The sequence below is a fragment of the Toxotes jaculatrix genome, chromosome 17 (genome assembly GCF_017976425.1).
Source record: "Toxotes jaculatrix isolate fToxJac2 chromosome 17, fToxJac2.pri, whole genome shotgun sequence".
Taxonomy (NCBI): Eukaryota; Metazoa; Chordata; class Actinopteri; family Toxotidae; genus Toxotes; species Toxotes jaculatrix.
In genome coordinates this window covers 6,914,817-6,979,522 of record NC_054410.1, presented here as the reverse complement: position 1 = coordinate 6,979,522, position 64,706 = coordinate 6,914,817, and the positions used below count along the sequence as shown (strand labels likewise).

Sequence of the window (64,706 nt, the reverse complement as noted above, 5' to 3'; positions counted from 1 at the left end):
TAAGCTTTAGAGCTGCAAGCAGGCAGATTTTCTGATCTTTGGACAGAGCCAGGCTAGCTCTTTCCCTCTAGTTACAGTCTTTTTGCTAACAACCACATCTTTATCATACACGGATGTAACTCTTTGCAGGAAAGCGAATAAATACATATCCCAAAATGTCCCCTGATATTTGTCAGGGCTTATGTATTTTCATTGGGCCCTGGAGGTGCATAATGGTACTGTTTCCTAGTACAAAGGATTTTATCTGTGACTCTTTAGACAAGCCTTACAGTATGACCTGGCAGAAATGGTATGTAGGAGTTTTATAATGCGTATTTTGTTGAAACTATGACCATTTGCTCCACACTCAGCGTATGAGTGGACAGCAGAAGGTGGCTGGTGCTGCAGAAGTGGTTTGAAAAGTGGCCATTAATGTTCTGAAACTCGCTATTGTTGCAATTAGTATAATTCAGTCTGACCGCAGCTACAGTTACTCATGACGCACAAAACTACAAACTTTCTGCAGTCATCTTGTCATCCTAAATCCCACGCGGGGGTCAGTGTTTCACACTCAAAAGATCACTTTAAGGCAGACACAGATGCCGTACTTGCTCACTTTTCAAAAATCCCTCTGAACGAGAGTGTCAGCAGAAAGCTTAAATTGTAAACGTTAATGTGATATATGTGCTTTCGTGTGTGTGTGGTGTAAAGAGTGTGCATTAAAATTCCCTCTTCCTGCCCCCTCCCTCCCTCCTGTGTGTTAGTCTGGCGTCTCCCTGCAGTCTGTGGTATGGAGGGCAGAGAGAGGGCCCCTCTCTTGTGTCGCTGACTGGAATTACACTTATGGTCATTTAACATGACTAAACGCATGAGGCAGAAATGGAGGTTTTCCATTTCAGACCGTCCTGTCTTGTTGTTCAGCCTCTTTCTTGACACAGCCTTTACACGTGCATGAAGACGAATTATTGGGTTGAGTGTGGGCAGATATTTTTACCAATAAAAAGCACCTTGAACTAACTGCTCTAATTTCCAAGGCCCAGTAATTAAAATTTAGCAGTTAACCAGGACTTGGATGAAAAAATGCAGCATCCAGCATTTCACATCTACTTGCTTCAAGTAGATATGACAGAATACTGGGTAATTGGCACTGAGGAAAAGAAAGCACGTGCACAGTAGTTTTATTATTTCGGTTTGTCACAAGCAGTTAGGTCCATTAGCTTGAACATGATATTTTTGTCTTCACTCCCCTTTAATCTTTTCAATCTGATTCGACAGAGATGAAAACACTTCTGCACAGGTAATTTGCATTATCTTGATGTAGCTAATGTGCATGTCAAATCAGGAATGTTCTCCCTGAATATGTCTGAGAGGGACTTAAAGTTAAAGTGTATCAGAGAGAGGCGCACAGGAGAAAATAAGAGGTGAAGCATTCTTTTTGTGAGTTGGGGACCATGTATAATGTTTTAATTTCATTTTTATAAACAGATACTTAATTCTCTGATATGTCCAGGACACCTACCACTGGTGTTCTGACTGATTAGACCTCTTTTCCAAATCTTTGCTAATTTTGGAGGAACACTGAGAACTTGCAGTCCACTGCAGGTGAAGTTCTGAATAGAGATAACCTACCACCAGGGTTAGATGTATGGCAACTTTTCGAGTTGAAACAACAAGAGGATAAAGTGACATTTTGCCCAAAATATAACTTACGTCAATTCAGGCTGACCAAAGCCGCTGTTCTTTGTAAAGGAGGAAACAACCAGCCACCTTTCAAGTCTACAGGAAATTAGTTTTTGATGCTAAAAAGGGGAGGCTGCAGCTTGGTATACTCTCCATTCTAATGAAGCAGCACTGGTGAGGACTGGCAACAGCTCCAAGACAGAACATCTGGAACCAGGCAGTTGCTCTGTAGACTATGTTGTCATTGTAAAAGCTAAAGAAATATAGTTGAGGAGTAGCATTGGATAAAATCATTGTAGTTTTACAACTTTTTTTGACCACTATAGTTACTAGTTAGATGAATATTTTACGTACAAAACGTTATGGAGTATTTTAATACTGTTTTACTGTCACTATTACTTGAGTAAGTCTCTGTGCATCTTCCACCACTGCTCTGAAAAGGCTCAACCTTCTTGGATTGCAAATTCCTTGGCGTTAGAAAGCAGGAATGTGCATAAAGTCAAAACAGAGGGCAGAACCAGCGAGACATAGGAAACACCGCAGACTTATTTTGTGGTGTTCTACAGATGATAAAATTTCAAAATGTTAATTTTAATTGGTTAATGTTCTGCAATCAAATCGCTTGATATTCTCATTTTATTTTTGATTTAAATTGTTCTTTTAAACACACCTCTCGTGTGTCACAATGCATTGTGTGACAAGGCTGACAGGACACGCACACATGCAAGAAAAATGCACCATGACAATAATGTATTGTGGTATTCAGGAATGTCATGGACAGCAGGCCGGTTGGTATGCTTCAGCTGCAACACAGACTCTATTTCTGAAATGACAAACAACAGCCTGTTGTTATTCTGCCCTCTGTGAAGCAAGGTGTTACTTCTGAGAGAATAGGAACAGGAACAGGAACAGGCTCAGTTTTGTGCCAGGTGGCATGCTGTAGTTGGTGCGAAGCATCCAAGTACATGTTGTTCTTAAGTGGTTGAAGGCAATTTGCCTTGCTGCTGAAGAAATAAAATCATCGTCTAAGCCCGGTGGACTCCTTCCATTTTTAATTCCTCATATTTATTGCAACATTTACTTCTCTGCTATTACACACCAGACTTTATCCTTGCTCTGCTGCTAAGTTGTTTCAACATGGCTTGCTTTGTCTGATGGCTCAGTGAGTACATTTAGTTGCATGCAACAAGTGCGAAAACGACAGGTCTTTGAACTTACATACTGACTGTCAACTTCAACAATTTAAATGAAGTGGCCCCAAATTGTTGCAATCGCTCTTGCAACATGAGTTGAGGCTTTGCTCCCTTGTCAGCAAAGAAGTGAGGATGTGAAACAGAAGTGATAATGATGAAATCAAACATCTCTTACGCAGAATTCACACATGGTGCTCAGCTTTTAACACGTGTGTAATGTGGTTTTTATTGCCTTTGTTGAAAGAATGCACTACCAAAGAGAAAGACCCCTGTGGAGAGTGACAGTGAGAAAATTAATCGGCACCCCTTTTTATCCATGTTTGTGATGCGGCTCTTGGGATTTCAGTCTCTCTGAAACATCTCACCGACGATTTGAAACTCTGTGAGTAGAGCCTCACAGAGATGATAGAAATGACTGCAGACTCTTGTCTTTAAACTGCCATGATTTCTGTTCGAGAACACATTTGACACCTAACATCTGTTTTAGGTTTTTCACATACTTTGCATATAATTTATTGAAAATGAATAGGGAAGTCTATTATGCTAAGTCGATTGAGTCATAACTCACAGGCCTGCTAACAACAATATGTTGGAGATATTTTCCGAATCTCATTTACAGTCTTCAATGCCCACACAAAACAGCCAGAAGCAGACAGCCTCTGACTAATGCCATGTTCTGGAATGAGTTAAAAATCTTTCCTTTACTCTTAATGAGGAGGATGCAGAAAGTGAAACAGCACAATCTGACATATGTATATACGTCGAGTAGTGATCTGGTCTCTGCCCGAAAGACATTAAGTCAATCAGTTGTAGAGGTGTGAAAATTTTGTCTTCATCGCCAGTTTCACCGTTTCTTTCCTCATTTTTTCACCAGACTCTGCCCCTCCACTACCAACCAAATCTTTCCACCACCAACTCAGAGCCAGCTCATATCTACTTACTGTTAGACTCAAGTTTTCCATTGGCCTCCTGGGGATCTGGACTTCAAAAGACACATGGCATAGTCCATCCACTGTAGTCAGCAGCAGATAGCACATCAGTTTCCTTAGTTCGGGCATCCCACAGTTTGGACAAAGCATCAGGCTGGCAGTCGTCTTGGGCAGTGAGAGGTCAAAGGTCAAGTGTCAGATAGGGACTGCTGTGGAAGGCTGCATGCCTCAGCCCCGACCTTTAACCTTGAGGTGCCCGAGGACAGAGCTGCACTGTTCCGCTGAGGAGAGATGCAGCCTTTTCACCACCAAAACACACATGCTCACATACAACCTCAGCATGAGTCTTTGATGGAAACAGTGGCAAATACAAACTACCACATGAAAGACAATATACAAATACACATGAGGCAGCAGAGATCAGCATAGCAGCTGTGATTATACACACATGCAGATGAACACGCACACACATACGTGACCTCTCACTTCCTCTCCAGCATACTCAGCCGACACCCTGTCCGACTCCCATGAGCCTCTCTCTGGTCTAAATGGGATCCTGATGTTCTGTTAACCAAACCCTCACCCCCACCAACCCCCCGCCCCGCCTCCCCTCCGGCCAGAACCGAGGCAGTTAAACGCGATTTCGCACTCCTCCCTCCGGCCAGAACCGAGGCAGTTAAACGCGATTTCGCACTCCTCCCTTCGTCCTCAGCTGCTGCAGAGCGACGTTGACAAGAGGCAGCTGTTGTGGTGGTGAGAGGGTGTGAGTGATGCTGTAGGCAGCAACCAGAGAAGATACATGGATAAATAGGCAGATACTCAGACATATGGAGGGGGTTACCTCCAACATGCACTTCCACATTATAAATATGTGAGCAATTGCCATTTTATTAGCACATAAGTCTGTGGTTGTGGCTTGTGGGATTTCATTTAGCAAATTTGTAGCTTGAGATGTAAGGACGAGGACACAGGAGCAGCAGTGGAGGACCTCGAGATGTTGAGAAACTGCTGTATGTTGGAGCATAAGCTGAAGAGCCTTGCTAGAAGACAGGAAAAGAGTGTCTTGGAGAAGGGAGCGAGTTTAGACAGCTGGTATCATGTAACACTCTAATAAAACTCTTCCCCTTTTACTAACATTTCCCTGTGGACATGAAACCCAAACTAACATGGATGCAGAGTTCGACAAGCCTGCTGATAACAAGCACACACACACACACACACACACACATGTACGCAGGCGAGCAGGCTCACCTTGTAAAAATGCATGTGCAGTCAAGGGTTTTATTAACTTGAGTTTAGTAATAGGCTCACCTCTCTCTGCCAGATTCAGGCCTGGATAACTGAACTGTGCTGTGTGTGTGGAAGTGAGTACGATTGTGTGACCTCTTTGTCCTTGGCTCTATATGTGATGCTGTATTTCTGGCATCTGTTGCTTTCAGCAAAAGCTCAGATCCAGGTGCCATGTCCTTAAGGCAAAGCTCTCATGTGCAGCATGTATGTGTGTGTGTGCGTGTGTGTAGTTTATGCACATTGGTGTGTGAGGTGCTGAGTGACACTCCCTGTTCCATTTTGTCAGGAAGTGTCAGCACCCTCATTGCTTTTTCTTTTTACCCCTCCAGCCCACTCTCCTCCGTCTCTTTTTCAGCTCTGTGCTGCAGCTATCACCAGTTCAGGATGGCCTAGTATTTTTCTGAATTTCAGTCAAGGTGTTTTTCTTTTCTGTGGGAAAAAAAAGTGTGACTCTGCTCCTCAGGCTTGCTGTTACTCGCACTCACTGTGAAATTAAGTTAGTCTCCAACTGCTTATTGGTTTCAGTTGGCTATGCCAGCAATTTATTTTTATCGAAAACAACAGACTTAAAGGCATGATCTTTGTCTTAATTCCGCAAGTGTCATTATGTGCCATTTCACAAAAACAGCTTTTATCACTTGCAGAATATAGCCACATTTTGACGCATCTATCTCAAAGATTTCTGCAGTCAAAACAGTACAAGGGTAGTATTTAGTTTGAAGCCAAATACAACATGACATAATTTTCCGACATGCCCTGAAATCACTAATATCTTGCCATTAGCATGCACTAATTATGCTAGCTAAAATGTAAACAAAACAAAACCAGATCTTATTCTTATTTTTCTCTGTAATCTGAGTGCAGTGAAACTTTAAGGTTTCACTTTACTGCTGCTTTTCACTGGGTGCAATATGTGGTAAGGTATCTGGGCAGTGTTCCAGGGCATGGCAAACAAAATTAGATGCAGGGTAAAATTGTATTCTGCTCTCTGCTGCCATCAGGGACTTGTTATATAAGGTCTAAAATGTTTAGGCGATTTCTTGTTATCCCTCTTGCTGGTCCTCCTCCTGTAACACTGGACTGGCTCCTCCTCTACTTGAGTGTTTATTTTTACCCCATGGGCAGAACAAGGTACTGTCCAGCATGCGCACACATCTCAGAGACATATCGACACACACATACACACAAACAGGCTCTTCTTGTCATGTGATGCGGGCCTTGTGATAGTTGATGTTGTTATAGGAGACACATTCCAGCAGGATTTGGAGGGGGATCTTAGGTGTGTGTCGGTGTGTGTTTCTGGGAGTGTGTATGTGTGTAAAGAGCTGGGGGTGCTTTAAATCAAATCCGCCGCACATCGTCCATCAGCAGGTCTTACTCTCACTCATCGGCACGGTAACTTCACACCGCCAGCGATGCAACCACAGACCATATCCCATTTTAGCTGATTTTTCTCCCCCCTCCTGGGTCATCTGCTAAAACTGTGGTTTAAAGTCTACGATCAAGTGGCGCCAGCGTCATCACTGCCTCTCATACCATTGATGGAGGACACAGAGTCCCATCAGCCCCTTTGGCCATGTGCATCTAATAGCAGAGGTCATGTATGTGTAACTTGGGAGGGGTCACGTCTCCACAGAGCAGATTTCCATCACTTTCTACTAACAAAACACGAGGAGGAATAACAAAAAAAAAAAAGAACTGTGGCCAGTATTCTCCTCCTGAAGGTCACTGTGTAGGTATTGCTGTCAGGCACCTGTCGAACTGAAAAAAAATTCTTCTTGTCTACATTTATGAACTCAAACTGTATCATGATCTGCAGTCTGTGCTGTAGTCGACTACCTGGTCTCCATAGAAACACAGATTTTGAGAACAGAAGTCTCGAACATCACCAGATTAAATGTGTAGTTAAACTATACCTGCTGCCTGATGTGAACACTGTCTTATCAGTTTTATCATGTATAATTCACTGATTATTGAAAGCGGCCCAGAGCATTAATCTCCCACACTTTGACTGCGGTTGCACCAAGATCATTATTTCCTTCAGTGGTGAGTGCTTGTACTGAGGGCTAAACTATGGCTTACCAAAATTATCTGTGTCATGCACCTCGAAAAGCCGCACATTAGAGCTCAGGCCCCCAAAAAAGACGATGTTTTTTAGCTGATTCAGTGTAAAATTTAATAACTTTCCACAGTGTACATTAAGACAGAATAATGTGAAGTCATATTGAAACCTGCAATTAACCTGCACCATCTCACTGGATCAATTTCTTGTGATAAATAAATTAAAGGACAGAACATTAACAGATATGACAGCAACAACCTTAATCGACCCCTTAAATGTCCCTAAATACATATAAAGGTTCTGTGGGAAAGTTATATATTTGTCAGTTTGAAGTATCAGAAAAATATTGTTATGGCATCAATACCAAAATTCAGATAGTGTGTTGACACTGGCATTGAAACGCTTCAGATGATGCCCAGCTCTAACAGGGCAGAGCTCAAACAGGAAGTTCATTTATTGATAACTTGATCAACAGAAAGTTACAACTCTGGTTATCGATTAAGTTTTTAAGCAAAAATGCAAAGAGCCAAGAGTCCCGGCATCTAAAATGTGAATATTTTCTGCACATTAGTTTTCTATTTGGGTAAATTTTTTATCTGGGGAAAATTATCAGTAGATTCATCAATAATTAATCTGCTGCAACTAAGGCTGCAACCAATAATCATTAGTTGCAGCCTTAATTTATAGAAATATCATGGGCCTATATGTTTAGTAAGTAGGCAACAATCTATTATCTATCTGATAAATGTGGTAGAGATGCATTTACCCCACAGTTTACCTATAAAGTGAAGAAATGGAAACAGCAGTACACTGTGTAAAGTAACAACAATACAGCGCATAGTGCATATACAATACTTGGATAAATGTACTAGTTACTTTTCACCTGTGGTAGCAGTGTGTACTACAGAAATGAGCCGTGAACCTAAAAACTAATCTGCCTGTCACTCTACTCGAGCCCCCGCCCCGCCGCTCTGTTAACGGGAACTCCCCCCTAAGTTCCCCGGTTCTCCTCTCTCTGCTCATTCTCTCCATGAGCTGTCACAGACAGACACACACACATACGCGCGCACACACGTATTCCCACAGACTCGCACACACATACACGCGGAGTAGCTGCATGTTGGAGCAAACGTCCGTACTCGCTCTCTCTGCTGTTCCCCGGTTACCGAAAAGCGGCTGTTTGATTTCGCAGTCTGCGGCGAGCCTCGTCGTGACTTTGAGTTTGGAAGCGGCTGAAGGAGGGAGTGAAGGGGGGGTGGAGGAATAAGGTAAGAGATGGTGTCAAAATTAGTGTTTTCTCTGCTCTGTGTTTAGAAACTTTACCGTGTGTTTACGGTTTCCCCCGCTGTCTCGTGGGTTGCAGTGATATCGTCTGTTCGGTCAGCTGCGGGCTTTTTGATAACTAGGGCGTGTTTATTGAAGTATTTCTGTTTGCGCGCGCGTAACGGTGCGTGCATGTGTGCGCGCTAACTCATTCACATTATGGGTGGTGGTGGTGGTGGTGCTGGGGGTGGGGGGGGGGATCCTCCTGTTGTGTCAAAGGAAGTTTGGAGATTGGACGCGGAGATTGAGGCAGATCATTGAAGGGGGCAGTCTGCCCACTGCAAAAAATAACCTTCTCATGGGAGTGAAATCTTATTATTAGTTTCCTCAGGCTGGAGGTATGATCAGGTAACTTTCATTTTGTCTCAGCTCCTTACTATAACTGCAATTTTTTAAATTTTGTTTGGACTAGATTGAAGCTACAGACAATGAATGCTGTAGAAGTCCATGAAGGGAATTTTTGTTTCCATGCAAAGCTCAGAAAGCACAATTTTCTCACCAAAATCAATTTTTTTTTGATGTACATTTTTTGCAGTGCACTTTTTGGGTGTAACTTGCAAACCAGTGACCTATCTACCTAAGAGCCTGATATCTGACTTCACACAGTTTAGTTCCTGTAGCCAATGCACTGAATAAAGCAATATGAGATTACTCCTGTTGCAGCTTTTAAACACAAACGAAATTCAGAATTGTTCACACAAGGCAAAGAGATGCTTTAAAAATTTAAAACACAACTAACGAGAAAAAAAAACGTATCTTGCTGACATACACACCGTTGCGTTGCTGGTAGTTTGTCACTGCAGTGTGTCGCCTGTCTAAGTGTGTGTGTGTCCTTCTACACTCTCATTATATGTTTGTTTCTGTGTGTATGTGCACGTAGCCTATAGGCCTGTGTGTGTGTGTGTGTGTAGGTGTGTTTGTGTGTATGTCGGTTGGTGATATCCTGTCAGATCCTGTGAGGTGGGGGTCAGTCACAGGGTCTCCCCTCTGGAATTCTCCTAGAATAGATGTAGCACACATGCACACACAAACACACACGCACACCTACACACTTTGAGCGATGTCTTCAGTTAGCTTAATGTCTTTTCTTTTAATGATGACCCATTATAACCTCAGTACTCTGATTTTATGCTGTATAAAGGCAGCTGTAGCCCTGAAATCTGCTTTATTTCAAAGCTCCACAAATAGACGAACTGTGGCAACTGTGTGGTTGTGCTCGTCGTCTTTGATGCCGACACCAACATAAGTCTGTTTTACATGAATCTGTTTTCATCATTTTGATTTCAGTGCCGTCCAGTTAAGCCCGTGTCTGTGAATTTGCAGGTGCCTCTGTATTTTCTGCTTCTGGAGCTGGGTTTTGACAGTTCTACAGGTGTCTGTCAGATTGTGATTCAGGCTGTTGTTGATGCTGAACAGCTTAGTCCATTAGTCTCTGCACATCGCCTTTGATTGTTTTATTTTTGTTATATGTAATTTTTTCAAATATCCAGGGGTGGAAATTCCTCTATTCTTCCGAGCACCGAGGGTGAAACTGTCTCACAGCATTATCACAGAAGCTGGATGTCCGGATGTTTTGCTTAAGGACACTTTGGCAGTGCAGACAAACCTGGGATTTGACAGAGAGTCTTTCTCTTGTATGTCCATTCTTTATCTGCTCTTACTGACAGTGGGGAGTGACAGGAATGAGTCAGACAGGATGCGTTAGAAGAGCAGCAAACCAGTGTGCTCTTGTTGCTCCCTGGCCTGTTCAGTGGATGTGTCTAAAAAATGATGGATACTTGAAAGTGTGTGTGTGTTTGTGTGCATGTGTGTGTGTGGGAAGGAGTGAGGGGATTTTGTCTGCCGTAACTCGAGCCTGGCTGGACACAGTGACTCTTGGAAGGCTACAAAGACTGTACTGCATGATCTGTGGGCTGTGTGGAAGTTTGTGTGTGTGTGTGTATGTGTGTGAGGGACAGCATCAACATCCTACCACCACAGAACGTCCTAACACACATGGACACACTCACCTACAGACACCACCACCACTGTAATAATTAAAACAAGCAATGACAGAAAATATTAGCTGATTGACAGAAAATTAAATGACAACAATTATGATAATCATTGACTGGTTTAAGTCAATTAAAGGGCAAAAAATACCAACAGCATCAGATTTGCTGCTGTTCAGTGTTTTGTACAATTGTGAATGGTAGTGATGCACAAAATAATTTTTTGTGCATCACTAGCAGCCCTAAATCGAATATCTTTCAACATGCTAACTTGGAATATAATTAACTGAAAAAATACTTGAGAGATTAATTGATATTGAAAAGAGTCATTAGTTGCCACCCTAGACAGACTTCTTCTCAGGCCTGTAATAATGGACAGATGGTAGAAATTGAGTTGGCGTGTGTATGTTTTTCACCTTCCCCTCAGTCTCAGCTGATGTATGTGTTAAAGAGGAGGTAAGAGAGGAAGAGGACGCGCATTTGAAGGTGTGAATGTGTAGTGTATGCATGTGGACAACACACAAACCAGCATGTTTTATTCCTCATCCATTGGATGGTCTGGTGTGAAACATGATGTTAAACTAGCTTGGGGCCAGACAACTACTCGGCGTGTAAACTTATCCATGAGTCTCAACCCACAGGGGGAAAATTAGTAAATTCACACTTCAGGGGGGAGAGAGAGAGAGAGGCCATGCATTTTACATCCTTCCTCCAGTGATCAGCACTAGTTGTGGCTTCCTCTTATATAATATATCCAAGGGGTTTCAGCACTTATCATCTTATCTGAGCCAAATGATGACAGTATATCAAAAGATGCTGCCTTTTCCTGTCATTATCCATTTTAAAGGGCCTCTGTTATCAATTTAATCCATTTACATGACAGAACATTTTAATAACTGCAGCCTTTGTTTTCCCCTTTTTTACACCATTACTCTGCTTTTCGCAGACTCAGTTTCTCCGCTCTTGTCTCCCTTTCCTTTCATCCACACATTGCGCGGGAGGTTGTTTTATGTTTTATTTTTTTAAACTTCCAGATAAGTTGACTGATCAGCTACTCGGTCTGTTGCTTCCCGGCTCGAATGGAAGGTTTGTGGGTGGATTGGTGGGCGGATGGGCGACAGAGTCTGCGTCCGTTTTGGAACAGTGTTCATGTGAGCCATGGTTTCTTGCGGTCCCTCACAGATGTGCGTCTTTTCACAGGTGCTTGTTGTTCCCAAGCTTTGCGTGTGTGTTTGGGCAACTTTGTAGATGCGTGCGTATGGGTGTGCATGCATGTGTGATATTAATCTGGGCTTTATCCATTTCTCACATAGGTGGAGAAGGACAGGAAGTGCCCTAGCAACAATGTCTCATTGGAATACATTGGGAGTGTCCTGATATAATGGAGTAATGACTGCGGTTTGTGGTGGTTCAGTGCAGACAGATGTAGGTTGAATCAGTGGGCTGAGTCACAAATCATGGACTCGCAATGTCCTGTTTCATTCCTGTTCATGTCAGTTCGATTCATATCTGTTTTTGGCATTTTGTTGCCAAAGCAAAAGCAACAAGTAACAAATTATTTTTAGATTTCCATTCTCTATTTATTTAGATTGTCTAATTTGACAAAGACAATAGAGGTATATGATATTTGATTAGAAAATCAGTTTATTATTCTTTTTTTTTTTTATTTAGATGTCCTGAAAGAGGGTCTGTTCACTGTTGCTTTTCCAGCCTTTTTTTCTTCCTGTTGAATTGTTTGTTTTTTTGGAGTCTTTTTCTTATCCAAACTGAGGGTTTCAGCACAGAGAGGGTGTGGTATATTGTACAGGCAGCAGAGCTCTTTGAAGCAAATTTAGATTTGTAATTTTGGGCTATATAAAGAAAATTGACTTGGCTTGACTAATTTCCTGGAATCTCTTGGAGCAGGTATTCAGGAAGGAGGTTTGTTGTTATTTAGTATATTAAAAGTGCACTCTGCAGCTTTTGTGTTGCCATTAAAACTCCAAATTTATCACTGCTAATTGTTTAGATTTTTTGAGACTCCAAATGCTAATTCTGAAAAAATGCACACACAGAGGTGTTTTTAATAGTCCATTAAAACGAAAGCGGCATTCCACCAATTTTGCATATGAAGTTCAGATTACTCATCGTAATGAGTACTACTCCTTCCTCTGTAGGACTGTTACTGTCTTCTCTGCCTTTCAAAAGGCTGAGAAAATAAAAAGCACTGAGCTTGAGCTTAGAGATTACAAATTTATAACAGAAAGCCTCTGTTGTGAACATGAGGTGTGGAGTGTGAAAGACCAGGGTGTGTACCAGGCGGGATAGGTCTTATGATCGTGGACCATTCTGTTTTTAAATCTGTCACTTGCACGTTTCCCAGCCTTGTAGCGGTGCAGTGCTTTGTGGGGTCCAAAACATTTAACAGCAAGTTTGGAGGAAATCTGTGGTTGCTGTTGGACATTGTAAAAAATCACAGAATGTACTATTAGGCATATAGGCACAGCAGGATGTGCTGTTCTGTTCTTTCTTTCAGCCTTTATAAATTCAGCAGCCTTTGTTGCCATCATTGACAATTTAGTCTTTGGTTAGCCAGTGTTTATCTGTCTTTATTGACCCCTGTCTATAGAGAAACATTGCAGTGAAACATTAAAGTGAAAGTAAAAATAATGGTAAGCAGCCCAGGGAGTAAAAATGCAAGAAAAATACCAAGTTACATAAATTCAGCAGAAACAGAGGTCATGAATCTGTCAATGCAACACCAGCACAGACATGCAAGATAATATACGATTGGAGCTCAGTCAATAAGAGAGTTATGTAATAGAGGTGGAAACTGTGTTTGAACTGAAATGGACAGACACACACCTCTTTGGTTAAGTCGGGACAACTCCCTCATTCTGTGTTTAACTCTGTCAGACAGCTACTGTTTGTAAATAAACGTTTTGTGTGCATGTGTGTGTCTTATGCAAAGGGGATGATGAAAAGACAAACAGGAAAATATGAACATAACGTATGAAGATGAACATGAAAGAGAAGACACGCAGAATCCAATCGAATCCAAATTTTTAATTAAGTTTCATTTTTGGCTTACTTTCATGTGTAATGATGAGTTATATCATACCCACACCCTAACGCTGTGTGTGCGTTTGCGTCTTGCTGTCTGTCTGTGTCTGTGTGTGTGTCTGCTGGTGTATGGGTGTGGTGTGTCTGTAATCAAGCATTAAACTGTGTACCAGGCCACCGGCTGCTGTAAGACTTTTCACATTTATGCTTTCTAATTGATTCAGAGTGTGATTTAACGTAGTTCTCTGCACCCACATGTGTTGTGTGTGCAAGAGCACACACACACACACACACACACCCATGAGCTCACACGCACACACGCATAGACACACAAAAGCTGTGAGTTACTCATCACTGCAGCACAAGGCACTATTGTATTGACCGTCTTCATGGCACTTTTAGTGACACAGTCATTCACATTTCCCAGCAGCATATGCGTATGTGTTTGAGTGTATGTGTGTGGGTGGTCATCTCATATTCCGTGTAACACTGCCGGCTGCTAAAAATGAAGACGTGACAGGGAAAGTGTGAGTGTGATAGTGAGAAGTGGGTGTGTGTGTTTGGGAGGGGGGTGGACACACAGAGAGCTGTGTCTCAATAAGCCGAGGTTACATGCTCTGCTTGTTCATCATGGCCTTTTGCGTCAGGTGCTCCTGTCTAGACAAAATTGTTTTCTAACTTTTCCATTTGATTTCTTACCAACTCTCTTTTTCTTTACTCATACTGGTAACCTTCATATCACAAATCTCATTTTGCAATAGAGAAAGGTATGAAAGTTAACATAGCATCGACAAGAGCTACCTCAAACTGAGCTTTGTTTTTGGGAGGCAGACAGTCTGCTATTTTTTCATGCTCCCTCTGATTTTTGAAATAGAGAGTGACTCAGAGAAATCAAAATAGAGGAAATCAAAGATAGGGAGTGGGGAGATACTTCAAGGTAAAGTTGTAAGAGGTTCACCTGCTGTTTTTGCATGTTGTGGTTTGTGGCAAACCATAAAGTGGGATACCATCTCAGAGGAAAAGGTTGTATTAGGTTGACTTCTTGACAGTTCTGGTGGTAGCCCAAAGGGTGAATACTGCAGTTAGAACTGTAATTAGCTGTAATTAGCATAGCCTGTCCTTCATATTGATATGTTGTGACATTTAATTAAATATTCAGAACCATGTAAAAAGTTCAAATCATGCTCATCCCATTGAGGCAAGTGTTTCTGTATATCTCACTGGAACAACGTCCAAAGTCATAGTTAAAGAGTAATTCCATTTTATTACAACTTGGCTCTCTTAGTTATCTATGTCTTTGTCTATATTTAGTTTATCAGTTCTGATAACATACTCATCAAAGTCATCTCTGAAATCTTAGAATGCAAGAAACATGAGTAAGATGATCAGACAGTTTGAGTTTTGTTTATCTGCAGAAAAGAGCTTATTCATTTGCTTACCTCCAACTACATCAAGTAAAAACAGATTCACACTCCTGAAAATACATTCAAAAACAATATTATAAAACTGAAGTGAGACTTTTAAAAGTATGCTTTGTAGGACTTTTAAGGAAGATGTAATTTTAACCAAGTGAAAAAAGAGGCGTCCTTAAATGAGGACCCCTGTATCTGATTGAAAACTGACCTCTGTGTGTAAGATGTTTGGGGAGATTAAGATTACATAACTGATTAAGTAGGAATAAATCTGAGAATGAATTTGAAAAGAAGACATGAAATTATCGGGAAGATGTTCACTTTTAAATTTGATCTTGTATATGAATGTACATGTTTAACAGAAAACAGATATCTTATGTTGTAAGAAGTTGAGTTTCCAGAAATGAGGCCCTGATATAGATAATATTTCACATTCATTACTGCTCTGAGATGTGAATTTGAGAGATAATCTTGAGTGATAAACAGTGATGCTGAAACATTGTCTAGTCTTTCATGTAGTTTCATGTGGTTGTCAAAATAAAGGCCCATGCACACATGAGTCTCGAAAGCGCCAGTGTTCGGAATCGAACCCTGCCCACAATGGGGTGATTCATACATGAGTGTGTGGGAGGTGGACTGTGCCTGATGGCCTCCTTCTAACCACCTTTAACCACTGAGAGATCCACCCTGGGAAAAAAAAGAGGAAGGAGAGAATGAAAAGAGGGGGAGGAGGAGGGCGAGAGGGTGAAGATTAGTGAGACACGTATGAGGAGCCGCCAAACACTTTGATTCACAGATCTCCCATCGTCCTCTGCTGCTCATTGACTGGCTCCGTTGTGGCTGCGGTAAAGCGCGCTGGTTGGTTGGTCGGGTCTGAATGTCACTGCTTCTCGTCCGTGAACTCTGGAATTTGTGTGTGTGTTTGTGTGCATTTGTGTGCGATGAGTTAATAGCTATCCATTGAGTGGCTGATTGTGTTCTGTTGTCCACACTGGCTCTCTTTGTCCAGACTCACACACACACACATATGAATCTGAAGCAGGCATTCCTCCAGTGGCAGGGCACTTGCCAAGAGAGACAGAGAGAGAAAAAGGGAAAGAATGAAAGAAAGGGAAAGAAGGAACTAACTAACTAACAGTACCATTCATAGTCATGGTGGTGTGGTTCTTCCTGGCCCTGGTTTGAGACATGAATGGGTCTGAAGCTAAAAATATTTTATTGCTGCTTTTTATGCTCCTTGTACTCCTCCTGCTCTTTTCATTACTTCTCTCTTCTCTTGTGTTTTCTTGCCGTGGAAGCAGATGAAGCCTGTGCCACATTAAGATGCGTTTAATAGCATTTCTGAGTTTATAGAGTCAGATTGTGGTTGCGGTTCTTCAAGGTGTAAATGTGAGCAAATAACCCCTTGGGTAAAACGACTGAAAAACAGAAGTGAGAGATTAGAAAGATACAAGCGAGGGGGATGATGACTTTCAAGAAAGGTCATGAGACGAATCCAAACCTGTAACATCATGAGTAGATGGTCTGTGCAGTGGGATGTCCTGGCCCTGCAACATCCTGAGCTATATAGCAGACAGACTGACTAAATGACAGAGGCAAAGGGCTGCTTTTTATCGGTCAGTGTGGGTAGACCATGCGTCTCACTGCCTACCACAGATGGAGAAATGACGAGATAGAGCAAGAGGGAGGAGTGAGGAGACATGAAAGAAAGGCGTCACAGAGAGACTGACAGTAATCCAGCAAAACTCACAGAGAGAGGGAAGTAGAAAGACAGAGATGTGGGTAAATTATTTGATCCAACGTTGGGAATTCGCTCTACCACGGAAATACCTCCAGTGCAACACGGCAAATAGGGGGAGAGACTATTTCAGGCTTTGCTCCTGTTTGTTATGCCAGCCAGCGTCTCGGGGCAGAGTGAAGGTTTTGCAGAGCTGTAAGTACATTAACATGTGATGTGGGAGGAGAAGAAGAAGACGACGAGGAGAGGTGGAGGGCAGCAGTGTCTCTCAGAGGGGGTGAAATGACCCCATTGCACCAGTTTGCCCTTGTCTTGTTTTTTTTTCCTTCCCTCAGTCGGTTTAATCTAAATCCATTCAAGAAGCTTTATTGGCAAGATAAGATCGTTCTGACAGTGCCAAGGCTTAAGTGCATCTCTCCCTCTTTCTGGTTGAACGGAGGAGGAAGTAGGTTGGTGGTGAGAGAGGAATGACAGCCTTTATCTCGGTCAGTAAACACAAGCCAAGGGAGTCCCTACAGTGTTTATATTGTGTCTTTAACTCCCCACTCCCATCCATACACATTTGGAGGACACTGTAACACAATCGCTCGCACAGAGACACAGAGTGTATATGGACACGGAGGCCTGTGGTGCACTCTCAAAAACAAGGCCGAACTCACATGGATACTCGTGTGCACACGCACATGTGCAAGTATGCAAAGACGCACATAGACATGCATGTATGCACTCACACACACACTCTTAGAAACTGTGGTTGGACAGTGTGGTGGTGTGTTTTTGTGTGTGTGTGTGTGTGTGTGAGTGTGTGGTGGGTTGGTGGGCAGCCAGTATATGGTGAACCGGTCAGATCCCAGCACACTCAAGCTTCCCTCCTGCCTGCCAGTCTGACCACTAGTGGCTGTTTGTGTGTGTGTGTGTTTGTGTTTGTGTGTATGTGCATGCGTGTGTGTGTGTGTGTAAAACTGCTCTACAGCACAGTGGAGTTCAGTGCAACTGAATTTGCCATAAACCAGAGATAATTCCATCCAAAACCTTCCTCGCCAAGCGGATCTGCTCTGTATTTTTCTCTTGTAGATGCTCATTTGGTGAATTTTATGATAGTTAGGAAATATTTGACATGACATGCATGCTTTTCTGTGTGTGTGTGTGTGTGTGTTTGCAGCTCTTTCAAAGGAGAGCAATTCTAAAGGCTGTAATCCGTCATTTGTTGGAGCTGCTGTTGTGTCCTAGAAATTATATACAACTGATTTGTGACGCTGGCCAAATTGCGTTTACTGTTAACCCAATGAATGTTGACGATTACGATCGCAAAAGGCAAAAGATCAAATCCAGAAATACATGCTCACATGCTCACAGCACTTTGTTAAAATCAGGGAGCCATTGTGGTGTTGGTAAACATGAGACATGACGTGTTCATTAGCTAAGTCCTGCTCTTTGTTCGCCCACCATCCAGCACAACCAACTCCATGCAACTCAGGTGAATAAAGGTAGCACGGTTCATTCACAAAGTAGCCTCTGAACATAATCCAGCCAATGCCACAGTAATGTAACTGGAAAAACAGTTTTGTGAGATCTAACCTTAATTTATAAGAGACAAGGCTGCTTTCTTTGTAGGTCAGAAGTCAGCAGTCTGCCTTGTTTTCTTTCTTTCTGTGTCACCCTCTGTGTTTCTCTTCACTGCCTTTGTTTCCCCCTTGATCTGTCCTCTGCTCAACCAAGTGGACCTAATTCAATTTATCCATTTATCTCCACACAGGCTTGTACTGATTTGGGTTTCACTCCTCATGTCTGTGTATTTGTTAAGTACAGCACCCAACTTTCACAGCATTTCTACTTTATGAGGTAGTTTGGAATGATGGATAGAAAGGTAAGATTAGATCGTTAACTTTGTGAACCTCATGTAAGATACGTATATGGTATGTTTGCTAGTTCACATAGGAGGCCTCAGTGGTTTGTTTTTATAGCCTGGAGTTCGAGGGAGGAGGTTTTAATGTTGGGTGCCTGTAGCCAGTGGTGTTGGCTCATAACTGGAGGACTGCTGGTTTGAGAAAGGCAGGAGAAGCCTGGGCAAGCAAAGTAAATAGACATAAAGTAAACAGGTCAGGTTGCCCTTGAGCAACATGTTGAACTTGAGCAACTCTTGTGGAGTTCTTGCTTTGCCAACAGCAGCAGGCTCGGTAGGTGTGTAAATGTGAAGCAGGGCTCTGCAAGAAGCAAGTGTGTGCTGCTCACTTTCCAAAAAAAAAGAGAAAGTTTTAAAGCCTTTTTACAACAACAGAAGAAAGTGGTAAGGTCTCAGCAGAGTCCCGAGGACACAAGTTGTGTGACTTTTGCCTTACTTTGATCACGCGAAGACGATTTTCTGTGTGTGTGTGTGAGTGTGGGTTGTGTGTGGCATCTTTATAATATGCTATCACTTCCTATAACTGTCAACGTTACATCCTTGTGGTTTCCATGGTTACAGACAGTGCTGGATCCCCGCTGTAGGACAGACATGCACAGACACCAGACAGATGAGAGTAACTTCAACTGGCAGTTAGAGTGGAGTTGTGCTAAGAGCTGAGACTGAATAAATCCTCCTTTTTTTCCTGTTTTTTCTCTTCTGAAGAAGACGTGTTGGAGAGACATCAGAGACATTTTCCTGTCTCTACTGACTTAAAGCAAGGCTACAATTTAGACAAAATCTTGTCCAATCATGCAAAGCATTTTTCCGATTTTTAAGAGGATTTAATTTAAAAATTACATGGGTCCGGCATGATTGGTCGCGTGGTTGAGCTCCATTGTAGAGGAGCCCAAAATGCCTTAAAATGTTGTCTGACTCTTTAAAAAAATACTTCCCAGAAATGTCATACCTGTCTTTTCTGGCTGTATAGATATCTGTATGTACACTGGCATTCTAATATTTAACTGCAGTTCTTTGATTTTTGATCCTTTTTGGATTAAAGGATGAAATATGAGACAATAACATCTTGTCTCTTTCCATTTTCCTTTTGATTTTGTTTTTCTTTTTCTTTTTCCAGGAAGCCTTTTTGTTCGCTTTAGCCCAGCTGTTGGGAACGAGGCATTTTAGGCATTTTTTTGTGACATTTTGTACATTTACTCAAAATTCCCTTGACAGTTGAATGGAAAAATTGCGTCTCTCTCTCCAGCTATTTTTTCCCTCCAACGTTTTAGCTATTTTCTTTTGTCATATTTGTTTAAATTTTTACCAGTAACTTATTCAAGCTGCACCCTCCCTAAACATGCTAGTACGGAGAGTTCTGGTCTGGTCAGGTGTGTGCTAGTCTTTTTTTTTTTCCACTGTGGAATTACTGTTTTCACTTAGCTACCTTTTTGAATATTGTCATTCAGCTACGCCATCACTGCACAGCAACTCCACGGTCACTTTGTTTATAGACCAGAGACGCTGATCGTGCTGAAGCATGGCAACCACAACAATGGACATCCCCGACAGAAATCCAGAGGAAGAGCTAAGTGACGAGGGAAGAGAGCTGGGTCCAGACAACAGGGACTGATGGAGAAGGGCACCTGTAAGCTGTAACTCCCTTCTGTCATCATGGGCAATGTGGGATCACTGGACAATAAGATGGACGAGTTAGCGGCCTTATTTTGGAATTGGAGGGACTTTCGTGATTGTTGTGATATGTTTTTCAAAGATACCCAGGATCCCATCACTTCCATCCACGGCTTTCAGATGATTTTGGTGGACGGGAATTAATCTGAGAGTGAAAAGAAAAAAAATCAACAACAGACGGTGCCACCCTGGTCACAATACCCTCCCCTAACCCAGCAACGTCATCCACTCTGTTACTGCGAGACTCCAAACTCTGCACCCCAGTGTTTTGTTCACGATCTCTGGGGACTTCAACTGGACGAAGCCACTTTCACTCAGTTTGTGAACTGCACCACCAGAGGAGACGGGTTTTCAGGAGACAGGTTTTCAGCTTTCCCTTGTTCTTCTCTTCCTCCCCTCCTCTTTCTTTCTGTCTTCTGTATCTCCTTCATCTATCTTCTGATAGGCACCCCTGACGGCACTTTCTTCCTCTCTTTCCCCCCCATATCATCTTCTTCTGACTTCTCATCTGTCCAGGTACAGGCCCCTGAGGGGGTAAGCAACAGAGACATTAGAGCCACTGTCTTTGATCCAAATGGAATGACTAGATTTGTGTGTATGTGCGTGTGTGTGTGTGTGTAAAATATTTGTCCATATACATAAGGGCACTTACACACTGCTGCACATACCTGCATCCATGTCATTATAACGGTGGTATAAATATCTTCATGCCCTCACCATGACTCTGGAGATTCTTCTCCTTTGAGAGCCCTTAGTATTTTATTGTGTGATTGTGATTGTGTGTGTACATGTGTGTTAGTGTGTCGGTAACCCAGGGAGAGGTGCCTGGGAGAGCTGAGATGTGGTAGTTTGATATCATTGGCGCTCTTTCATCAGTGAGGTGATTCTCCTGCTATGTGTTTGAACTGCAGTGAATCAAAGACAGCTTGTTGTACGGCTGCAGCTGTGGCCACATCACCTGCACACTGAATCTACTGAGCCTTTATTTTCACTCTCTTTTTCTTCTTTTCTTTCCATCTTTCTTTCATTTTTGCTTTCTGGGCATTGTTCATTTTTTTTTTTTTTTCCACGGTTGCATGATGTGGGCTTCAGAAGCTAAATCCAGACTGATCACTCTTCAGTCTGGTATCAGCCAGCGTCACACTTTCTACAGTGAACAGATAGTACAGAATGTAATCTGCCCAGTATTATAATTACAGCGTTATTGAACAATTGAGAGTTTTGAAAATTGCTTCGTATTTACAGGCAGTGCTTGCTTGGTGAGTCATGGGATAGTTACACAAAAAGGGAGTGTTGTTCTAAAAAGACTGCAACTTTGAAAGATACCCACTTGATTTATCTTCCTCATATTAGCTTAAAGTGAACCGTGGAATACATTTTTTGTACAGAAACAAGTGTGATTATGTCTTCCAACACTGAGCGCTTTAGAGGAAGCATTGAGTATGAATTTATGAGAGTATGCAACTAATGATTATTTTTGTCATTGATTATCTGTCAGATATTTTCTCAGTCAGTTGTTCCCTCTAAAAAAATGTAAAAAATAACCTAAGGTGATGTGTTAAAGTTGCTTGATTTATTTATGAACAGTATAACAGCATGAGAGTCAATCTCTTCTTGATCAAACATGGATAAATCTTGATTATCTGGAATGCAGGAATTTCATGTGTACTTTTTTTTTTTTTTTTGCTCATGAGGCTCTGTTCTCTGTTTCTTTTGATTTTGTTTGGTTCTTTATTTCTGACTTTCCCTGATATTTTCCCATGTCACTCCACCATGAAGTCACTATTTTTTCTCTTTTTTCATAAGGAGTTTAGATCTTAGATATTTTAAGGGTGTGCATGCTCGATTACTGATGACTGATGTTTTCCGGTACTCCTCCCTTTGAACTGCACACATGCACAGTCAACTCAATATATTTTTGTAAGACATAGAAAGGAAAATACCTTTCTGTTGAGATTTTAGACTCATAACTCCATGAGAATTCTTTAAAAATAGATTGTAAAGTTATGTTTAGAACTGAGTGTAGAAGGAGGACATACTACAAGGTAAAATTAGCTAGTATCGGAATAATAATACAATCCTATGCCCTGGCGTTCCCAGTCTGTACTTTTTGATTGCATCCTGATTAAAGGCTGAGTTTTAAAGCATTCATCTCGGAAACGTAGAACTACGTGTTGACTACATTGATGTGGTCTATGTGTGTAATTACACTGTAATTTCATCATGGTAACGTTGTGATTAAGCAGTGATTTACTGGTTTATTTGTAGCAACATTGTATAGAGTTTCACAATAGAAACCAACACAATCCAGTGTCAGGCTGCGTGGGCCGAGCACTCATGGGAACCAGAGTGGCTTTTAGCGTTCAGGTCCTGGGGGACGGCTGGGACTATGTTGTTGTTGTTGATAAATGCACTCCCACAGTTCTCAGGCCAAAACACACACAGAGTTACACACCAGAAAAAGTTCCTGCTTGTGCTCACAAGCAGATACACACACACACAGGATCATCACATAACTTTACTAGCGGGTGAAAACTTGGTATTATCATAATGTCATGGTTCTGGAAACTTAAAAAAAATAGCTTTGTGTTTTCATGTAGGCACACGCCTCACGTGTGTTCAGCAGAGCTAATGTTCTCATGCCCTGAGGATTAGATACTGTATGTATGAGGACACATATGTAAGTGCATCAAAACACAAGGACGCTGCAGTTCACAGACATTAATCAGAGCCAAGAAAAACACAACAAATAGACTGTAACTCTCCCTCCTCCGTCATGCCTCCGTCATCTGCCCTTTCATTCGCCCAGGGAATATTTTGGTACTTTGTTATTCAGTTGATTCCTTATTTCCTTGAGTCCTTTTTTTTGCCTCCTTCTTCTTCTCTCTCTGGCAGGATGTTTACAATCAGTATACAACATGTCATGATGTTTTTGTTAAGGAGCTGAATATAAAAAAAGTTTCCCAACTTTTTTGGCTTGTGGCTCCTTATATCTACCAGTGGAGTCCAGTTCAAAGTTAATTGTAGTAGTAGTAAACCTTATTTGGTTCTTGCATTTTATAGTCAAAATGATGAATATCAACTTATTAATCTTTAAAAAAAACTAATTGCTGGTTTTGTAAATGAAGTGAGGAAAACAGTTGTCGAGCCACATTAATCAACAGTCACATCCAGAGTATCTGTTTGTTTCTCTTGCATCCTGAAAAAAATATGGGGATCGAATAGCACATTTTCTGGCATGCATGGGTATAAAGGGGCAAAGGAGGTGAGGACAGGGGTTGAGAGTTAAGATTCCCCCTGAGGCGAGGCAAGCTGTTAAGAGCGAGAGAGAGAGACTGTGACAGTGAGGGAAGGTATCTAAGGTATCCATCATTTAGGCTGAATCAGGGGAATGTAAGCTACTCTACCCCCAGGCGTCAGGACTTATATATAGGCCGTACATCTCAGGACGCCAGTGTTGCCCTGCGGATGCCCTCCTTTTCCCCCTCCTCCTATGGATGCAACATACACCTACAGCATATTAATCACACACTAAAGCACTGTGAGACTGTTTTCTCATAAGTCATGTTGTAATGGGCTGCCTTTAAAGTCTTCTGTCTTTGTTTTCGCCTGTCTCCAGGAATCCAAAATCTGCCTTTTTGCCATAATGAAAAAGGGATGATGATGGATTGCAAATTAGAAGGGGTAAAAAGAGAAGCAATTCTCTGAACACAGACAGCCGTTTGAGGTGAGGGGATGACAAATGTTTACTCTGTTCTCCCTTTTTTTTCTTTCTTTTTCTCTCTGGCTTTGTCTTTCGTCCACGTGGATCTGTTGCTGGCACCGTTGTCCATGAGGATTTTTGTGTTTTTCAGTGAGCATGTGAACTTGCGGGGATGTGTCTAGCTATACAGAAAAGGTGTTTTAACTCAGTCTGGAATTTTTTTCCCCCTCAAAATGTCAAAGTCTCTCTCCCTTCTTTTCTGTCTTTCTAAGCATGATGGACTTTCCCAATTCCACTCTTTTAAGTTAGAATATCTCCCCTGCTAAAACCCGGAGTCTTAATCCCAAACAGTGTAGTGTGTCACTGTGAAAAAGAGAGCTGAGATGATTGGAAGCTTTAAAGGACTCGGACGAATGACTGATGCTCTTGAAATGAGTGCGTATTTCCCAAAATAAGATACATTTTCTGGACTTAGCTTGACACAAAGGCCTAAGGCTTTGTGAATAGATCATTATAACCAGAAGCTCCTCTCTTGACTTTATAATGAGGCTTTTCGGGAAGCTGCTCTTTAGTTGCAGACTGAGGGGAGGAGACGGGGCGAGGATCGAAGCCAGTTTCCCAGAGGTTTACTGACTCCTGACTTCAAAGGCCAAAACAGTCACACTGTCACTGCTGCTGGAGCCGCAAAATCCTGAGGGATCAGAAGTGTGTGTTCGCATGTGTGCATTTCCAGCAGTGGGGAATTACACCTCAAGACTGTTGAAGTAAAAGTGCCACTTATGTCAAAATGGCAAGTATACAATTGAATAACTAACTATGACTTGATGCTCTTTGTTTTCTGAGGACTTAAATTGTAGAGATAAGTATAGAGATATTCAGGTATCAATATTAATTATGTGGTACCAGTTTCATCTGTTGTAAGCAGGTGCTGGTTGGCTTTTTAGATAGATAAGATGGAAGCAAGACAAGTGCATCTTAATGCAACAGAAAATGGAGAAAAACCTTCTCACTGAGCCTTACTGGGCACTCTTTTATTTTTATTCATCTTCAGAAAGTAGGAAATCACTGTGAAGATGATGCCTTTTTTTCAAGTATTCAAATGTGATTTAAATTTTTAAACTTAATTCATCCATGAACAGTTTGAAAAGTATGCCCTCTCTTGAATTTTTGCAGTTGTGTGGGTGGTTCACGTAGGATTCGCAGACCTTCTTTGCACCGAACTATGCGAGTGTAGGTGTCAATGTGTGTCTATGTTTATGACCAAATGCTTCGTACAGTACATACTGTATGTGTGTGTGTGTGTGTGTGTTTGCATACATGTGTGTGCAACAGCAGACAGATGTGAGGCATGGACGTGAAAACTTGGCAGTACACAGAAAGGATGACTGTGTGTCTGCCTTCCCTGTCTGCCAGGAGCTCAGTAATACCGACTGGAAAATTTGGAATCATCGTGTTCACTGCCTGCTCATGTTATATGGAAACACACACACACTCTCATTTATATTTATAGTATTTACTGGCAGCTAATGGTAAGAAGAAAGACACCCACACGCCTACTTGACATATAGCATTTACTGCCTTCTCAACTTTTATGGAAATATGCACACAGACACACACACGCACACACACACGCATGCTGAAGTTCTGAGATATGAGCCAATGACACATCCCAGCAGTATACGACATGTCGTCATACCAAATGTATTAGGGATTTGAGACAGACGAAGACTTGAGTTTTGTTGAGAGCTGAGAGCTGAGAGCTGTGAGCTGTGTGTGTGTGCATGTGTATACGTGCGTGCATGCGTGCGTGTGCATGTGTGTGTGTTGCCCCACTCCAGATAAGGCATGTCTAACAAGGCTGTTGGCCTTCCTCTGACCTACCTTACACAGCCACATACTGCAAAGCATCTCATTCTTCATATTAACTCACAGTAGTGATGATGATGATGATGTCCAGTTCATGCTGCCTTTTCAGGTTTACCTCACTGTTCTTTTTAGCTCTTTGAGTAGATTTGTAATGTGTAAGTAATACACTAGGCCACGTAGTGGCGTGAGTAGCAGTAGAACATTAAATAATTGAATTAAATAATGTCAGTAGAAACTGAATTATAATACTCTACTGATAAAATATCTACATTGTGACATGACATATAATCTGGAATTTAGGTCATTGTAATTTTTGTTGTTTTTTTTCTATATACTGTTCACCAAGGTAAAAGAATGAATTTCCATGCAGATTTTCTTGGCTCCCACCAGCTCCTTGTCACATTCCAAATTCAATCAAAAATCCTTTCTTTCGCCTTCAGAGACCTGCCTGGCGGGGGCTACCTCCTACAGGATGTTAAAACAGCTTTATTATCACCTGTACAACACTTATGTCCTCTGAGCAGGGCTCGTCACTTCAGACTTGAAACCAAGGCTGATCAGTTTTTGAGGTCTGGAACTCACCCCCACTCCCTTTAAAAAGCAGCTCCAGGCTCGCCTATTTAGACTATGCTGAGTTTTTTTCCTGTGTTTGCATTATGCCTGCAGTTCTTGATCACGTGAGTTCCCGCAAGTTGTTAATCTTTCTCATCAGTACCATCCATCCTGTGTGACTTTAACACTGCATGATATAAATGTATATAAATAAACAGTACTTCTAGGCTCATTAACTTTACACGATCACTTCCTGATGATCAAGTAATAGTCTATAATTGTCCACTGTTGGCAGAAGGGATGACTGTGTATGTGTGTGTGACTTGTCAGGCTGTTGGTCAGTGTGTTAGTATGATAAATTGTGACAGTAGTCAGTGTGATGGTCCAGGCTTGCAGCCAGCTAGAACCATAGTAACAGCACAGGGTTCCCACTCTGGCTTTGAACTGCTCCTCTGCTGCTATAATGAGGGAATATTCTTTTCTAAGCCTAACCCAAGGGAGGCTATGTGTGTGTGTGTGGGTGTGTGTGTGGCATGGTGAGTCATACATGCTGTGGCCATTGTCTTTCTACTCTTGACATGCTGGCCTACAACCAGAGGTCTTGTTATGTTCCTCAGCCTCCAGGTGACAGAAACAAACCAGGAACAAAGTGTGTGTGAATATATGTTGCCCCTGGGTAGATACTTTAAACATATTCAGGGTAGGCTCACATGAGATCACCATCTACTTTGTAGATTTGGCCTAGAAGAGACTGGGCGTCCTGTCAAGAAGTTCTGTGCGTGTATTTGTGCATGTGCGTGTCTTCATGTGTGTGTGCGATGACAGCAGAGAAAGGTAGGCCCCCTCCCCCCTTGGCTCTCTGTTAAGTCCTGGTTTGACATCATTGCAGTCTAATAAGCCGTACTCAAGTCAGCTCATGTAGTAAATCTTTGTGCTGCCATATTACAAACACATGTGCACAGACACACACACACACACACACACACACACACACACCGTAGATATACGTAAATACAGCCTGCAGCTATTTTTGGGAAGCAGAAAAAACACTCTGTGCCTCTCCTTCTCTTCTTATGTTTACTTTGAATCTTTGCTGTGACCAAACCCAGTTTTCTAACCTGGTTGGACAAACAAGCTCTTTTCATTATGTCTTATAATTCTTGTTTTACTCTAGTGTGCTTTCTTATTGCTTTTTGTTCACAGCGTGTTTACTTTGACTTCCCTCCTTCTGTCTTCTTCTGCTTCACCTGCTGCTTCCTGCTTTAAAACAGAGCTTTCCCACCATTTTTGTTGATAACTTTTCTACTTCACCTTTCCCTTTTTGTTCACCTACATTGAGGTACACCGGCCATTCTGAAATCCATCATACAACCATTTTGATGATTGATTAATCATGTTTGTTATTTTTAAAGAAAATGTGTCAAAATTCTGTTTTTTTTTACTCTTCCATAATAATGCAACTCGGTTTAATGTTCACCACTCACTAATCTGTTTTACCTTGAACTCAAGATGTGACCAGCTCTAGATGTTTTACTGTGACACACATGAAATTTAAGAATTACCCAGTCACAGCCCATTTCTCAGCTCTTACAAAGAGCCTATGATGCTCTTTGTGTATGGTTTACTGCAGATTTGCATGGATGCAACCATGTGGACTCATGTATGTAATATCCCAGACTTCAGCTGTGGCTTGACGTACATGAAGGCTGCTTCTTATTAGGAAAGTCTAGACCTAAACCTCTGGCTTAGCTTCAGTGCCACAGCCACACGCTCAGTTAAACCCACATCCCAGCCAGAGCGTGTATGTGCTTGGCATACGCTGAGGGTTTATGGGTAAGTGAATGAAAACCCTGGTGTGCGCTGATGTTTCAAACAGATGGAATTAAATGTCAGGAAAGGGACCAGCAAAACATGAGTACACAAAAGAGGAGATGAGAGAAAGGGAGAGATACTGTTAGTGTCAAAGAGGTTGTGGGGGTTTGATTCGCAGGGTGAATAAAGACAAAGAGGTGTTGATTAAGAAATGAAAGAGAAAAGAAGAGGAGGGTGGTTGGGAAGAAGACAAGAGGAGATGAGTGATGGCTCAAAGTAGTATGGACCCAAAGGTGTGAACATGGCCCCCTCTCTGTGGGTAAGGTTGTGTCTGACACAGTCAGAGACAGTGATACCAACAAACATGTGCACACATACGTACCCTGAGATGAAACGGCAGCCGGACGTTTGACCATGAGCAGCGACCAGGGTCACATGCACAAACACAACTCCAAGAATAGCCTCTAAACACTAGGGAAGAAAATAACCCAGTAACAGAGGATGTGGCATGTGTGTATGTGTCTGTATGTGTGTGTGTGTGTGTGTGTGTTTGTGTGCTTGAAAGAGACAGAGCTAGAGAGAGGGAGACTTGTGTGTTTTTCATTATGTGTGTTTGTGCTAATACATTTATTAATAGGGTTAACTGGGCTTATAAATGAGCAATCCAGTTACTTTCTTTAAGCCTTGCTTTCATCCTTAGCTGTAATGAATCCCATAAGCTGTTTATTAAATCTTCATGTTGTGTCTTTACTGTTGTTCCCCCTAATTTTCCTTCAGTTGAGGTTGCGCACAGCCACAAGTTTAATAGAGGGGAGGGAGGAGAGTTGAGGGAGAGGTTAGGGGAGTCCAGTTTTATAGTCTTGTTTGTATGTAGGGTTGTAAATACCCCCTAACAGGCTTAAAGTGACAGCTGGTCCCAAGGAGTGTCAGGGCTGGTCCTGCTGAAACTGTACAGTACAGTAAAACTGTTTCGAAAAGGAGGATGAAGATGTTGAAAAAATATGTTTTAGTCGTGTTGGGTAATTCTGAAAGTCAAGCAACACTGCTTTGTACCGAATGATTTAAAAAAAATCTGAAAAAAAGTGACTAAGTCAAAATTGATCAAATTAAAAACTGTGGTTAGTTGACACTTGCTCTGCCTTTCTGGTTTTCCATGAAGATCTCAAACCCAAAATGGCTCACAGGCCAGTCAATGAATGGTTCCTCTGTTGGAGCAATACTACAATAACTGTAGCATTGCATGGCACTGACTCAGGCTCCTTGAGGTAGACAGAATCCACTAATAGTAGGGATAAACTGGAGGGCTGTTGGGATGACTGAATCCCAAATTTGCCGTCCCAGCATACATCATGGAAATCTTGATTAGAGGGTTGGTTGAAGCCAATGGTCAGTAAAAAGTGGCAGTATGAGGTGTTTAGTGATTCAGTCTTGACCATTCATCTTGCAGACTTATTTGATCTGCTGTTAAATTTTGATCTTCAGCTCCACATTCAGTATATAGAAGGTGGAAAAGACCGTAAAATCATATAAAGGCCTCTCAGAGACTCTGTACCTTCCACGTCATGTTATTTAATTAGAGTATTAAAATCAAAATCAGAAAACTAAAATTATTTAGTTCCAACTTCTCAAATGTGATGATTTTCAGTTTTATTTTTTTCACTTTTACATAATTAGAAATGTAATATCTTTGGGTTTTGGACTGATGGTTCAGATGTAGTCAGAAGCTCATTTGACATACTCATGTTGTACTGGGGAACAATTTTCGATTAAATATAAAGCTGACAAAAATAAGAGGGACTTTCAGAGGTCAGGTCAGAGGTTTTTTTTGGTCGAGTAACGCGACTGGTTATTCATGAAAAGGAACTTGTGCTAATAGTTTTGGTCTTAAGACGCTGCTGTTTAATTTTATGCTTTGTGTCTGACTTTTAATATCTGAGGACCATGTTGGAAATAAGTGTTCTCATCTGTGTTCTCATTTGTTTTATTTCAACAGTTCATTTATGAGACAATTTTCACTGAGCAACACAAAAAAGGGAATTGTAAATGAGCCGGAGTTCACTTAAAAGGCTCATTTTCATCTGTTGTCCATGCTCAGATGTTAAAAAGCCTAGAATTGGGATAAAATAACATATCATCACATTTTATCATGTGAAATTCATGGCACACAACATCGTATACAAAGTCATATAAAAAGAATAATACAGTACACATCCAACAATCAAACTTGAAGACACAATTCAATTTAACCAGTATACTAGTGTTCACATGTTTGATTGTTCACATGTTATCCCTCTGGCCCTTTAGCTGTTTTTTTATAGATTCATAAAATCAAAAAGGTCGGGCACAACAAGTCATCTGACATTTTATAGTATACATGATCACTGGCTTCATTGAGACAACAATTAGAATTGATAATAAAAACAATCACTAGTTGCAACACTAATTTGGATGATTAGCGTTAATTTGCTCTGGCTCAAGCTGACATGAGTGGTTGAGATGTTGCGGCAGGAGAAGAGATGAAGAACACGTGAGACTGTCGTGAGGCTGCGCCACAAAGTCCTGATTTAGATGTGGTTCTGAGTGTGTGTGTGTGTGTGTGTGTGTGTGTGTGTGTGTGTGTGTGTGTGTGTGTGTGTGTGTGTGTGTGTGTGTGTGCATGTGTGTGTGTGTGGATTCGTGCTCATGGCGGCAAGATAAGGAGGGGTGAGTCAGTGGTGGTTCGGATCACGATGACTCTCCTCACCGTCTCCGTGACGATGGGCCCATGGCGACAGGGGTTTGCGGTTAGAAACCCTAATCTGCTCCTCATATGACCCTCTGATGGACAGGGACAGCAGTCAACTCACACACAGACACACACACATACTCACACAGATAGATGGCCCTCAGACTAGTTAGTCTAGCTTCAGCTCTCCAGTCTAAACATGCTCTTATATGGATTTCTGTTAAAATCTGGAGATCTCTACTCTTTCTTTCATTATAAACACATTGTCCGACTGCCTACATGTAACTGCCCGCTGAACACAAACACGTCTGAAAAGACATTATGTTTGGACAGGACGTCGTGAATAGAGTGAGAATGAATGCTTTTTTATGCGTCTTCCTGTCACATTGTGTACATATCTTTAAGATGCTACTTTTTGGATGTCCAGACTCCATTAACAGGGAGGCCAGAATATTATACTTTTTAATATGTAATTTAACTTAAAAGAGCTGGAGTTAACATTTTACATTTTCTTTTTCACATACCTGTACCTGCTGTTTTTTAGAGCTACGATCAGTTGATTAATCAGTTAGTGGTATAACAATTAGCAACTTTTAAAATAATTGAATAGTTGTTTTTTTTTTTTAAAACAAAAATGTCAAATATAAGTCTTTGCATTTTGGATTGTTGGTAAGACAATTGTCGTTCATCAATTTATATACAAAACAGTTGATTAATTGATGATGAAAATCATTGTAGCTATTTTTCTTGCTATTTTCCAGCTGTTCCGTCTTTATAAAAAAAACAAACTACCATATCCATCCAATTTGATTAAAAGCTGAGCAACTTTCAAGGACACACCCTCTCAAGTCTATGATGTAATCTCTTTATCAACATTTATATGTAGACATACTGATTTTTGAATCTTTCTCTATGGAAAACCTTACTCCAACCCCTGCATTATTAAAAAAAAAAAAATTGAAACCTGTGTATTTTCAGAACATCGGAGAATGTAATAACAGTAGTGATAATAACCTGTACTCTTACTTCTGTCTTCCTAAAAGGCTGGTTTCAGGTGGTTTGCAGCTGCTTTCCTTTGGTTCAATAACGTGAGAAAGTGATTGGATATGAAATAGCATCAGACAGTTTTCAGAATTTGTCGTGGCGAAGCTTGCTTCCTCTCCTGCTCTTCTGCTTTTGCTTCTCCCTCCCTTGTGTTCAACTCACCCTCACTAGTCATTGTATCTGTGTTTGTGTACAGACATAATGCTGTCATTTCACAACCTGTCATGCCACACCTGCTCCCTAGACACCTAACACCGTAGATCCAGACTTAACTGGCGGCCCCCTCTGATGCCTCGCACATCACCTGCTTGTGGGCAGACCCATCATCTTGTCAGTTTAGTGCCGATGTCTGTGATGGCACTTTCCTTTCACAAGTGTTTGAGATTTGAGCTCGATATCCCTCATCGAGGAATATGTGTGTGTCTGTGTGTTGTGTTTCTTTGAGTGGTCTTGCTCTTTGTGTTACTCTTTGAATGATGTCTGTTAGTATAAAAGCACTGTGGTATCTGGGGAATGTCTGAGTTCAGAACTTTCTGGAACAAGTCTTTCAGCTCTGACCAGCAGTGAATCTGGGATTTGATCTGGTTCTGGCTCCATGTCGTCTAGTTTTGGTCTACTTCTTTTCCTTTTTGGGCTTTGAGTGTGCCTGAACGCTCAACACCTCATAATTAGTAGTGTTGTTGCCCCTGGTTTATTTGTCACATTGGTGTTAGTTATTTTTGTACTGCTGGAGCTGTGATAAATCTAGATTGTAAATGGTTCACTATCCAACTTCAGCCAAGGCCTCTCTGACCAGATAAAAATCACATTAAGCCAAGAAAGCAAAGTTTACCTGATAAATTAGCACTGCTGTCACCACAGCCAAGTGCATCTTTTCCTAAATATGTTTATTAGAGGTGTCCAGAGCTGATCAGGAACATTAGCATTGAGGAGGATTGAGGAATTTTTTTATTGATGAGTTACGGCTGTATAAAGCACAATCCATTTATGATTTATGATGTCTGTTGCAATTCACTGAGCTCAGGTTACCTCTGCCATCAGTGCCCAATTATGCTCCATTAAAAAGCCAGAGACTGAAAAAAAAAAAAAAAAAACAGTATCCAGCCATCAGTGACATTTAAACTGAAATCAGAGCTGCTTGTTTCGGTTCTCTGTTGCATTTCTTTGGTGGACCGTGGCACAGAGGTGTTTCTGCTAGAGAAGTGCATTGTTCTCTGTGATTTCTCAGTGTACATTGATGGGCCAAGTGATCTATCCCTTGTTATAGATGCCACAGATCAATCAGTGCTGTACTTCATTGATTTTGAGCCTCGCTGCTCCAAACACACAACCTTTTCGTCTCTTCATTATTTCCTCATGTCACAGTGTAAGATCTTGGATGTGTGCGCATTCAGTTGTCTGGTTTCTTGTTAGAGCTGGTTGCCTTTGGGTCTGGGTTGTAGGTGGTAGCAGGAATAAACTGTTGACTGGCTGAATCCAGGTCAGCTGTCTTTGTGCATTACATTAGATTTATTTGTGTGTGTCCTTTGTCCTCTGTGCAAGTGTGCGTGTTTGTGTGGGCATGTGTGTGTCTGATGTCTGATTTGTGTGTCTCTGTGTACATTAACAGAAAATGCAGCCAAGAGCATGACATCACCCAAAATGTGCTTTTTAAATTAGCTGCAATGCAGGGACCCGGTCATAGTGAGCTCCAGGCTAGGCAGGGTGGACAGATGTGTGTGTGTAGCTGTGTGTGGGTGTTTGTTTGTTTGTGTGTGTAGGTGTGCGCATGTTTTTACTTCTATGTGAGTATGTGCAGAGATATATGTGACTTATCTTGGACATATCTGCAATTGTGTTTGTATAGTCTTTGCTATCTGTGTATATGTACAAAAATGTGTGTACATGTGTGTGTTCTGAAGCCGATGCCAGCTTTCATCATCATCATCTCATGTGGCCGACAGTGTTGTGTATTTACAGCATGTTTTTTCTGCCCTCTGCAGTGGAACAGCAGGATCTGTGTGTGTGTGTGTGTGTGTGTGTGTCTGTGTCTGTCTGTCTGTGTGTGTGTGTGTGAAATCAAGACTCTGTGTGTGTTAGCCTTATAAGGCCAAGCCGTTTTAACCAGGAAACATTTAAGGATAAGAAAAGATGTGAGTCAGTGTTTTCCTTCATCTGCTCAGAAGCACAAAAACATCCTCTTTGCTGCCCTCAACACCTTCCCTCAGGGGATATATTGTGTTTGTATGTGTGAGTGTAGATGCACGTGTGTGTGAGTGTGTGTCCCAGTGTTAATTTTTGGCAGCTGGTTTTGTTTTAGTTTTAGTCTTAAGTCTTTTGTAGAAAATGTTTATTGTTTTTCGTAATTTGATTTATGTTAGTTTTAGTCTCGTTTTAGTTGACAAAAACTAAAGACATTTTAGTCTAGTTTTCATCGGTGACGTGTTTCTCAGTCTTATTTTTGTAATTATTTTTTAATTCGTATGTCTTCAGTGCATTTTGAGGCTAGAGCTGTCACCAGCTTTGTGCATGTGGCTACAGGTGTCTCTCCCAAGGTGGTCTGCTCTGCAGTAGTACAGATTGACCCACCTGAGTAAATTCAGTTAGCATTCCCAAACTTTCTCTAATCTAACCTAGTCCAGTTGTTCCTGCTAACCTTACTGCAGTTACCTGTGCTGTTCACTGCAGAGCAGTGAGTCATTCAGAAGCTGGTTTCACTCACTTGTTCCCTAAAATACTTTTCATTTTCTGGGTTTATTTTGAGAGGAGACTCAATATCGTTGCATAACATCAATACTGTGATCACTGTTCAGTGAACATCTATGGGACGATTCAGATGGACCACTGACATGGAACCAGGAATTTACTGTCCTGATAGCAACACCAAAGACAGCTGACTGAAAGTAATGTTAACGTTACCTCCACATCGCCCACACTGGATACTTACATTAGCTTAATGTTTTCATTTATTGACTTTCAGTGGAATCTACTTCAGTCAGTTTCATCTGTGCTGCCTATAGAAGCAGTAATGCCTTTAAACCTACTCTTGTCTGCCTGCGTGTAGCTTAGTCCTGTTCAGCCCCGACTGCTGTTCTGACCCATAAAGGCTGGTGCCATTATTCTGGGGTGTGCTCTATCAAGCCTGCAGACGTGGTTTCATCATCAGCAGCTGTGTGTGTGTGTGTGTATGCATACGTGTGTGTACACATCTGTGTGTGTGTGTCCCCAGAGTGCAGTGATTTGTGCTCCCAGCAGCCTGGGTCTCATCCAGACAATAAGTTTGGCAGACATAATGAGAGAACCCCCGAGTCTCTGCCAGACACACAAACACACACATACGCAACCCCTCACTCCTGTATAAATTCAGCCTTGAAGTTTTTGATAATGAACATATGCTCTTTAAATGTTTATCTCTATGAAATAAAACCAAATGCAAGAAAATTTATTAACTACAAACTTTTTTCAAAAAGATTTGTCAGAAACCACCTGAATGCTTGTCTTTACTCATCTTAGGGACATCCTCTGTCCCTAAGTCTGTCATCTTTCTATTGTTTGTACAGTCTAAACAAACAGATATATTCTTCCTTGCTTGAGGGCTTATGAACACAGACACCCTCACCATCCCTTAATCCATAATTGTGTCAGATATCCCCTCTGATTTCCCCCCTGCATGTGTTTTGGCTCGTGCACAAATATCTGGTTTGCAGAGTGCTGGTCTCTGTGTGAGACCTGCAAGTGCTTTTTTGTAATCCAGACCCCCGAAACTCCAGCCCTCTGCCTCAAGATAGACTAATGGCCTTGTACATCTGGCTCTGTGAACAGGAACCTCCTGCTGTGTTTTATATATTGCATTTTAAACTTGTAGTACTTTACAGCATTTTTTGCTTTATTAGACAATAGAAAGAGGAGAGAGAAAAGATTGAAGAGATAGAGGTTGTTGTGTTCGTAGGATTCAAATCTGGAGTCATGAGGAAGTTGTTTGCCTAATTTAATGGTGATTCCAGATTTAAGGAAAAAACTGTATTGAAATACTCTGATGTATCTGCCGATTCTGTCTCTAGCTGAGTGGACTTAGGTTGCAGTTTTTTCATCTGCTCAAGTAAGACAATTGTTTCTCTTCTTCCTGTTTTGGACAGGCTGACTGCCAGCTCGGCCATCTTTCTCCCTTACTTCTCATTCTGACTTTGTTTGCAGCTGCAGCTGACACAGAAAATGATGATAATTGAAGTATGGCCCAGGGTAGACAAGGACAGAGCTGTCTGCCCCTCTATCTCTCTGCCAGCAAGACAGTTGATTGATGCACAGCTGATGAACAATTTCTTCTTCAGAATAAGTTTAACTATTTTCAAGAGGGTATGAATGTGTAGTTTGTGTGTGTGTGTGTGTGTTAGAAGTCAGAGTAAATAATTCATGTGAGGATTACAGAAAGAAGCAGAGAAGTGGGTCAGACCCACAGTTAGTTCGTTGGACATTTGTAAAGATCAGGGTGTGGGTAAAGGAAAAAGAGAGAATGAAATGAAGAAAGAAAAGAAGGAAGGGAGGAGAGAAGAAAGAAGATGGTTAAAAATCTTAACTGATCAAATGTGTTTATGCATTTGTTGATGACACTTGTAATTGGTTGCATTTTTATTTCCATCAGACTGCGATTTGTTTTGTGTTTGCATACATTTGTGTGTTTCATTGTGAGTTTGAGTGTTTGTGTCTCTCCAGCTATTTCCTCAGAGGAGAGTAATGTTGTATAAAGCCCAGTAATCCCTCTTTTGTAGCTTCTGTTGCCCCTCATTGCAGGGCAGAAGTCAATACCCACAGAGCTGCTCGTCTCTCTCCCTCCTGTTTAGTATGTGCATGGCATAGCAGAGCTCTCTGTTCTCGCTGTGTGATCTCAGTAGCAACACTGAAGTTGTGCATTAAGCTGTGTGTGTATGTGTATGTGTATACAGTGAGTGGGCTAGTATAGACCTGTCTTCTCTCCCTGGGGGTATGTTTGGGGCTCCTATTTGGTCCCTCTCCTTCACAAAGACCCACTTCCCCTGGGAGGCCCCCCTGGCCCCTTGCTGTATATGCATTGACACACACACACATACACACATGCACAGCCTAACAACATACATGTATTAGTATGGACAAAGTTGCACAAAGTACACAAGTTCTTTCTGTTCACATTTGCTGATGCATACACACACACACACAAACATACTTTTGGTGACTGGATTGGAGGTTGTGACAGAAGTGGCCTCTGGTGATTTAGTGCTTCCTGGTGAAGGTCAGGTTGAAGGAAAAATTTTTTTAGACTGGCTAAGAAGAAGGGAGGGAGGGAGAGAGAGGCAAAGAAAAGGAGAGAGATGGAGAGGATGGAGAGAGAGAGAGAGATGGAGAGGGGGGAAAAGGAGAAAGGTTGTCACAAACCCTAACCTCATTTCCTCTCGCAAAGAATCTACAAAGAAACTCAATCAACCAATCTACTTTCTTGTTCTGCCTTTAAATTCAGAGCACAAAGGCAGCAATAAAACCTCTGGAAAAAAATAGGAAATGGAGGAAGCAAAGGATAAAAGAGACAGAAAAGAATTCTACTGAAAATTGCATTATGGTGCTCTTTGCTAAAAAAAAAAAAAAAAGGAAGGTCAAAGGTGAGTTTCAATCTGATTAATAGATTTAGCATTAAAAACAAAAATAAGCCTACCTGTGAGAGCTACCAAGAGTTCATTTTTTGTCCTGTTTTTTTTTTTCTTCTAAATGTCTCTAACACCATAAAAATAGACCTACATTTTTCATGTTCAGAGACATTCCAGATTTTTCTTTAAGCATTGGCCTGTCGGTGTTAAAGTGAAAGCTGATACCGCCATGCCTTCTCAGCTAACTCGCCCATAAAATATGTCCAGAGAAAAAAAAAACCTAACTTAGCTGCCACTAACTCAGGACAAAGCTTGACAACACACCACAGAATGTGTGTGTGCTCTCACGAGTGAATCATCTCTTTCTGTAATATGTGCCAGTCAGGCATGTGCAGACATTCATGGGTGGGTGTATGCATGTGTATGTGTGTGGAGGTTGTTCAGTGTTATAAACACCAGTGGAGTTTGTTTACATGCTCAGTATCACTTTGGGAAGCTGTCGTTTACCATGATTTACACACAGATGTTACGTGTGTGTGCAGTAAGGAGAAGTGTGGACATGTTTGTGTGTATGTGTGTGTGTGATTGCCATCCTATGATAGTCTTATTTCTTACTGTCTGTTGAGATTTCAAGTGCTGCTTGCCAGGAAGTGTAATTTCCTGCTCAAGGGACTGATTCAGCCGCATCCAGCTGTTTTGTGTGTGTGTGTTTGTGTGGAGAGAAAGCGAGACAGAGAGATGAGGTGACCGCCTGTTTTTTCCATACAGTCTTAATAGCTGTTTTTCCAGGTGCCACAACCCCCCCACCTCCCCACCTAGCCCTTCGTTCCCCCACCCACAAGCCCACCAATCATTCCTTCCCCCCTCTCCCCAGTTGCTCTTTTTCACACTTTTAAGTAGGAAACTCCCGCTCCATAATTCCCCTGAGAACCCCGTATAGATCACATGTCTGCGCTCTTAGTCGAAGTTGTAATAACCTCTCAGAGTTGTTCTTTCTTCCTATGGTTATTCTGCAAATCCTGCATCCCACAGGTATGCAGTCCTGAACTTATATAAAGTTATCAGCTTGAGTATTGGCAAGGTTTTCATAAATGCTTGAAAAATATGAAATTCACATCAATAGTTTGAGTGTAAGACCTTGCCTTGTTCAGATTGTTACTTTTCTGTTTTATTTTCAAATTCTTTGTAGATCCAAATTTGCACAGAAGTATTACATTTGGATTTCTGAAAATGTACAGTATGTTTATATAGTTGGGATTAGGCTTGAGGGTAGATTGCATTAGTGTGGTTGCAGCTACAGAAGTGCTGTCTCACCACAGTGTTACAGTTAATATATATGTATGTATATACAGTATAAATGGGCATGCGTGTGTAGGTGGGCATAGCCCTGAGGAATGCGTTGCCCCTGTGAAGGGGGAGGGAAAACAGAGGGACACACAGAAAAAAGAAATCTGGAACCAAGACACAAAGGCATCTAATACTAATTCATAGAGGGGGGAGAGAGATAGTGAGAATGACAGAGAAACATAAAAGAGAAAGCAAGATTCACTCTTTTACATGACCTTTAAATAATTTTAATCAGTCTTGCTTGCAGGTTTAGTGCACAGTGTGTGTGTGGTATGTGGCATGTTTCAGGTATTGACATATTCCTTAACTTATTCTACTGCATAGAAATGATTCTCCAATCTGAAGTCTTCAGCAGTTTATCTGCTTTTCATTTTGAAAAAGTTGGAAATCCCGAGCCAAAAATTCAAATCTGTACTGTAACTTCCGTTTAGCAATGTTTGTCTGTCTTTTACTCTTTGTTTCATTCTTTTTGTTTCTTGAATGTATAGAATCAAACACACCAACAATTTGCCTTTACAAACATGTAAGATTTGTAGTGGAGCACAGGCAAAAAAAAAAAAAAAAAGAAAAAACAGGAATGGAAACGTGAAAGCAACAGGTGTTTCCTCTTAACACAACACCTGCCTCTATTTTACTGAGTCATGATTTCTCAGTGGGGTTTGAGAAAACTCTTTGTAGATCTGCTGTGACGAAAAAAGGGCGTCATGTCTTTTTTTATGCTCAGTCTGTTTAATCATCCACACTCTCTTTTTATCTGAATTTTCAAAAAGAAGTTGTGTGGTTTTGCTGATTTTTTTGCTGACAGAGAGTCTAATCAACTGATCATCTGCATGATGACTGGACATTCACAACTCCATATTTATGTACACACGCATTCTTAACACTCACATTCACAAGTATCCACTTCTTAATGACTGTCTTAATGATTTATGTCTTCTTCCTCTGTTTTCCCTTTCCCTCTTTCTCACCCTCTCTCTTCCCTCCCTCCTTTTCTGACTCACAGGTGGTGCCCTCCTGTCAGAAGCACACACTCCCTCTGAGACATGGTTGACAGTGGGAGACGGAAGGGGCGAGAGAGAGTGCGGGAGTGACGGAGATCCAGACAAACACTCACAGAGAGAAGGAGGCAGACGGCCATCTGTGGTCGGTCCCCTGCTATTCTGCAGCTGTGTTGGAGTCGGCTAACAGCTTTCAGCTTCTTCAGGACTCAAAAAAAAAAAAAAGAACAGAGCGAGATAAGGAGGTTCTTCCTACGTCTCATTGTGGATGAGCCCAGGCTGGAGCAATGTTAAGGCCTCGCTGGCCTTGGATTAAGCCCCTGGGGCTGCTTTTGTGGAGGGATGGGTGATACCCCAGCTGGATCTTCCGCTGTCGCCATCCTCCACGGCTATCATTAGTGGCTAATGAGCTTCTGCTAGAGAGGAAACGGAGAAGGTGCCTGTGGAGAAAGGACGAACCTTACAGCTGTTATTAAGAGGCCCAGAGATCTCCAACAAGGAATGCTTTGCCTCTGCATGAGAGTGGAACCCTTTCAAGTTTTTTAAGGTGCAAGCATGAAAGAATATCAACTTTGGAAGTCATAGTTGTAGACATTTCTTTTCAGGTGTTGTTGGCAGATGATTTTTGTTTGTTTTTGCTACAGCATTGTATGTCTTTGAAAATTGTCACCATGCGGTTTTCAGCAAGATGATTCACTATTTGGACATAAACAGTTTTTCCCTCTCAAGTGAAGGAGTTTAAACAAAACACTCTAATCTATTAGGATTTTTTTTTTTTTTTTTATCTTGCTTTTGTTTTACGCTTTTTCCACTATTATTTTGGCCTTCCTATGTCCTGAAACACATTGGTCACCATGGCAGCAGCCTATCGCGTAGTGGTGAGCAGTGTGAGCTGCTACAACAGTGTTGTAGTGGACAGGCGTACTCACTCCCATGCTGTGCACTACTGCTCGGGGCCATGTGGGGCGCTGTCGCAGGGTCTAGACTGTACTGTCGCGCACCGCGGCACCTGCTCCGAGCTGCTTGTTGCCCCTGACCCTGTATACATTGACACAAACAGCTCACCCATACACTCCCGTAACATGATCACTCAGCAACTTCATAACCATGGTAAAATTAGTGTTACCATGGATACTAGTTATAATGGTGGTCTTGAGAGGGCGGGCAGCAGTGGTAATTTGTCGTTAGGGGAGGACAGCCCCACGTGGCGAGGTAAAAAGACCCCAAGTTGCGCAGGATCGACTGGGAACCTTAGCTCCTCTGGCAGTCTAAAGGACATAACCGAAGAGGCCATCAACCTGGCCAGTGGTAAGCTCAAAGAGTTTTCTTTTGACAAGCTCCGCCTCTCTTCATCCAGCCACGTCACCTTCCGGAAAGGTCGTAAGGTCCGTCCTGATTCTTTCAGCCGACGATCCACTGACCTGGAGATTATCTATGGCCACTTCAGCTCTAACATCACCACTAATGGAACAGCTAATGGCATGACAAATGGCACGGCTCCTTCTAATGATGAGAACATGCCGCCATTTGCACTAGGGAAAGGGGCAGGCCAGGAGGAGACAAAGCTAAAGAGCAACTCAGGCAGCTTGTCAACCACCACCAAAGTAGGCGGTGGCTCAGCAAGCAGCCTTACGAGTATTGGGTCATTAGACCAAAGTCTGAACACAGTGGCCTCCCTGTACCTCAACACCCTGGGAGAGGAGAATCTCATTGCCCGTCTGCTGGAGAAAACACGAACAGAGGCGGGCCCTGGGGGAGCAGGTGGGGAGGACATCCGTGCCTGCCTTGACATCCTGCTTAAATGTTCTGAGGACCTAAAGAAATGCACTGACATCATCAAGCAGTGCATCAGACGCAAAGCAGGTGGAGGGCCAGAGGATGGAGGAGCCAGTCCTGACAGCGTATATCGGGCCGTGATGACCCGACTCAGCTCCTATCTGAAAAGACTGCCTCTGGAGCTGGAGGGGGTTGGAGGTTTAGGAGGCAGTGGGCAGGGAGGTCAGGGTGCGCCTGGAAGTGGGCACAGTGATTTGGCTGAGTTGGTCAACACCCTTCACTCCATCCAACAGGGACCTTATTCTCCAATATTTGGCAATGAGCAACCCCCTCGCTATGAGGATGTGGTGCAGTCACCTCCCATCCCAAAGACTGTTCCTCATTCTGCATCTTCTACTCCCTCCTCCATTTCATCTTCCTCCTCATCTTCTTTGAAATCAGACTCCATCCATACCAAACCAGTTCAAAGCTCCCCATCCAGAACCAGTTCCCTTACCAATGGACTACAGCATCCATTGCATTCTTCTTCTATCACACAACACACACTCTCTCCACCATCTGTCACCTGCTCTCCATCCAGCTCCTCTCCAACACAGTCTCCTTCCCCTCTTCGTACTTCCCCGACCCCACCACACACACACACTCCTCCAGCGTCCCCCATGGAGGCTCTTTATATTGAGGAGGAGGAAGCAGATATGGGCAAGACACCAGAACAAATCTCACAACAGACACTCACTCCAGCCAGAGGGGTAAACACTGTTCAGAACAAAAATGGGACTGTGTTAAGTCAGCACATGCACCTATCCCAACCACACACACTCTATAACTCCTCAAACACTTTGCCAGTCAGCACAAGCTTCGGTCCCACTTGGCCTTCCTCTGCCTCGCTAACAGTCTCGGCACCCAAAGCTGTCTCACACAGGAATGATGACATTGACAAGCTTCTGATGGACTTGGAGAATCTGTCTCAGAGTATGAGCCACCCTAGAAACACTGAACCTCCACTTCCAGCCAAGACCAGGAAAAGGGAGGGGGGCCAGGGAATCACCTCCAGTGATGCCCTCACTCAGCCCAAAATAAACCAATTCCAAGTCCAGAAGCCAGCTAGCCAGTTAGCCATGAACGGCCCTAGCTCCAGGACTCCCATGAGTCTCACTCCCCCCCAGGGAGAGAACTGTGAAGCTTTGGTAGGAGAGGAGGAGGATGGGGCCCTTTTGCTGAGGATCCTGGAGAGCATTGAGAGTTTTGCCCAGGAGCTGGTGGATTCTGGGGCAGGAAGCACAGGGAGTGCTGAGAGGAAATGTGGCAAGGAGCGGGAGGTGATGAGGCTCCTGCAGGATACACTGGCCACCACTGGCAGGGCTGATACCCCTCTGGAGAGCACAAATCCACCAGCTGCTGCTCCCACTGCTCCATCCATGCACACAAATGCAGCCCCAGCTGTACCGCCAAAACATTCTCTGGATAATACACTTGCAGTGTCCCCTGCACCGACACCTGTACCTACAACATCTGAAGCTGTGTGCAATGCTACATCTGAACCTGCACCAAAACCTACATCTGATGCTGCCCCCAAACCTCTGCCTACACCCACACCTGAGCCTACAGTCAAAGCTACAGATAAAGTTACAGATGCTTCTACAGGTGACATCCCTGCTCCTGTAACAGCAGCACCTGCAAGCGTGCTTTCCTCCACACATTCAGTTGACCTTACACCTGTGGCTGCACCTGATGCTCCAGCCTCGGTTGCCATCCCACCCGCAGTCGCTACAAGAGATGCTGCCACTGCTGTTGGTGATCCTGCTGCTGTGAGAGACACTGGTTCAACCCTACTCATCCAGCAGACTCCAGAGGTGATCCGGGTAAGTAGCACACAGACACACTAGTGACAGACTTAAAACTAGTGACTGATGCACAAGCATATGGACAGACAGAGTGACAACCAGACATTCACTGAACATTACAGCTTCACAATATTACATCTTCACACCTTCACACAACCTTATGACGTCATTATTGTTAAATCTCTTGTTAGGATATAGTTAGTAGTTATTAGGGAGTTATTATTATTTTGTATCTGAAGAGTTTGGCTAAAAACACTAGCTTGCTGCTTTGTAAATTACAATGTCACTTCTGGTATGAGGAGTATGGTACAATACAAAGCTATTGACTGACAGCGTAAGACTGACAATAGACGATCTGAAAGACAGCCTATGTTTCTTCCAGTGTATGTCATGTAAAACGCCCAGGCGAGGATTTTATTGCTGTGACACAATGGAGTTGATGCCACTGTAATTGATGGGCCATGATGAATAGTCTTCATTAAATACGATGAACACGCTGATACAGTTTCCCTATCTGTGCTTGAATAAAAAGACCGGTGCTCTGATTTGTGGAAAAGAACAGCTCATTGTGTTAGGAGTGGCTCTCTGTTGACTTTTCCTGGTTTCTAACTTCCCTGGTGTTGTGTTCTGTGAATGCTTGTGTGTGTGTGTGTGTTTTGGCTCTCCCTGGGGAATATTTAAAGGTAATTTAGGGTTGTGCTACAGAGAGAGAGAGAGAGAGAGGGAGTTGGGGTGTGTGTGTGTGTGTGTGTGCGTAAGGTACTGACATGGCATTGAATAAACTCAGAAAGGGGGGGGGGGGGGGGGGGGGGGGTGTAGGGTGTTACCTCAGCCTGTCTCTAATATGGGTGTTCAACAGCACATTGTGGATTTAGGTAATTATGCTTGACAGACAAACACACATTAACACCGACACAGAGTATCAGATCATTACTGCTGTCAGTGTTTTCCCTTTTCCCTGTCTCGCTCCCTTTGATTTCATTTTTCTTACTAATTTGCTTATTTTTCTGTTCTCCCTCCATCCCTCCTTCTCCTCACCACTCTTCTGCTCTGTGTGTGTGTGTGTTTATTTACTGAGCTGTGTAACCTTATGCCCTGCTGATATGTAGGGCACCTATTTATGAGGTTACCATGGTAGCTGCCGTAGTCAGAACAGAACAGCCAGCACCCGAACACATCATTACGCGATCTCATTCCTCCTCCATCCTCTGACTGCCTATCCATCCCTCCTTCCTCTCTTTTTTGGTTTTTCTCCAAATCTCTTGTAATCTCTTGCCATCCTTGCATCTTTTATGTTTTTCTCTCCAATTTTTGTCTTTCATGCATCTGGGTCATTTTTGTTTTTCTTCTTAGTCTTCTCCTTTTCACCTGCGGTCAAGGAGGAGGTCTATGTTGACCACCACTTCTTTTCCTGCCTTGTGATTGGCTGTTATGTTATTTTGGGAGCGGGAAATAACAGTTGTTGCTGTGTGGAGGGCAGAGCAACCCAATGAATGGTGCTGATTGGAGCACAGCAGGAGGGTGGTCGAAGGGTGGGGCGAGGTGGGGTTGAGATTGGGGGTGTCTGTTGGCACACTAAGTGTTAATGGTATCGTTACCCTCCACCCCCTCCACCCCTGGCAGAGGTAGGTGTGAGGGAGACCTAAATCTGTCCACCCCTCTGTACTATGGCATCCTGCTAACAGACGCACTGTCGCCACAGTGTAAATGGACCTGCATGTGTGGGTGTGCGAGGATGTGCATGTTTGTTTGTGTGCTGTGTGTGCATCCGGGCTTTCTTACATGTCCAGGTGCTCATGCATATGTGTGCATTTAAGTAGCTGTTCATGCATGTGTATATGAATTTAGGTTTATTCATATGAATCCCAGTTGGTGAATGTGTGTGTTTGACCAAGCATGTATATGTGTGTCTGTTTGTTGGCCTGAGGGTAAGTTGACCCAGTGCTACTGTGGGTCACAGCTGAGTTTGGGAATAGCTCTCTGACACCCAATACCAACTCTGGCACTCTGGGAATTATGCTAATATTCCTCAGCGCCAACCCCGCCCCCTGCCTTAGTTGCGCATTAAACTGTCAATCAAACTGTAAACAAGGCAAGCCCCCTCACACACAAGTGAGAAAATGCCCTTGCATTCACACACAACTACTTAAACACTCCACCTTGGAGATTTGTAGCCGTGCTTCGCCTGGCACTGCCTTGGCTTTGATGGGAAGTTCTGTTAAGCCCTCTAGGATGATGCTGGCCTCCAGCAGTAGCATCCTTATTTGAGTGTGTGTGTGTGTGTGTTTGTGTGTGTGCGCACGAGTGCACACATGTTTATTGTTGATTCTGCTGCTGACAGACTAATACAGGGCTTTCTGCACCTGTCAGAGCAGGCCTATTAATCTCCATGGAGACAAGGAAGCCAGCTGGTATAAATCAGCAGAGAGGCCACAAGAGTCAGACTCAGAGTGGGCAGACGTGGCAGTAGTGATGCTGAGAGTGGAGTCGACTAAATCTGTTTGTGGTACTTTAGGTCAGTGGCCTTCAGCTGACATTTGGTCTGTCTTTCTCTTTCCCTTTCTCAGTTTTTGGGGAAATATGAGACAAGAAATTTGAGAGTATGTCTCCCTCTACCTAAGTTTGACCTTTGTTTCAGAGGGGTTGTTTCAGTATAGCCAATGGTGACATGATTTACAGACACGTGTACACTCCTGGCTGCATCCAGAGCTGCCATTCTGATGGCTTAATTAACCCACTGCTGATTTGAGTGTTTCTGCCAACTGCTGTGGACGTGTTGCTAGGCCAGAATAGCTCTGGTCAGTTAAGTCAGTGTTTGGTGCAGGTGTCCCCCAGGAAACTCGTGAGGAGGTGGTAGGAATTGACTCTTTACTTTGTCTATAGCAGGGTCTGGAGCATAATTGGGACATTCTCTGTGTTTCACAGTAACACAGGTCAATATATCCACATCTAAAAATAGTGCAATAGCAATCTTCTTCTAGTCACAGCTTTCAGCAGAGCAGGAGATAGGAGATACTTAAGTGCCAGTCAAGGGCAGTTCAGCATATTTCAGCTTTTTGTTGAGAGAGGAATGAGTGTGTCTAATGTTTCCTGACCAAGTGAACTGCTGACCTCTAAGACAGAAACCTGCTACTTTTTTGGCAGAGAGAAAACCTTGAAAAAGGAGAGACGGAGCAATAAAGAAAACCGTGGCAATAGAAAGAAAAACGACAGGAAATCCAAATGAATGAACGTCTGTGCGGGACAGCAGGAGAGAGGTTTTTTGTTACCCAAGAAGTTGGCTTAGAGAAAAGAGGAATTCATAGGGAGTTAGAGCAGAAGAAGAGCAGGCAAAGAAAAGGAATGAAGATAAGAAAGAGACTCATGGTGCTGGGGGTGGTGGGGTGGGGGTAAGTGTGGAGGGGGGGGGGGGTCAGTCCACCAGCATACAGTTGTTGACTCTGGGTTGAGTGAGGATGACATCATTCCTCCGCTGCTTCCACAGGAAATAAGGTCACAGCAGGAACCTCGGCCAAGCGCGGAAAGACGCCCGTTTCAACCTAGGTGCACAAGCACACAGATGAATGCATTCATTTATACACACACACACACACACACGCACACACAATGCACTCCGAGACAGGGGCCGTGTTGCTATGTGTGAGAGGAGTTTTCCAATACAATTCATACCATCCAAGGCTAGCCCGGACAATGATTTATTCACCACCCAGCCTTTTGATACGCACATACACAAAAATACACACACACCTACACACACATACAAACGCTCAGAAATGGTAGAGTTCATTAACTTTACACATTTGGCTGGAAAATAATTGCACACACATTTACACACACACACACACATCACTTTTATGTAATTGACATCATAATTCACCACTCCCAGTGCAGGCTGGGATATCATCCAACTGCTGTTCCAGTGAAGTGTGATTTGTCGGAGTGTGTGTACACTTGCACAGATGCTTGCATCTACACACACACACACACATGCAAGCCTGACTTTTTTTAATGCAAGTCACTTTTTCATCTGAAAACTTTTTAACTCAGCGGGAGTCACTGCTGCGTAACTCCATGGGCCTCCGTCTGTGTCACCATGGAAACAACCACAATATGTTTATAAGCAGCAGGTATTTGATGGGACTCCCCTAGCCCCTAGAATATCAGTTGTGCAATCTGATTGGCTGATCGGGGCTCACTTACAGAATCATGGCACCAGGGGAGATCAAATGGAAACCGAATGTTTTTTAGGTTTATTTCAAAATACTGAATGTGTTGATGTGGGTGTGGCTGCTTGTGCATACGTGTCTGTTTTTGTGCATGTGTATGTTTCCATGTGAAAGAGTTAGCCGGGGATTTTCTCGGGAAAACTGCCTCAGCTGCTAAGATGCTCTCACCGGCTGATCGAAATAAACACGTCAGGATTTACTCTCTGAAAAAAATTACGTGCCTGTATGCTAAATTTTGATGCACAGAAATAATTCCATGTGAATGAAATACAAGCTGTAATGTAATGTAGTGAGTTATTACACTTCTTTAATCAGTATATTCATTGCTGTGCAATGTGTCCCTAGTAGCAAAGCTGCATCTTTTTGGGACAAAATTGATATGTGAAGCTGTGGTTCCCTTCAAACAAATATCTCTGTCAACCACGGGGATTTCAGGAATTTTGTCCTAGAATGAGATGAAATTAGGGAGATGAGGCACACAGGATCAAAGGCAGCAGAAACCAGTATCTCCTCTCAGGTCCTCACTCAGCTGTGATGTTTGAGTTTTGGACCGTTCAGTATACATGTAGGTAACATGCAGAGAATTGCTACCCTCTAGTGACTCTCAGTCCCTACTGTATCATAGGGTACGGTGTTGGCTTACTCCTGTTGTTTGATATGAAGAGGATCCATAGCCCCATCTACAGGATAATTGGTGAACTAACACCTGCGTCTCAGGATTCAAATAAGACTCAGATTTATTGTCCGAGTAGTTTTTCTTGTGCGCTCCCATTTGATAAGCTGCTTTCTTTGCTTTTAAGTGACTTTAAAAAAAGAAAAACAAAGTACAGAAAAAAACAATGTGTGTTGAAATAATGTCACAGTTTGCCATGATTGTGATATTATGATGAAATGACTGTTGGGAGGAAAGGGTCATGCAAGATTCAGTGCTGTTAAAGGCTACTGTCTTATGCCATATGTTGGGATAATATTGTTTGTTATGCTCCAGGTCCCACTTTTTATGAACCGTACTTTAATGCTATCTCACCATCTCCTCCAAACATTTGTTATTAATATCATGTGGCTGCAGCAAAATGGGAATGCCTTATGCAGCTGCTACTTATTTATGCCGGCATATTTCTCCCACCTAACATTCCTGTCTCTATCTTTACTCCTCTGTCTGAAAAAAGAGAGGAAACAGGAACTGATTGGCTCTGCCATTGGCTGCGAGGAGTCTCCTACTGCACTCTGGTGACAGCTCTCTCACTGCAGCTTCAGGCTGAGGCCCATCACTGTTGCTGATGTAGGATTAGCTCACTTACTCTAAATCCTAAGATAGCCACGAAAACGTAATGCAAAACTTGCCCTGAAAGTCATGTGTATAAATATAGAATGTCAAACTGGCCAATGAAAACTTGGGGTTTGTTGTTATTAAACGTTACTTGTCAACAGGCTGCTGTTCCTGCTGAGGGAGGTGATTCACTGGGTATTTTTTTCTGGGCGCCCACCACAGAAATAAGCAGTAAAGTGACCATAAAATTTCAGGTTAATGTTTTATGTCTTTATGTGTTGCATAAATGGCAGAGCCAATGACATCCTGTTGAAGTGCGCGTGGGGTAGAGCCTGGCATAGTGATATTAACTGTTGATATCATGTTATCACAGATATAGCAGTGTTGGTGTGCATGTTGGCAAATATAGTTGCAAAGCAGTAAATATGCAACACATGTTTTATTAGAGGCATTTTCATGTACATTGGTCTCTGATTTTTATCTATTCTATTTTGATGTAGCTGTTTTATGTGTTTTAAATTTTAAAAAAGTAGTGTCAATGGCATATACACTGCTTGATCGAAAAAAAGAAAAAAATGGCGCTGTTGGCTGTTGTGGTGCTTGAGCCTGTGACATTTTTATTACAGGACAGCCTCTGTTTCCCTCTCAGACAGCTACAGCAGCTGTGTTTTTTACTTTTCCCATGTTGTCCTCCTCTGATTCGGAAATGAGGTAGACCATGGCCAGCACTGACTCACGGAAGCAACACTTGAACTGAGTTCATTCTCCCAAGTTTAGAATGGAGGCTCCTAAGGCAACTTTGTGTGTCTCTCTGTGTTCATAAGCATGTGTGTGTGTGTGTGTGTGTCCCTCTTGAGAGGAAGTGAGACTGGATATAAAGAATAGAGCAGCAATGTGAATTGTGTTTCCTGCTGTTGGCACGGTAACCCTGGGAGCATTCCACCCGCCACTCAATCCAGGGAAAGGGTTATTGCCATGGAGATGGCATTTGGCAGGGCTGCTCTAAAGTGAGTGTGTGTATAATCACAAAGATCGGAGGGGGGGTGTTAGCTTTTTTCATGTGATCTCAGATTCACGTTTAAACTTTATTTGTCCCAGTGGGCAATTGGTTTCACTGCAAGTATTAAAAATAACACTACATAAAAATATAAGGCTGACATTCATAACAACATGTTTGCCAATTCCATTAGGATGACAGACATCTTTTTATGAAAGTGGTTTGTAAACATTTGTGCTTTAACTTATTCAAAGGGTCAAAAAGCAAGTTTTCAAACCATTAATTTTAATGTAGTTATAAATCACATTATAAATTTAAATATATCTGTGACTTTGCATTATAGAAAGTTTGCAAATCAGAAAATCAACCACTAAATGATACAGGTTTACAGTACAGGTTTCATGTGAATGAGTCGTCCATTTAAATGCCTGAACATTACTCCACATAGTTATCAGCAAAATCTAAGCATCTGAAGTGCGCATGTGTGTGTGTGCATATTGTCGCGTGTGCGGCGTGTGAAGTCTGCCCGGTGCCTGAAGCAGAAATAAACATGAAATCGGTGGCTATATTTACACAGATAATTTTACACACGGCAGACAGCCAATTTCACAGAGCAGGTGAGTGTGAGTGTGTGTGTGTTTAGGAAGTTGTTATGTTCACACTATTTAACTTCTCTGAAAGGCTGGAAGAAGCAATACCTGTTAAATGAATTCAATGAGGCATACACACACACACACACACACACACACACACACACACACACACACACACACACACACACACACACACACACACACACACAAATGATATGCCATGACAAATTAGACACATGTACCAATGCTTGTGTGCTAATTAAACCCTTTAGAAGGGCATGTGTGCACATCCAATGTGTATTCAACAGTTCGATGAAGGCAGCAGTTGTTGTTGGACAGCTGACCCTCTGCCTCACTCCCCCCGGTGTTCCCTTCATGCATTTATTTGATCTGTGTCGTGAAGGCTGCTGACTCACCTGTTCCTGTAGCAGTGGGGTTGAATTAGGCCTGTGCAGTGGGCAGTGGAACACACTTGTAGACATAACACTCAGCACACACATATACACACCTGTTGCTCAGTCCCTAACTCCCCCTTAAATTTCCATTAGCACTTCTTCCCTCCCTACCACATTGCCACAACCTTGTCTTTCTTTTCTCTGCTTTTCTCATCTTATATTAATATATATATGGGGGGAATTAGCATTTTAATCATTTAAATTACAGGTATATTCACATATAATTAACAGTTTGAATTTTGATGATAAAAAAAAAATGTTCCTCAACTTAGAACTGAAAAATACAAGCCTAATTTATGCTTACTGTTTGCAAATCTACAATAGTATGAGATAACGGTACACTAACTTTGTAACAGTAACTTAATTTCGTTCTTATCTAGTTTTAATCTGTGTATTAGTTCTTTGTTTGCAATGTAGAGTAAGAAGTTATGTTCATGTCTGACAAATGTTTCACCACAGCAGCTGTGTTTTTTATTGTCTCGTAAGTCAATGCGGGCTGTGCACTTGGATGTGTATGATAACACAACTAACAATTAAAAGACCACTTTGGAAGTGATAGCAGATTTAAATCCTGTGTTGTAATTTTGTTGGTAAGTTGACCCTTTTGTCTACTTTCTGATCATGTCTTAATGCCTAATCTGTAACTGTAGGGACCTAACCTAAGTTGGTAAGTTAGTCTGCCATTCAGTGCTGTGCAGGTAGCATAGGTTATCACAGCTTTTTTTTCTGGAAATAGCTGCTTGCTTCTGCTAGAAACCAAAACAGTAAAGTTGTTAGATAAAAAAAGACAAACGATGGTTGTTATGCGTTTGGGTGGCCTCAGAGCTACCTCACATATTACTGCTTACCTTATGTGTATCTCCCAGTGGGAACAGTTTGTCCCACTGGTTGTTTTGATGTCACCTGAGCAGACTTCTGCTACTGTCCTACATACTATGGTGGACCATCTAAGAATCTTTAAGGGAGCTGGCTCCCACTTGTTTCTTGTAACTCACCATTCTCACAGTTTCACAACTTGGTAAATTAGCTGTTTTTCTTTTAGGTTTTTGGCCAGCATTATCAGTAAGTGTTTGAAAAGGTGAAGTAAAGTTTAGGTCGAGAATGAATTGGTAGGTTTTAGGACCAAGCAGAGACTTTTTTAGAGAGGGCAGGGTTGCACCGACTGTCAGTCAGACAGGAAAAGAGCACACAGCTGTCCAATGGCATCTGGTCTGGATCCCTTTACACACACTCACACTTACATGCACACACATATCTCTTTATGCAAAGATTTATGATATCACAACTGCATCGCTCCAGTTGATGAGGTGGTGCAGAGGAAGTTGTGGGAACTAACTTTCAGTGATCAGACTGAGAGCTGTGGAGATGAAGGGAGAGAGAGCGAGAGAGGGAGGGGCAGGGGAATCAACATGACATGAGAGGCTGGTGTGAAGGCAGTTGTGCACTCCCCAGATCGTGTTCATTTGTTGATAGATACAAGATACTGATTGTATAATGTTTCCCTCTGCATCGTGTAGGTAAGAAGTGGCCAGAAAGAACACAATGTGTGTGAGTGTGTGTTTGTGTGTGTGTATGTGTGGGATCGGTATGTGACCTTGGCTTTAGTACAGAGTCCAGTTGTTCCAAAGAATTCAGTAGGGCGTACAGGGAGCTGAGAGGAGGTACCCTAAGATCCAAGGTGACTCACTTATTTTTCTGGAAAGTCACTAACCCACACACACACATCCTCAACTTTCCTACACGTCCCTTCTGAGAAATACACGTTGTTCATCTGTCACACACCATGTTGGCACTGACGCAAACAGTGATTAAATACATGAAACATGGGTCACAAGGACAGCAAGAACAATGTATCCAATGGATAGAAAAACAGTGGTATAAACGTAAGTTGTAGAAAAAACACTGCAACAGCATGATAGTAACAAGTTGTGTTGCTGTTGTGGGAAAAGCTCATAATTTCGGTTTTCATGCCCCCTTAAGTTCTTAGACGACTGGAACTGGAAAACCATTTCCTTAGTTCCTGAAATGTTTTCATCCAAGAGCACTGATGTATTTCTACTTAAATATATCCCTCTGTTTTATGAGTTACCTTACTCATGGAGCCTAGTTTAGCACTAGATGGCACTAGACTCTCCATCTGTGCTGCTCTGAAACACAACCGCAGTGGAATCTGTGTTTACTGCGCCAACAGATTCTAAGAAACTGACGGTTTCCTTTTCTTTGACAGTCAGCGGCTAGCATTGATATATACAGTACAGTATGTGTAAACAGTTATATGGCAGACATTTGGTGTAGTGGCCTAGTCTTGGAGGGATTTTAGCTGGACAGGTTTAAAATAGGTCTTGCCTGTCTGTCCTGAGGGATCCCCTCGCTCAGCGCACTGTCAGGCTTCAGGTTGGTGTTGCTTGGCACTGAAGGGGTACTGGCCTGATTTGGCATAGCTGGAAGAAAGGGCAGACTCAGGGCTTCCTGGCAGATGGAGGATGTTGTATTGGCAATTCATGCTCCTAAGCTATTTATAATCACTATTAATTAGGCTAGCTATTACCATATATGCTAATTTGCCAGGATGAAATTTCATTTTTCCTCTTAAGCTTGTTTTATGTGTAAGAATTCAGCCACAACAACTACATTTATATTTTGCACTAACTTATCAGAAGCATCAGGAAATAAGCTTAAAGTCCTTTGGCAGGTGCCAGTCAAGAGTAGGGCTCTCAGATCTGAGGATTTACTGCTTTGATCGACAGAGAAGTTATCTGCATTTTAGATCATTTTAATGCATAATTTGAAAATCGTTAAAATAGTACTAGTTTTCTAGCCCTAGTTTCAATTTTTTAAATGTTAGGATTTACTAGTTTTATTTGTTGTGTTATAGTAAATTGAATGTTTTGGAGTTTGGGACTGTTAGTGGGATAAATTAAGCAATCTGAAGACGCTACTAGACATTGTATTGGGAATTTTTTGGGGGGAATTTTGATTATGCAGTTGATTAAGAAAACGTCAGGTTACTTGGTACTGAAAATAGTTGTTTGTCGCAGCTCAGTTGGTGGTTGTGATGAGCATTTTTTGATCATTTTCAGACATTTTATAGACTAAGAGCTTAATCAGTTATTTAAAAAGAAATATCATGATAACTGTCATTTGCGAGTTACTTTTCAGACACTCTTAGATTTTAAAAATGTTTATCTTCCAACAACAGGAAATGCTACTTTCAGTCTGTGAGCTATTCCTGTGGAATTACTGTATGTCAACAGATACACAACAGGTGCTTTGCTCGCTGATTTATCCCTCCATCCCAAATTATCTCAATGATAATATTTCGGCTTACTTGTCCTACCCACTCACACTGACGCACTGTCCCCAGCTTCCTGTCTGTTGTAAAATTATTTCAATCAGAGTCACTCTGAGTTGTAACTTCCCACTGGCTGACATTTGTCAAAGCCTGGGACTGAGGAGGGCTCAGAACCTGCAAAACACTACACACAGATATGCAACATGGCTGAACCCCCTCCCCGCCCTCCACCCCCCACCCTAATGCTCAGGACAGCCGGTTTGCTGCGTGTGTGTTGCCAGACCCCGGCATGGCTCATGTTTCTCAGTGCAGTTTGTCAGAGCCCAGCTTGGAGCGGCAGGCACCAGTGAGGCTACACCAAATACATACATCCAGAGCTGACAGGGGAACACCAGAGGCTTTCTACCTCAGATAGATAGCCACCATTTGGGGCTGCGATTTGCCATAAAAAAGCCTGGTACCATGGTTCTGCCCTCTGGCTTTCACAGTAGCACAGGAGTCTTAAGGAACATCTCTTCACACAGATACACTGCTGGATTACTGCTGTACAGGACACTGCTTTGGGAGCCTGTGCATTCAAGCGGGATCTGGAAGAGAGAGATTTTGTGAGGGTGTATGATTGGCAAAGGACGTTTTGTGTGAAGTCACACACATGCTGGATATTCCTTTACTTTTCTGAGGTGTTTGGCCGTTTTTTGGTGACTGGATATCTGAGCTGTTAGGTGGACTTCTTTAATTTCACCGCTTTCGATTTCCTTTCACTGGGTGTTTGGTTGCTGGGCAAGCTGCTCTATCTGTAGTCGCCGTGTCAATAGCTGCACCGGTGGCCGTGTCTGGTGGGGGGTTGCGAGTCTCGGCCCCCACCATGATGATCAAGGAGACGTCGTTACGCCGGGACCCTGACCTGAGGGGGGAGCTGGCCTTTCTGGCCAGGGGGTGTGACTTTGTCCTTCCCTCACGCTTCAAGAAGAGACTCAAGTCCTTCCAGCAGCAACAGGTCAGTTGGTGCAACAGGAAGGAAGGACAGAGTGCAAGTTTGTAAAAGTTATAAAAAAAAGACCCACAAAATCCTCTCAAGCTGTTTGTAAATAATTGTCTCTTAATGTGTATCTCAGTTTTCCTGTTTTACACACACATTCTCTACATGCAAGCATTCACATTGAATTCACACATATACAGTAGATGCAGCTTGTTGCTGTCATACACACAGAGTGACATGCCAGGGACGACAAACTATTCTGTGGCAGATACCAGCAGAGTATTAATAGGGCAAGCGGTGCAGGAATAGAGTGATAGAATGAATGCTGTTAAGGAGAGTGGGAGGGGGAGGACTGCTACAGCTGTCCTGCTCAATACACACAGTGTGGAGGCCTTCAAGAAGACACACACCAACCACAGCAGGCACCATGGAGTGTGTTCTTGAACAGTAGTGTTGATGACATGCTTGCGTCTGTCCTTTTTATTTAAATTGAAATCTGCACCTTTTCCCATCTGTATCAGCGTCACCTCTGATGTGCGACTCTTCGTTTCTTTCTCATAGATGACTTGGCGTGGCATCTCACCTTGTTGTTTGCTGGTAGCATAAATTGTTGTCTGGTGAATTGAATAAGAGAGTGCATTGCCAATAAAATGATTCTGTTCAGAGCTCTGAACAAGGACAATTTTTAACTAGTTCTTCCCAGTCTAGGCCAAATTAAAAACTAATTTCACAAGCACACATTACTGCATGCTACCCAGAATGCACTCTGTTTTATTCAGTGTTGTCTAGTTTGGTTTCTTGTTTACTGTTTATTTATATTCTTTATGTATGTGTGCACAGAATACATCGAAAAGGCCTTGATCAAACCACAATACAGTATTACAGTTAATGTTGTTTATTCTGCCATACTATTTAGTTAAGGTGCCAGAGATTAGGATAGATTACATTAAGCTCAACATAGTTACTTAAAGCTTCTCTTGCCAACAGTTTAAATCTGTCTTCACTGCTTTGTCTGCTTAGTGAAGGATACAAGTCTCTTGCTGTTTATTTATGACTCACCAGGAGTTTCCGCCACATCCCTTACATCAGTAAATTATCCTCCACAAACAGGCAATCACCTCCAACCCACCTCATCCATTACCACACATGATCTCACTCCTCTCTTTTCAGGTCCAGTCCAAACCAGACAAGAAACCAGGCACACCTCCGCCAGCCCCTACTCCTACCCCACCCACACCGGCGCCCACAGCACGCTCACCCAGCCCTCCTCCAACACCGGTGATAGTTACCCCTCCTGCCCCTGCCATCAACATTCCCAGGTTCTACTACCCCCGTGGGCTCCCTGCCCTGGGCCCAGCTGCCAACCACGACACAGCCATCGCTGCCATCGAGACCGCCTTCACTGAGTTTGAGGAGGAGAAGGCTGACATATATGAAATGGGCAAGATTGCAAAGGTCAGTAGTTTAACAACAGAAGTTATAATGTCCAGTGTTCCAGAAACACCTATAGTACTAACATTGCACCAGCTTTTAAGTTTAATAAAAGCTGAAAAGATTATTTGCAGTACTATATGAGATCAACATCAATCTTTTCACATTTCATATTGAAGCTACCAACCTGCTTTATGCTATAATTTTTTTCTGGAAACATTTTCTCTTTTCCAGAAATCAATACACACACAGTGGCCTGAGTGATACAATGCTGTTTTTGTGCTGCCACTCCTTACAAAGCAGTGTGATCACTGATTCTTGGAAACAAACACTATGCTGAAGTATAGTACACAATTGTTCTTCAGGGTAAGGTAATGGTACTGTTACCTGTGTCTCTGTTCAGGCATGCGGTTGTCCACTTTACTGGAAGGCCCCCATGTTCTACGCAGCAGGTGGCGAGAGGACGGGCTTTGTCTCTGTTCACTCCTTCATTGCAACCTGGAGGAAGTAAGACAGACATTGCATTCATCTGATTCTTAGTTCATTACTGCTTTATCTGTCATCAGGTTATGATATGAGCTGTCTCCTCTCATCTCCTCTCCCACAGGTTGTTGCACAGTTGCCACGATGATGCATCAAGGTTTATTTACCTGCTAGCCAAACCCGGCTGTAACTACCTGGAGCAGGAGGATTTCATTCCTCTACTGCAGGTAAATGTCTTATTAACATTGAGGAGTCAGACACATGACAAAGTCTCTGTGCTGATGTCTGCAGATTTCCCTCAAACTTTTCTAAATTATGTTTTCTTTTTTTTTCTCTTCCTTTCTTTTTGTTCTTGTCTGATTAGGACATAGTGGATACACACCCTGGGCTCACATTTCTGAAAGATGCACCCGAATTCCATTCCCGCTACATCACAACGGTAAATGGCTTGAAAAATGATAGCATTATATCGAAAAAGTAAAAAAAAAAAAAACTACATGAACTTTATACCACTTTATACTTCTATATACTCTACACTCTATACTATACTTGTGTATAAAATTGTAAAAACAAATTGTACCTTTTACTCCACTATATATATATGCAAGCTACAGTAATAATTCACTAATCTGATAACATAAGACTCTGAGAGGGTTCATTAATAAGTAGTTTTACTTTTGAAAAAGTATCAAAGTAAGTACATTTTGCATTGAATGGTGAAAGTCATCACAATCAGATCAGTATTTAATATCAAAACCTTTCAGAATCTACTCCTTCTAAGTTGTCAGCTAAACAGCCCCTGTGCATGTAGTAACTTTATCAGCAGGCCTGTGAATGTGAGTGGACCGGGTCAGCTGCAACACGTGCTACAGAAGTTGAGGGTTTGCTGCGTAGAAGTTCAGCGATGCAGAGGGGGCCATGCTCTGGCGGCGTCACTGTGCAGTGACGTCACGGAAACACTGATGCCCCCTGCAGCCTGCTGCAGCAGAAGCCTCGGCCCTTCACATGTCCATATTAAGACACTTCCTTCAGTTTAGGCCAGCTGACCCGCTACTGTATGAGACATTAGTAGGCTCGGGAGGTCCATGTACCAGGAAATGGGTGCTAATCCGCTCTTTACTAAGCCTAAGTGTCGTGTTTCAGGGACAGGGGCCGCGGACCCTCTTGTTTCCATTGTATTCTAAAGACCTGTCTCACTAAGATTATGAATGAGCACTAACATATCAGCTGTGGATGCAATGTTGGTGCGTCTCCACGTTTAATAAATCTGGTTGACAGGGCTTGAATGGATCCCATGTGAGATTTATGCTATTTTCATTAGACTGAAAGCAGAGTCCAGCCAGTCTGCCAGCTTCAGTTTCAGAGCTTGCCTTCTGGTTCCCTTTTTAGACTCCCATTAGCTAAAAACAACTGAACCAAAACACTGACATCTCTCAGATGAACTCTGGAAAGGTAACATTAGCACATGGACCCAATCTCAAGATTTTATGCATTATGCATTATTACTTTTAACACCTAAAAATTTGATGTTTAGTCCAGGAGTCTGTGAAAATTATAGGCTATCTCTCTTTGTTATGTATTGTCTTTGTTATGTGTTGATTCTGTTTTTGTTGCACTGTTTTCTCAAAAGCATTTCATTATTAAATTTCAAGGGACTCCCTAATGTAAAATGAATTCACTCATGCCCATTGATGCCATTGTGCGGTGAACTGATGCTACTTTGTCATCCCAGGTGATCCAGCGGATATACTACGTTGTGAACCGTTCGTGGACAGGTCGTATCACCATGGTGGAGCTGCGCAGGAGCAACTTCTTACAGACCCTGGCCCTGCTGGAGGAGGAGGACGACATCAACCAGATCACTGACTACTTCTCATACGAGCATTTCTATGTCATCTACTGCAAGTTTTGGGAGCTTGACACAGACCATGACCTCTACATTGACCCCAAAGACCTGGCGAGATACAACGACCATGGTAAGAACAGCTTGAGCCGAGGATTTATATTTCTCCCTGCTGAAATACATCAATGCCAGATTCATGGGGCCTATTCTGCGAAAACCTGTTGTATATCAAGAAAGAAAACAGGCCTTAAGGGAAAGACGTGATTTAAAAATCAAAAACATAAAATCTATGGTGGATGACATGATGTTTTTTTTTTTTTTTTGGATTTGTTGATATGGGTTGGAATACGAATAAAGAGTCAGAATCAGAAGCACACAAACTTTGGATTTGGCTCATTAATTTGCTTATTTTCCGTTTGTTGGGTCCTCACCAGCTGGTGCAGAAAACAACAGCTGTTTTTCCTCGACTCAGCATTTTCATGCCGTCTGATGTGAAATGCATTATGCTGTTAATTGCATTACATGACCACTCAGCCAAAATGTAATTCACTGACTCAGTACTTACGCAAGTACTGTATGTGCAGTGGTTTACAACAGTGCCCATTTGTTTCTGTATGTTTGAACAAAATCACATTTGCTTATTTTTTTCATTCTCTCCTCTGACAGCATCCTCAAACAGAATCATTGAGAGATTGTTTTCAGGGGCCGTCACTCGGTAAGTGGAAACACACACATGCAGTAAACAAACACAGAGGAGCTGATTACTTCACCATAATGGCAATACTGAGTGGCTTTGTCTCTCTTGTTTCCAGGGGTAATGCGGTGCAGAGAGAAGGCAGGATGAGCTATGCCGAGTTTGTCTGGTTCCTCGTATCTGAGGAAGACAAGAAAAATCCCACCAGGTAACCGTTGCTTGGTTCAGCTCATGAGAGTTTATGTTTTGTGTGCAGTGTGTAACTATGCATTTGTCATTTCTCTCTTTAGTATTGAGTACTGGTTCCGGTGTATGGACGTAGATGGCGATGGTGTCCTCTCCATGTTTGAGCTGGAATATTTCTATGAGGAACAGTGTGAGAGGATGGAAAGGATGGGCATTGAACCACTGCCCTTCCAGGATTTGCTGTGCCAGATGCTGGACCTGGTAAAACCTGAGAACCCAGGTAGGTGCCACTACTTGCTGACTCTTGGTTTTTCTCCCATTTATAATCATGTTGACTCACTGCCACAGTCTTTTTTACCATGCTGTCTGAACTTTACACGTACATGTGTTTGTGTATATGCTGTTTTCTCCAGGTAAGATAACCCTGAGTGATCTGAAACGCTGCCGGATGGCCCATATATTCTTTGACACCTTCTTCAACTTGGAGAAATACCTGGACCATGAACAGAGAGACCCCTTTGCTGTGCAAAAGGTACGAATCTGGATCTTTTGTCTGTAATATTCAGAAATACTGGCAGTTTAGAGAGAGTTTCAAGAGAGTTGATACCACTTTTCAACACTGCGATTATAGAGGATCTTTTTAGACATTTACTCAACAAGAAATTCCCCCATTAGCATAAGAACAATGGGATTCTTGTTTTTGGTGTCCAAAAGTATGAGAGTCTCCTCTTCCTCATTTCCAGATGTTAGGCATTTGGATAGATTTAACGGATTAGTAGAAATTTAATAGAAATAGAAAGTAATTTAAACAATTTCCTTATTCGCTATGTATTGTAAAGAAATAGAAACGTCTCTTACTCTTGTGTATGTTTGTCAGTGCCTTATGTTTGGTGTGCATGTTGTATTGCAGGACATTGATAGTGAAGGTCCGGAACCATCTGACTGGGATAAATATGCCTCAGAGGAGTATGAGATACTGGTGGCGGAAGAGACTGCAAATGAACAGCTACACGAGGGGTATGACACACACACTCACACGTGTATGTGTTTTTCCTGAAATGGAAATGTAATCAATCTTTTTAATAGGCTGAGTTCTCTGCTGCTTTCCATGCGCTCAAGAAAAACACTCCTTTTACTAATTGAAAATTAGTTTGATTGGTGAGAAAATAAAAGTGTAAGGTTGCATTAAGGTATGCAGCAACAATCAACTCTGCTGTGTGTGTTTGTTCCCAGGTCATTTGATGATGACTATGAATCTGAGGAGCTTCAAGTCCCTGGAGAAATTGGGAATAAAATAGAAAAACTGGTCATATCAGACCTGTCAGCATAAAACTCTGTCCCTGGAATTCCTGGGCCTTTCATCCTGGAAAACAGATGGGAACCAAGTGAAAGGGAGTTCTCTAGGATGGATGCATCAAAAAACACATGGATGTAAAGACAGAGGGAGATTAGGTTTCTGGCATCCATCTTATGATGACTCTGGAGTCTCTTCATAATGGACTCATCAGTTTTTGTGTGTGTGATCGTAAACCAGTACTGTTCTGTGTCTGGTGCAGAAATGCATATGTATTCATACAGAAAACAATGTCACTGCCTCGAGCTTTTCACTCCATCTGAGAGAACAAAGCCAGCGATGGAGGGAGAAGTGCTCAATAAGCTCTAAAAGGAATCAAGGATAAAAAGAATCACTGTAAAATAATGTAGTTGCCATTGTGAATTCTCTACTGACAATCCTGCCAGAAGACAATCACCTGCATTTTCAGTTGTTGCTGTGCTAAAGGCAGACAGACAGGTAGACTGTGAGTTACACAAACAGACTCTTTGTTGGAGAAACAGAGATATGGAAATAGGTAATGATAGTGATAGGCATTGCCATTAAAAACCCACAGTTACAACAGTCAGTTGTTCAATTATACCACATACAGACAGGCACTGCCACCAGAAACCAGCTGCCTGTGCAGCTTGTCACTGTGTTTCTTGTCAAAGAAGTCATTAAACCTTCAGTCCCTTCAGGGGAGGAATCACGTAACAGTTTTTTTTTGTTGTTGTTGCGGGGGGGGGGGGGGGGGCTGCAACAGCACCTCTCTGTGGCCAGTCTGTACGACTGCATGCCATCACTATGATGCATGGGTCGTAATGGCTGGCCAGCCTTTCCAAGTGGGAGTTCAGTTCACCGCACAGCCTGAGCTGCTCTATTCTTAGAGCGGCATTATCAGCGCTCCACCTCTGGACTCTCTTTGCAATCATTTCTAAACCCTGGAAAAAGTTTCTGACTACATGGACTGTAATGTTCCAGCCAGTGAGTTAACTCTCAGTAGGTCACAGTGAGAGATATGCACATAAAATGATGCATGTTGATAAACATATCAAACTCTCTGGTAGAGTTGCCCATACATTTCCACCTGTTACATTTGTAAAAAAAAGAAAAAAAAAATTATATGCACATAACTGTGAGTTGTTCCTGTCGGTCTCATGCATTAATCCAGAACATCCTACTGTATGTTTCTCACAACCTTGTTGATTGTGTACAGTACCTGGTAATTACTTTGATTTGTCCTTGTCATTTTTCTGCTTAGAAATCATTGTTATATACCATTTGATTCAGAGCTTTCTAATGTCCATTCTCCCTGTAACACACATGCCAAACACACCATTAAGGAAGCCTCTTAAAGGATCAGTACATCCAAATTATGAAAAAAAAAAAATCATAACTCTAGTGGTGAGAGAGAGCATAATGTTTTTGTTGTATTTGCCCAAGTTTTCAGATGTGTCTCCCTGAGAGTTACAGGGATAGACATCACAAAGGAAGTGCAGGGAATTTTGTTTGCAGCTCCTACAACATAGAAAATTAAATTAACAAAACAAACTACAGAACACACTGTGAACAGTTTCCTTTGGACCTACTTTCTATTGAGGAAATAGTCCTGACATTGAGGTTTGTGGAGAGTAACAGGACACTGTGTCTCGCAAGACATGATGCTGTTAAATTTCTGAAATGTAAATTTCTCAAGCTTTGAGCACCGCAGATGAAATTCCATTCACTCCCACTGTACTCAGATGGAGGCAGAAATCTCAGAGATATCTTTAAACTAGGCAAATAAAACCCAAACTATTTACACAGACAACATTAAGTGTGGGTTTTGTCTGTCAGTTTGTATGAGCTGACCCTTTAACTCCATTATTTACTGTGCTGCACTCACAGGGACAGGTGCATGTGTGTACACTGCCCTTACTGTAATAGCTAGGAACGTGTGTTTGCTTATACATCCCTGATTGAGGAGTGTGTTTTAGGAGCGTGTGATATGTAGCTCTCAGTTTCAGGCTGTTTATATGTCGTAGTCATTGCCATGGGGATGGTGTTCCTTAGGTGTGTGTGTGTGTGTGTGTGTGTGCATACATGCACATGTTTGTATAACTCTTTAATTAGGAATGGGACAGCTCTTGTCCTCAGTGGTTTCAGAGTCACTGGCCTATACCTGTGTTACTGACATGTAATGTACACAGACACACTTATACACACACCTCATTATAGTTGCTATTGAAAGGGAGAAAGAGAGCTAGTGGATGCTGTAAGGCCTTAAGGACCTTGAGTTTCCCTCTTCTTCTCTACAGCCATTGTAAATGTGCCTGACTGTGTAATAAACTATATTATTATTATTATAACAGTAATTATAAGCCATTATAGATATAACTGCTCTGATTTGTGATGTATTTTGATGGTTTGTATTGCTGTGCCACTGTGTGGCTCGGGACAGGGGGGTAAATTATGTTAGATGTGTGTATGTTTGTGTGTTAGATGCACAGTGGATTTCAGTGGAAGGGGGGGGGGATCCTCTGAAGGACTGATCTGAAGCTCCTGCCACCTGACAATCACAAAATCATGAGATACATGTCATATGGAAATCTCTGAGGCTGATGTTTCACTACACACACACTCACACTCTCTCATGGAGACTGTTTCACCCAGACAGTATTTAAGAAGAACTGTTAAAGGCAATGGGACGTCTCCGGTTGATAACTTTCTGGTTCTATGCAAAGTGTCCTGGTGCTCAGACATGCAGCATCAGGCAAGGAGAGAAGCCATGTGGGACTTCTACTTTGAAATTATGTCTCTACTGTGAGAGGTAGAGAAAAGACTTTTATTTTGATGTACTTCTTCTATGCAGAGGAGACTCAAGTAGGCTAAGATGTGATGCGAATCCTGATGATTATTGTATTGGCATGGTTTTCTTTCTTTCTTTCCTTCTTTCTTTCTTTCCTTCTTTCTTTCTTTCCTTCTTTCTTTCTTTCTTTCTTTCTTCTTTCTTTCTTTCTTTCTTTCTTTCTTTCTTTCTCTCTCTTTCTTTTCTTCATCCTGTTCCCTTTTATTTGTTGCTTTTGTCTGAAGTTTAAAAGTTTAAATAAAGATGTTTCAAGAATATTATTTCTTCTTGGGCTTTCTTTCTGGTTACCCATATCCACCCTCCTCCTGTTCCCTCAGACACACACGCCTCTCTCTCACACACATGTACGTCATCATTCCCTCCTTGTGTACACACACACTGTGTACTGTAAGTGTGTTTGTCTGCACTGGTGCTTAGTAGGGTGTATTTTATTGGCTTTGAAACAGCAGAGTGTCTCGGCTGGGGTTATGACCTTTTTACCTTACAGCTGCTTTTGTGAAATTTCTACTTTTTTGTACATAAATATATATATATATATATGTACATATATTTTTGAACCCTGCATTTACATTTTACCTGTACATGTTACTGTTTTTTAACCTGGAGTTTGTTACCTCTTCAAA

At 42.3% G+C, this 64,706-nt stretch overlaps 1 protein-coding gene and 1 long non-coding RNA gene across 4 annotated transcripts; one reads left to right on the top strand and one right to left on the bottom strand.

Annotated features, from left to right (window-relative positions):
* The first annotated feature begins 8,197 nt into the window (after positions 1-8,197).
* Positions 8,198-62,693, top strand: ppp2r3a (protein phosphatase 2, regulatory subunit B'', alpha). 3 transcript variants are annotated; one of them, XM_041060447.1, is made up of 14 exons: positions 8,198-8,401; positions 20,659-20,729; positions 39,857-43,489; positions 56,454-56,738; positions 57,118-57,221; positions 57,322-57,424; positions 57,562-57,636; positions 58,930-59,173; positions 59,707-59,755; positions 59,853-59,942; positions 60,025-60,200; positions 60,334-60,452; positions 60,831-60,937; positions 61,154-62,693. In XM_041060447.1, exons 3-14 carry the CDS (start codon positions 40,706-40,708, stop codon positions 61,248-61,250), a joined length of 4,233 nt encoding a protein of 1,410 aa, XP_040916381.1. In that variant the 5' UTR covers positions 8,198-8,401; positions 20,659-20,729; positions 39,857-40,705; the 3' UTR covers positions 61,251-62,693. The 3 variants fall into 3 exon arrangements, with proteins under 3 accessions (XP_040916381.1, XP_040916380.1, XP_040916382.1); XM_041060446.1 differs by lacking the exon at positions 20,659-20,729; XM_041060448.1 differs by lacking the exons at positions 8,198-8,401; positions 20,659-20,729; positions 39,857-43,489 and adding an exon at positions 54,613-55,301.
* Positions 58,146-62,898, bottom strand: LOC121197069. The gene is made up of 3 exons (XR_005896219.1): positions 62,779-62,898; positions 60,959-60,973; positions 58,146-58,156 (listed from the first exon to the last, which is right to left on the bottom strand). It is a non-coding gene; the product is annotated as an uncharacterized LOC121197069 (long non-coding RNA).
* Positions 62,899-64,706: the final 1,808 nt, after the last annotated feature.

Excerpts from the sequence above, each read along its gene's own strand:
- ppp2r3a (XM_041060446.1), top strand. The coding sequence starts at position 40,706 with ATGGCAGCAGCCTATCGCGTAGTGGTGAGCAGTGTGAGCTGCTACAAC. Across the intron at positions 57,637-58,929 it reads ATTCCCGCTACATCACAACG|GTGATCCAGCGGATATACTA; the intron begins GTAAATGGCTTG and ends TTGTCATCCCAG. Across the intron at positions 60,938-61,153 it reads AATGAACAGCTACACGAGGG|GTCATTTGATGATGACTATG; the intron begins GTATGACACACA and ends GTTTGTTCCCAG.